The 72,089-nt window shown below is 38.1% G+C and overlaps 4 protein-coding genes across 6 annotated transcripts; 2 read left to right on the top strand and 2 right to left on the bottom strand.

Moving 5' to 3' along the window:
* Positions 1-24,031: 24,031 nt before the first annotated feature.
* LOC123958466 (proteasome subunit alpha type-4-like) lies at positions 24,032-27,305 on the bottom strand. The gene is made up of 9 exons (XM_046031792.1): positions 27,177-27,305; positions 26,736-26,761; positions 26,586-26,628; positions 25,886-26,048; positions 25,688-25,765; positions 25,463-25,551; positions 25,089-25,219; positions 24,608-24,731; positions 24,032-24,265 (listed from the first exon to the last, which is right to left on the bottom strand). The coding sequence occupies exons 2-9, from the start codon at positions 26,736-26,738 to the stop codon at positions 24,111-24,113; spliced, it is 786 nt and encodes a 261-aa protein (XP_045887748.1). The 5' UTR covers positions 26,739-26,761; positions 27,177-27,305; the 3' UTR covers positions 24,032-24,110.
* A 1,970-nt stretch (positions 27,306-29,275) lies between these two features.
* LOC123958464 (solute carrier family 25 member 44-like) lies at positions 29,276-33,976 on the top strand. The gene is made up of 4 exons (XM_046031787.1): positions 29,276-29,498; positions 30,961-31,629; positions 31,795-31,922; positions 32,041-33,976. The coding sequence occupies exons 2-4, from the start codon at positions 31,002-31,004 to the stop codon at positions 32,230-32,232; spliced, it is 948 nt and encodes a 315-aa protein (XP_045887743.1). The 5' UTR covers positions 29,276-29,498; positions 30,961-31,001; the 3' UTR covers positions 32,233-33,976.
* Positions 33,977-37,488: 3,512 nt separating this feature from the next.
* LOC123958699 (cellular retinoic acid-binding protein 1) lies at positions 37,489-45,155 on the top strand. Its single transcript, XM_046032246.1, has 4 exons — positions 37,489-37,623; positions 38,740-38,918; positions 39,510-39,623; positions 44,472-45,155. The coding sequence occupies exons 1-4, from the start codon at positions 37,554-37,556 to the stop codon at positions 44,520-44,522; spliced, it is 414 nt and encodes a 137-aa protein (XP_045888202.1). The 5' UTR covers positions 37,489-37,553; the 3' UTR covers positions 44,523-45,155.
* LOC123958698 (paired amphipathic helix protein Sin3a-like) lies at positions 44,960-68,530 on the bottom strand. Of its 3 annotated transcripts, XM_046032245.1 has the most exons (22): positions 68,331-68,529; positions 64,940-65,156; positions 64,286-64,462; positions 63,921-64,027; positions 63,491-63,830; positions 63,042-63,293; positions 62,731-62,883; positions 62,192-62,347; positions 61,665-61,751; positions 61,448-61,566; positions 60,810-61,035; positions 60,191-60,307; positions 59,282-59,520; positions 58,976-59,159; positions 58,148-58,730; positions 57,843-58,012; positions 57,503-57,676; positions 57,316-57,408; positions 52,588-52,682; positions 50,877-50,901; positions 50,632-50,681; positions 50,186-50,299 (listed from the first exon to the last, which is right to left on the bottom strand). In XM_046032245.1, the coding sequence occupies exons 2-21, from the start codon at positions 65,132-65,134 to the stop codon at positions 50,661-50,663; spliced, it is 3,513 nt and encodes a 1,170-aa protein (XP_045888201.1). In that variant the 5' UTR covers positions 65,135-65,156; positions 68,331-68,529; the 3' UTR covers positions 50,186-50,299; positions 50,632-50,660. The 3 variants fall into 3 exon arrangements, with proteins under 3 accessions (XP_045888199.1, XP_045888201.1, XP_045888200.1); XM_046032243.1 differs by lacking the exons at positions 50,632-50,681; positions 50,877-50,901 and adding an exon at positions 44,960-47,146 and having other exon boundaries at positions 50,092-50,299; positions 68,331-68,530; XM_046032244.1 differs by lacking the exons at positions 50,186-50,299; positions 50,632-50,681 and having other exon boundaries at positions 50,820-50,901.
* Positions 68,531-72,089: the final 3,559 nt, after the last annotated feature.

Below are 72,089 nucleotides of genomic sequence, written 5' to 3'. Positions count from 1 at the left end.
TAGAATTATACACAACTCTAAATGATTTTATCAGGCAACATCTCCTTTAACGTGAGAAATTATCAATAGATTTAAATTCAAAAATTAGGTTTGTATGACTGACATTTTGAAGGGAATCTGATGAGCCAGTGTGCTAGTATTTAAACTGTCTGCTCCTCATGGTTTTAGCAGAGTTGATTTAAGTATAATAATCTGTTCCATACCTTGAATTAAAGGTCAGGTTGATGGCGATGATGATTTTTTAATCATTGATAATTGGGTTGGATAATGATTATGTTTATCATTCAATGTTCATTGCTTCATGTGAGCTTATGTAAAAGCTTTAAGCACGTTTTACATATTTTTCATACATGATTTTTGTATATTGTTGTGTTTTATGTTCAAGTCTGTGTGTGTTATATGTTTCACAAGATACATTCCCTCTTAGGGACAGTAAAGCTGAAACTGAAAGGAAGGTACAGAGCTACGTTTTATAGAAATAAAACAGAATACAGTACGTATATAGAGATCTGCCATCAGTCAGCAGCTGTATTATACTAAAAGGTTAAGGAACAACATATATTACACTCTACTTGTCATTTTAGTAACACTCGCTGCCTATGAAATATTGACTGACTGAGTGTTTCATTTATTCAGCACATACAGTTCATACGCTATGCATGCATTATTTTAGAGGCCACCATCTCTTTTTTTCACCATCTTTATGCACCTCGTTCCTGGATTCAGAACTTTTTACATCAAATGTCATACACACACACACACACACACACACACACAAATCTACTAAAAGAAGACACAGTTATGCACATAAAAAACATAATCAAAATGTAGTTTGATGTCTTGCGTAATGCACAAGTGAAACACAGTTCATGACTTTAAATAGGAGTAGAATAATTTAATAACTACCTACATTTGCCATATTTTGATATATAGGCTTCTGATATCAGGAAATATTGGGCTACTATCGGGATAATGATCTTAACCATTTTGTCCAGCCCTATTTGCTACATGTCTGTCTTAATATATTGAGACTTTTCTTAACCTTTCATGAGGGAAAAACAAAAGCAGATTATTCCCATTGTTTGAAAACATGCTAAAAAAAATATATTATCCTCTCTTATGTCTGACACATTTAAAGTACAGTATCCAAACTTGAAAACTTGAAAATGTTATTTGATACCTTTTTTTTCATTTGATGTCCCATCTCTCTACTTCTTCTCACAACTCTTTAATGCAACTGTCTAAAAGTGCTGAAATTCCTTCAATATAATCAGCAGTTGAAGAACATGGACCACTGGCATACAAAGGGTCAGAAAGCAAAAATGAGTCACTAAACCTTTTATGCCCAAAGATGTCATCACCATCTTCACTGCCTAAGATAGCTGTGTGTAGATGTACTGCACTGACTATGTCTTATTTATACATCTCTTCGGTTGGATTTTAAAGGAATGTTTGACGTTGTTTTGGAGCTAAATTCAGAAGCCTCTTCTAAGTGTTGGCATTACATACTTGAGGGCTGAGACTTTCATAGTTAAAATTACCAAGAGATATTTTTTTCTTTTTTAGACTGAATGGAGTTCTTCAGGACCTTGGTGCCTTTTAGGACTTAAATTGTCGCTGCTTGTCATTAATTGAAGAAACGGGAGAATAGTCTTTTTTTATGGTCTTCTGCTTTTACACTACAACTAGTCCCACATGTGTCAAACATTGCTGTTGCCAGTTTGGAAATACCATACTGTAGATGCATAATTGTTAGGAGTAGGATTAAATGTCGTCAGTTCAGGGAGCTGTGATATCCTTAAAACTGAATGAGAAATATAGTTTTTGTAGGCTCTCTCTTTGTCTTTATGCCCCTTAATACAAAGAAATATTGCTTGTGACCACTTGTCACAGGTTGCATATGACATGATCTGAACCAAACAATTGTTTTCCTTCCTAAGATTGCTTGAATTTAACAACTGTAGAGGCTTGAAGAGGTGGAACTGTCAGGTATTTCAAAATAAAATAAAATAAAGCAAAAACCAAAGATAAGAGGAAAGTTTAAAAGATAAACATAATTTTGTGTAGTGTAATGTTGTTGTTTTCTTGTTTTCTTCCCTGGTAATTGGCTCATAACCCCTTAAATTTGTCTTGTGACCCAAACCCCAGGTTTACTTTTGACACATATAAATTCAACAAAATACTAACAAGTTATTATGACATTTAACTGATTTAACAGTTTCCCGAGTTTCTGAAGATATAAATATGGTAAACTAAATTTTGGGGGAAATATGTATAAAGTGATGCAGTATGGTAAAGTGATCCATTTGATGAAATATAAAAAAATCTTGGGTTTGAATATTTTACTTGAAGTAAAAATAATTTAGCTTATATCAGAAGCTTGACACATTAAACAGTTGGAATGAGATGTCTTTAACAACATTAAAGCTACTAAGAGGAAATAACAGAGGAAAAATAGATGTTAAGGAGTTTAAAAGATTCTGAACATGACCAAAAAAACAACATATTTCACTAAATTACCCTTCATTGTATCCACCAGATAATCCAAACAGCTCAGGAGCATTAAATCAGATTTTTCCCTCCTTCTTTCTACCCATAAACACCTGACAGAAACCGAGACCGTATAGCTCAGAGGCTCTGGATAAGCCTCATGTTTTATTTGCGAAAAGCGGCCCCATTGTCCCATAAGTCACCTCGCACAGCACTCTTCTGCTTCACGCCACACTGAGCCTGTCCTACTGCATTAGCATCACCCGCTGCTAAAGCACTTAGCTTGTGTTCTCCGTGTCCTCTGTGGTATAGCCAAACATCCATTTGGAGGTCCTAGGAAACTTTGAAGCTTTTTCACCCACACACTGAGCGAGGGAGGCGTGGGACACATTTGTGACGTTTCGTGAATACTTTGTCCAATAAATAACATCTTTGTGAATACATTAAAGCTAATCAAGGACATTCATGTAGACGTGCTTTTCAGCCCAAACAGCATGATGGGTATGAAATTGGATTTCTTCAACTTATGGATTTTATTCCAGTTTTAACCAATAATATCTGCAATACACTATTAGTGAGTGATAGCGCCAGTTATCCATTTGGTTGCCCCATTTTATCCGTTCCCATTTTTTCTAACACTTGTCAGACATTGTCACACCCTCTGTAAGAGCCAACAAGGACAGAAGGAGTCGGAGAAGCTTCCATGCCTGCTGGAAATCAATCAACCCTCATATACTGCACCGCTGACACATGCATCAAACGTACCTCTGTTTTTGGTGTGTTTTATTGATAGAAAGTATGTTTAACCCCTTAATGCCGATTGTCGCAAATTCGCATCACACCTTTTCCTTTCAGACTGCAGCTGAGATAACGTTTGTATTCCCCAAATGCCTGTTTGTGCATATTCAATACGTACCTTGGAACCTTTTGCAAGCACTGGTTTCTCGCTTATGCCTGTTGTCGCTAATTTGCATCATACCGACGTCATACCTGAAAATGTTCCATAGACAAATTAATAATTTCCACTTTATTTAACATCAACCTGAAAGCAAATGAAAACAGAAATTATTTTTAAATTTAAAAAATCTTTAAAAAATTAAGGTATCAAGGGGTTAAATGTGAAGCTGACATTTGTGAGTGAATTTAGAGTTTAGTGGAACTGCACGGTGGAGACAGTTGTTCCAACAGATGACATAAATTACAATTTAATGCTTCGCTTTCATTTCACAGCTGCACTCGAAAGCAGCTTCACAGCTGCCATTTTACATCAGCTCTGCGTTATAGATGAAATTATAAAGAGGGAATTTTCATAGGAGACATATTTTCAATAGATGATTGTTAACAAAATGGAGGAAGCAAAGAAGTTGTTTCATTAGCAGTTGAGTTATTACTTTACAATAACCGGAGAAATGTTGTCCTTTTTTAAGCGATTGTTTTGTCAAGTCATGTACATCACCACTAGCACAATGACCCATAACCACCAAACTTTTGTAGCTGGTCATCACCTACCTAAAATTTGGCATTTAAAGTAGCATTTTGGGCCACTGGTGGGCAGGAAAACTCCTAAACAACCACACGGACACAGTATCACTGTAAATTTTTTATGGCAATAATTACGCATCCAGATGACACATAGCAACATTAGCATTCATCTGGAGGCGTGTTTCTGGGCACGTGATGGGTCTAAGTCCATTATTCACTCTCCTTTTAGCTCGGTTTTGGTCTCCACCCACTCCTGAAGGGTATCTGGCCTCTTAGTTGCTGGCTATAGTTGCTATTTTTGTGGGTCATGTGCTTTGTCTGCAGTTTGATGCTAAGCAGGGAGGGTACTGTGGGTTTATCACAGCTTGTTTGCTGAAAAAGAGACTGAACCATATATGTCTGTCATAAAACCAAAACAGCAAACTTAAAGTGGCTAAAAGGGCATAGGTCCTAGAGCTGCAACTGTTACAAAAAGTTATCGGACTCGTTGTTGATGTAAACATTTTGATTAGTGCAGCTTTAAAGTAGATGTGATATTTAATTAGATGAATGATGCAATGATCACACTCTGTAGTGATGATTGCATTTTTGGTTACTGTTTTATTAATGGTATCAATGTCATGAGCTGTTGAGTTGGCTGGTCCTCAAACTTTCCAGGTTAAATCACCAGCAAAACCAGTTGTACTGAAAACTGTTAAAGACACAAGACTGTTCACAACTTCACAAGACTGGTCAGCCTTGAATTCCAAAAAACACTGCAAAAAAAGAATCACCAAAATCTGTTGTTCAATCAGCAATGGCAGGGTGAAAGTATAGGTTGAGCTTTAAAGCACTGGTTAAATAAATCAGGCTATTTCAGTCGTTTCACATTTGGATTGATTGTGTTGAGTGTTTTGCACATGACTCCAACACCCAAAGGTTTTGCAGTTCTGGTTGTCATCTTCTCCAAAGCCACAGCAGATGATGGGACACATTTATAACCAATGGCTACATAAAAAAATCCAGGAGAATCTTTTATTTACATGTTGAGTAAAATTGGGGTTATTGTTAAAAGAATAATTTGATGCTTGTCCATTTCCCTGCCTGGAGTTAAATTAGAAGAGCTCTATCATGTATGTGTGCTAAATATGAAGCAGGATCCAGCAGGTGATTAGCTTAGCTTAGCATAAAGACTGGAAACAGGGGGAGTTAGCATGGCTTGAATAATTGCTAATCATTTTGTCTATAAAATGTCTGAAAATGGTGATAAATGCTCGCTAAGTTATTTAATTTACTATCATAGAGGACAAAGAAATGCAGTCCTCACATTTGCCAGTGCATTTTTGGCCTTTTTGTTTAAAATTTTTATGTTATTTGAACTGACTTAAAAATTAATCGATTATTCAAATATTTGCAGATCAAGTTTTTTGTCGATCAACTAACTTAATAGATTAATTGAGTAACTGTTTTAACTAAACTCTTTAATAACCACTGCTTCCTTCCGTTTTGCTCACTGGTGCAGCTACAATCCACTACAGTAATGCAGGAATGTAAACAAACTTTTCATGAATACATCTATGAGTATTAATAGTTCTTCTTATTTTTAGTTTTAGATACCAAAGGAACCACAGTGATCTAATCCTTAATCAGCTGAACTGCACTAACCTCTGCACAGCAGCTGGAACAAACCATTTCCTTTCTCTATCATCTCCTGGTCCAGATGTACACCACTGACTATCTTTCATGCCTCACTCTGAGAAAAGACTGAGAAATAGTTCACAGCTTTACTGCAGAGGCCTATGGATGAAGTTTCTCAGTGACACTGATGTAAACCATCGGACGAAAGCAGGATGTGTTTGCACATCAGCATTAATCATTCGTAAAGAAAAAAAGGTCTCGGCTACATCAGAACTTCAAGGCTCAAAATATATTCTGTCTGTCATTCGCCTTTGTAACACTTGTCAAAGACATTAACCCCAGTTCATTGCCTCCACCACTCCTGGATCTCAGGACTGTTATGTTTTCTACAATGACAACAAAGTCAGTGCCAGCAGTGACTGTGTTTATTGTTTCATACAAAGCAGAAAACAAAACTATGAGCTAAAAAATGTTCCAAAAGATTTGCCAGATCGGGGGACTACTGTGAGATTGTGTGTTACATATTGTTTGCAGCTCGGATATAAAAACAAATCTTTTCCCCCCTGGCAGTCAGTCTGTCTTTCTCATACACATTTTTTTGGGGGATCTTGGAGAACCAACAGAAGGGAGATCTTGTTCGTGATTTTATAACTTGTTATAACAGACTGAAATCAAAGTATTTTCAATTACACTGAAACACTCCCCTCTAAGCATTTCCTGACTAGAGGAAATGCTGAAGAAACGATCCACTGGGGCCATTTAAATAGTAATTTTCTCATGATGTGAAACTAGCAGATAAAAAAACTCCACTGAGATTTTCCTCAACATGGGAAAAAAAAACATTCTTCCCTAAATTCCTAAAGCACAGAGTCATGTGAAATTAAAAGTTATTATTTAAAGACTTTAGTGGCTAAAAATGAAATGAACACAAGAAACCAGCTGCTTTTTACATATTTTAGAGGTGGTGCAGGATGAAATGCAAAGTAACTGTGAACTTGGTGAAAAATAAACACTTTAACAACATCCTCCCTCAGCAATAAGGTCTTCACTTCCTGTTTGTGTATGGAATATGTGACACTGAGGGTTATGCTATTGAAACCAAAGGGCAGCAGATTCCCAGCTAGCAGAGGCTGGTGGGATGTGAAAGTCTGCTGCCAGCTTCTCAAGGGGACATGAAATGGGTGGGAAAAGGCAGAAAGCAGAAAAAGAAGGACAACAAGATAATCATGCAAAAGAGAATGGTAAAGAGGATAATTAACCATGGGGGTGGAGGTCGCTCAAGCAACTTATGAGAGTCCCCATTTTGTTTATCTGGGGAACTCGCACTAAGATGCATGCACATGCGGGTGACCCATGCATCTCCCAGCCAGTGGTTTCACTTTTTCATTTTAATGTTCAACAGGTGACAGTAACATAAAAAAGAAGACATATAGTTAGTAAACATGGATGTAAACAATGCAGGTTTCAAACCTAAAAAAGTAGGCTTTACAAATTAGGAAAAAAATTATTCAAAGATACACACAATGAGTATAGATGACTTCTTGAAGTCCTGTTGTCACAGTGAGTTTCCAGGTGAGTTTTTGGTACCATCATGTGCCCAAATTAAAACTTGTGTTTACTGACTGACTGTATCTGGCAACCTGTGCTGTAGCTGTTGCACAGAAACACTGGACGATGGATGAACTCTTGCTTATCAAGATGTAGTTTCAGGACATAACCTCCCCTACAACCACAAACTGTCATTTTTACATTTTGGTTTTTAGAATGATTTAACAAGTGATATACAACATGTTGATTTACGTTCTTTAGAGATGTTTGTAGGTATAATTTTTAACTTTGAACAGTTAACATCCTGTTTCCTCTGCCTCCAGTCTTTATGCAAAGAAAGGCGAACAGTGTCCGGATTCCTGCTCCATGCAAACAAACAATAGATTGGTATTGATCTTCTCATCTGACTCTCGAAAATAAGACAAGCTTATTTTCCAAAATGTTTAAATGTTTAAAAACACTATAGATAGACTAAATAAACAAGAAAATACTCCACCGAGGCTGAGCATTCCTCTAAATGTGTTAAAAAAATAGCAACATTTTTGTTGTAATGTAATCCTATAAAATGTATTGGATCTACATGTATATCCTGATCTGCACCAAAACTAAACTAAAATGACTTGTGTCTTGGCCCATTTCTTAACTCTTATTGATATCTTAAGAAGTGTTTTTTTGATATTCTGCTTTATAACAAACTAACAAACAAATGGGACCAAAACCAAACCTCCTTGGAGGAGATAAGTTGATATGAAAAGTAGATGTCACTGCTGAGCCTGCAGACAGAGGAAAGACATGTTTAACTGAGCCACTTTGTTGCTTCCTCAATCCAAGATTCCTCATCTGTAAATAAAGTTGATGATGAAAGGAAAAGAATGTAAAGAGGAAAAACTGTCTGATTTCTCTTGCTTGACACTTCAATGTGAGTGCTCCATGTTATTGTGTTTGCATGTAGCTGTAATGTCTAAACCCAGTATGAGGACAGCGTGTTAGTAATCTGTAGATATTAAACCAACGCAGGGATTTCAAAAATAAGGCCTTTAGATAGCAATCAGAATCACTATTTGCTGTTAACGCCCTCCGCCTGCAGGCACTTTTTGTGACACGCAAACGGAGACCATCTTCTCCTGCAAATTTAAATGATACCCTTTTTGCTCATCTGTGAGACTCAGTCATGTCCTGTTTTTGGGCAGCGTCTCTGGAATGTAAACTACCCACCACCCACTCATAAACAGACAAGACTTAATAACAACTGTGCAATGGTGTGACGCCTAACAAAATACACAGAAAAGCTCAATTTTCATATGCCTAATAAAATTAACTGGATACATGATTTGGATTCAACTCAACAACAACAGTCATTATTGCTGCTGGATATTATATCTCATGTAGAATTTTTAAATGAACTGTGGTCACTTCCACTTATTAGATTAGCAGTGTGTATATTTGTGTTAGTTTTATCAACACAAACGTTACGTTTGAGGTCATCACTTTGAGGCAGATGTGTGTTTATTATGTTTACATGAAGATGATGTGTGTCATACTGCAGACTGAAGCCACTTGACTAAACTGCTTCATCTTTCTCAGCATACTTTTCCTTTCTGCTCTTCCTCATGTTTTTTGGACAAATCTATACGCCACCACATGTTTTGCATATTTCTTTAGACACCTCAAAGTGATTTAAACCAAACAAACAAACCTTAAAACACAAGTGAGTTTATTTCTGTGGACAGAAAGTCTCATGAAGAATGGAAGATCAAAAAAAGAATTGTGATGCAACCCCTAAATTCTGATTACAGATTGTTGCAAGAAAACGCAACAAGATCCAAGACCTACAATACCACTTTGCATCACAAATACATCATTCTTTTTGTCTTTTATAGAGATTTTATGGAGACTGCTTTCAGAGCACTTTGATTACAGCCCACCATGCTTCTGTCTACCGGTGTCGGCTGAGAGCTGCAGCATGCTATTTCTGTGGTGTGAGAGATGAGTGTAGATGTGGAGATGATATTAAAGTTTTAGCCCATCATTGTGAACCTGTGATGCTATGGTTTAAATCCACTAAAATTACGAGAAACATAAGAAATAGACCATGGCATGTTGCATGACATATCTGAGGAGAGAAATAAGTTATTGATGTAAAATAATCAACACCATATTTGAAAACAGAGAAAATCAAATGTACACGTTTCCCTTTGGTTTGTCAGTTTATTAAATATTAACCTGTTGCTCCATCTAACATTATTGCAGACTTAAAAACCTGCTCATATTGCCAAACCTCAGTCCACCACTTTGGTCCCAACTGAAATATCTCAACAACCATTAAATGGATTGCTATTACATTTTTTAAAAACGTTCATGATGCCCGCCCAGATGATGAATCCTACTGACTTTGGTGATCCAGATTAGGTTTGTATTTCAGAGTGACAGATTTCAACTTGACAACTATTGGATAATAGGTAAAAAAATTTAGTTTGTCCAATTCATTTGGTTATGACCAGATACCTACAAAGCTTATGACATTCAGCATCAGCTGTACTTTGTGTCTAGTGCTAATTAGGAAATATTAGTATGTTAACAAGATTAACACGTAAACACTACTACTAAACATCAGCACTAGCATAATCAATGTAAGCACGCTGACATTAACATTTAACTAAGTGTACAAAAATAAAATACATGAAGAGTACTGCAAAGTTATAATGCTAGTATAGTATAAACCCAAAGTATACAAAATATTTTTTCACTTTACATGATGGTAAAAGGAAAGTCATATATTTCATCCAACGCTTTGCACCAACATCACATCTTCTCTAACATGGCCTTTTTGCCCGTACTTGATTTTTTAGCTTTTTCTCTCTCTTACAAGTAACATTTACCGTGTCCTGCGGTGCAGTCTTCAGTGCAGTAAGACCTTTATAACTGTTGGTAGGTAAATCTCAGAGAGCATCAATCACTGGACTCCAATCCAAACACATGTTAAACACACATTGTTCCCTCTCCGCTCCACAGATCCGAGGCATGGCTCTCATCTAATAGACAATAACAAGGCAGTTAATAGCAGCAGGACTTCAGCTCAGTACCACTCAGAGACACTAAATCAATCTGTTCCAAATAAACATCAGGCTTTTACGCCACTTGCTCATCCTGAAACCTGAGTTTCCAGTGTGACATTTCTAATTTATTACACTCTAGTGAGAAACAGATGAAGACCTTTTCTACCTGGATATAATGCAGTTTAGTCAGTGTGCTTCCTCATATTTCTCTTGCTTATCATTTATCCTTTTGAAACATAAATATTCCTTCCTGTATTTAAGAGGAGCTATTTTAGATTGTTCTCTTTTTATATTCAAACATACTGATGTTTAATAAAACTCAGCAGGCAGGCCTGGTTCACACTGTATCAACATCATTTCTTCAGTATTTCTTTTTATATCAAACATACGATGTTTAATAAAACTCAGCAGGCAGGCCTGGTTCACACTGTATCAACCATTTCTTCTAAAAAATGATTTTACATATACTAACAATTTACAATAGGACATATGTTTTGAGAGAAATGTAATGCCATCTGAATTAGGTTTCTTATCAACAACTAATAACATTTTTGTGGCATATCTGCCACAAATAACAAAACATAATTCAGAACAAATCTGCATTATGTAAAATATTTCCTTTATTTTTCATAAAGGCAACATGATTAAATATTTTATGATTATGTTTAGACACTCACAACACTTGGTTAAGGTTATGAAAAGACTGTGGTTTGAATCTCAGAACATATCAGCTGACCACGATTAGGGTTAACCTAGGGTTTTTCCTCCTTTTAAAAAAAATCCCATACACACAAACGTTGTTTGAAAAAAATCTGTCCACATTAAACTGCAAAAACACAACTGAAGCAGTGTTAAGAGCATGACAAACCAACAGGCAGATATCCAGATAACAGATGACGAATATAGCCAAGACTTCCTCTTTCCAGCAAAAACAGTGATGTGACATGCTCTAGACTGAAAGCTGAAATTACATATTTAGAATAACTTTACTATCTGTAATGTTCCTATATTTAATTAGGACCACTGGCTCCATGATACTAATTAGCTTGTCATTTGCAAATCATTCCATCAAACAGGGTCCAATGCTGTGCAGCCAAGCCACAGCCATCCAGCCAACCCCAAATTAGCTTAGGTTACAGTTAGTTTGGCTTTGCAACGTTAGCTTGCTATCAATTTGTCTGCATTAGCAAGCAAGCTAATGCTAGCACACATTAGCCAGCTAAAACAACAATATCACAATATATTTCACATGCTTTGCAGTAATGTTAGCTTTGACTTTGGATTTTGTTTTGGACTATGTGTTATGGTGGGTGCTAGTCGTTTGACATTAGGGGGCTCCATTTCTAAGCTAATGTTAGCAAGTGTTGTATAGCTTACTGTTGGCGCTATAGGGGAGCAGAATAAGGCACTCGAGTCCTTTACATAGAAATCAGTCCACAGGCTGTTATAGGCAATCAAGAAAGTTGGGGATGGTCTCAGTTGTTAGGTTACATTTTAACGATACCTTTAATAAACATTTAACTGAAACCATAATCTTTCCATAGCCTCACCCAGTAATTTTTATTGCTTAAACTTAACCAGGTGCAGGATTCAGGATGTGGTCTGAGGTCAAAGCCTTGCAATTTAAATGCACACTATCCACTCCAAACTCTTCACAATGACTTGTATGCGGTACAAAAATATAGCACCTCCTGCACTCGAAAGTTCTAGGACAGGGGTTGGCAAATACGTCTGGCATCGGGCCAAGTTTTTTTCAAGTCAGTAGATGGCGGCCAGAAAATAGTAAAATCTAGATATTATAATATATCATTTAATGTGTGCCTGTTCAGCTCAGTCAGTAGTGCACAGGACTCCTGATGAGTGTTGTGTGTTCAATCCCCACTTGCTGCTAGTATTATTTTTCTCCCTTTTCAACAAATTGATATGAAGAGATTGTTTTACATGTTCACAATTAAGCTCGTGCAGGAGTGTGTTCCTCTCGGCGATTGATCCACATCAACCTATGGATGCTTATTTTCATTTCCCCAGTAAGTTCTCGTTTTTTCTCGCGTTTCTCATTCAGAGGAATCCGATCTCATGTTTTCTGAGGGTTTTTTCAGAGGTGTGTCAAGCAAGCCAGAGACTTTTGAATTTCCTTCAGAACTTTTCAAAGTAAAAGCTCTCAATTAAACAGGACATAAAGTACTGCTGCAAAGACAGTTCTCACGCTTTTATTTTGATGGCACAATCACTTAAGAGGAAGTGATCATGTCATGACTGAGATCGGTTTCAGCACCAGCCGCTATAATGTTTTTTGGTTTTTTTTTGCAGCTATCAAAGTTATCTGGCCATGAGCCGCCTATTGTCAACTACTGTTCGAGTTGGCTAGGTTCTAATGCAGTAAAGTAAAAAAAAATTGAAGATAAAAAAAAAAGGCAACTTTGAGATTTGTCTAAAAAGACAAAGTAATGTGACATATATTCATAAAATTAAACAGACAGCAAAAGCCAACTTGACAATCAAATCACACTTGTGTTTTAAACCTGTTACCTGCTGGATTACCTATAAGGCAAAGTGACAAGCTGCATTGGGGCCCGAGAACTTCCAAGGACCACAAGACAGACGTTCACTATGTGGCAATTAGTTTATGGTAATTTAATCAATGGAAAACTTCATTAATGCATGAACCAGGTAAGAACATTATAAACTGAAGCGATAAAGGCCTCAAGGCAACACATTATTATAATTTCAATCCCCCTGTCATGTCTAGGGACCCCGAGTTAACATCTAAGGAACGCTCCAGACAGACCAGTTAACTTATGATCAGGAACTCTATAATGTCTCCTTTGGCTCCAGAGGAGTTTTGCCAAGTCTGAGAAGATGAGCCTGATAGTGTCATAGTGATGGCATCAGGGTTGAATGAGTTGCATCATGGGAATTGTAGGAGCCAAAACCTTTTTTGTGCTTGACACATAGACACTAAGATAAGGATATGTCGGCTTCTGCAGCATCAATTTTTACTGTTCTTTTTAAAATCTGTCAAAAAGCTTTATGGAAGTGCAGTGCTTAATGACTGGAGTACCCTGTTAAGTCCTTTATTATTTTAGTATATTGTGCTCACACGGTGCAGAGAGTGAAAGAAACGAGGGGGGGAGGTTCAGCCCCAGTTATAAATCAAAAAGAGTGACATGAAACAAAACATCTAATGCCTTGAGTGTAGATAGTTTTATCGTCATACAGTATGTACAGTTGTTCATCACTAACTGTGAACTAACTGTATCTACTGTAAGAGAAGAAAATACTTCTTTTGTGAGAAAAATCTTATCTATTTTTAGTTTTTGGTTACTTCGTCAAAATTAAATAAACGTAAATTAAATAACATATTTTTAGGCAGATCTTCAATCTGTGAGGAACTTAAGGAGTTTATTCCAGAGAAAGTGGACACAGATTTACTAAACTATTTGATGTGTTTAAAAGATCAAATTGAGACATTTGGCAACAGTAGTAATATTTTGTTGTAGATGGTTAAAACTAATTTTAGTGATGCGTTGTGGTTGAACATTATATGAGTAATTGGCTCAATTTTTTGTTTATTTCTGCCTGAAAAACTGGAGACTATATCTAAACTATCCCTTTAACATGTTTGGACAATCAGGCAGATATGTCCCTCCTCTTGCATGTCAGAGTCTGCATATGCATAATATGAACACAAACACACATTTATTATTTCAGGAAACATCATCTCATTCAGTGTTTTTTTCACAGGTTAAGGCTGCCTCTTGTGAAAGTTGTACATTACATTTTTCATAATAACTGCTAACAATTCACACAACGAGGCTCCTGCTAAAGATCCTATTTTCTAAAGGTGGAATTTTCTTGGCAAATAGCTTTAAATTGTCACTCATTACATGTGTAACACACCAACAATTAACTAAAAATGAAAATTCAGGTTGCAATTTAAGGCTAGGAAGCATTCAGCAGAAGTAAGAGAGCAGAAGCAGTGAGCAGAAATAATTTCATCAAATATTAAACTTGGTTAGCAGTGCTGGATTCCAGTGGGATTTCCCTGCAGTCTGTCTGCATGAGGACAGCTGGAGGATCATGGGATATTTCATACAGGAAGTGGACCTTGGTGGTAGCCATTTTGAAAAACAATTAATAAATGGGTCAATATCACCTCAACAGTCCACCCGAGGTCATAAGTTGACTTCTGTCTCTGTTTTGAAACATTAAAAAAGGTCCATATCCTGTAATGACATGATTTCTCAAGCACTTACTATTAATCTAATACATCTAAATAATGACAGAGGACAGTCTTATTTTTGTTAACATGATAAGAGAAACATATTAATGCTTTATTGTCAGTGTAAATCTGCTAAATCATGTATGGATACATTCACTCTTACAAAGAATGAAGACATGAAATATGGCATTTCTCTTTGATCTGAAATGGTAATTATATAACATTTTTTAGTAAAATCAGTGATGTATTATTTTCTGCTTACTGGAATACTCTGGATTCCATGCAAAGAAATTGAAGCTGATTTACATGTTAGGAAAAAATATTAACAACGTATCAGGAAAAACTACACTCACACCAACTCTGCTTAAAATTAAGTAAATACCATTATTTATTTATTAAAAATAACTGTTTTCAATCATGTTATGTGATGTGAATAAAAGGTAAACCCAAATACTTCATTGCATTGCGCAGCTTTTGGTATGCTGCTTTCTTAGTAAAACTTGTTTGGTTCTGTATTTGTTCTTTGCGATGGAAGAGAGACACTTCAACTGAGTGGCTGCAGTTTTACTTTTTTGAAATATATTCTTGATGAGTTTCAAGAATGCCTAAAATATATGGATATGATGAAATTTTCAAGCATTTAAACAAAACCAGACTTGTTTCTTTGTTGTAGAGAACATCTTAAGAGAAGGTTATCTAAAGAGCCCATCTGAATCATTCTCAAAATCCACCTCACTCCCGAAAAGTGCGGCCTATTACAATCTATTAGTCATCCTCTGCACTCGTCGTGCTGCAAAGCAACTGCATAAATTTTATTTGGCAGAGTGCAGGATCTGTGCTGCAGGTGGACATTTTAGGGCCATGGTAGGTGCTGTGTTGAAAGGCGGGTGCAATAACGGGGGAACTGAAGGGGAGAGAATTTTATTTGGGGGGGGGGGGGGGGGGGGGGGGGGGGTAAAGTGAAGTGCATTACCCGCAGGCGACCAGTAGGTTGGCACTATCCCATCGCCCTCCATCGCCTCCACTCAGCTCCTCCATCTGAGGCGTACTTAGCACCATTCATAATGCATGGTCACCACCCCCCATGCACAGGCCTGTCATGGCTTGTTCCTTTCGACAACTCAGCCCAACTCTTTTTCCCCTAAGAGGATGCAAACGTTTGCATAATTTAGATACCGCCCGCTGTTTTCAAGGTTCATCTCTTATCAAAAATGTAACAGACTGAGTTTCTGGGGGAGTTTTGTCTAAAGGGGGCAGGGGAAGATTTTGAAGTTGAGACAATGGACGCAGGCGTGGGTCAAAACTTCTCCAACTTTTTCTGTAACATGGTGATGTCAGTATCATGTATAGCTAAGTACCCACATGTATGAGAAACAGGTTGAGGAACAGAGACATACTTCATATTTAAAATCCTGAAATGTTTGGATTAATTTAAGAAGACTAACAAGAGAATCTCATTTTAATTCAACCCAGCAATGACTAATCTATTATGTTTTCCCATTGGAAAATTGCTTTTTTGTTGATCTTCCCAGTTTCTACTATTGAAGTCAAACTTACAGTCATGTCATTACTTTGGCAGACTAAACATTGTCCCTAAGATGTATTTGCATGTCTAAATATGAAATTATGTGTCTGAGCACATGTGTATTGGGAGATCAAAGTATAACATATTTAATAAATCAGAGTATAGTTTCAATGGAGTTGATAAAAGGAAACAAAAGGCCCATTGAAGGTAACTCATACAGCCGGTGTGGCCAGCTGCAGTTGGGCAGGTCAAGGTGACTGAGGTCACAAGGCGATGAAAGATATTTAAGGGAGAGAGAACGAACACCTGCTGACAATTTCTGACTTCACTACTACTTTATGTTTCTACTTCACTGAATTCTTTTGATAACATTAGTAACTGTTTGTAAGATTCAGATTAATACAAAATATAAATCTAATAATGATGATGTATTGTTTATTAAACTACCCAGCAGTATATAAAGGACTTGAAATTAACTCCACCTTTACCAGCTGCAACATGAAAGTGATGTTCACATTAATGCATCAGTTATTAGAATCCGGTGATATAATATATGATAGTACCAATCAAAAGTGGTCCAAGGAAAGAAAAGCGGTGAAAAGCGGGCGGCCAAGGATCATTGATGCACGTGGGGAGCGAAGGCTGACCCATATGGTCTGATCCAACAGATCAGTTACTATAGGTCAAATTTCTGAAAAAGTCAATGCCAGTTCTGATGGAAAGCTTTCACAACACACAGTGCATTGCAGATTGTTGCATAAAGGGCTGCATAGCTGCAGACCTGTCAAGGTTCCCGTGCTGACCCCTGTCCACTGCTGAAAGCTGCCTGGTCTGATGAATCACATTTTCTTTTACATCAAGTGGATAGCCAGGTGTGTCACTTACCTGGGGAACACATGGCACCAGGATGCACTATGGGAAGAAGGCAATAGGCTAAGGCAGTGTGATGCTTTGGGCAACGTTCTACTGGGAAACCTTCGGTCCTGCCATTCGTGTGGATGTTACTTTGACACGAACCATCTGCCTAAGCATTGTTGCAGACTACCTTCAAAACAGTATTCCCTGATGGCAGTGGCTTCTTACAGTAGGATAATCTGCCCTGCCACAAAACAAAAATGGTTCAGGAATGGTTTGAGTAACACAACAATGAGTTCAAGGTGTTGACTTGGCCTCCATATCCCCCATAACTCAATCGAGGATCTGTTGGATGATCTGGCCAAACAAGTCTGATCCATGGATGCCCCACCTCGCAACTTGCAGGACTTGGGATCTACTGCTAACGTCTTGGTGCCAGCACACCTTCACAGGTCTAGTGGAGTCCATGCCTTGACGGGTCAGGGCTGTTTTAGTGGCAAAGGGGGGACCTACACAATATTAGGCAGATGGTCATAATGTTATGGCTGATCGATGTAAACGATTAAATGTATGTTAATATATTAAATCTTTTATGGAAAAAATATTTCTGTTGCATTAGGGACATTTATCATGTTTGTGTGTAAAGTGGTGATGTGGAAGAACATACAGTACAGGCACAGTTTTATATCATGCATGGCTTGTTTCTTGTAGACACAGCAAAGATTTAATGCTGAACAAGGTGCTGCTGTGGTGCTCTTAACTGACTTTATTCACTCTTAGCACACAAGCTCTGCCGTGGCTCTCGCTTAGCATGCTAAAGTCTGTATAGCACATGAACTACATTTGTTTCATGGTGAGTGCTTTTACGATAATCGAACCAATCATGGCAGCAGATTAAATGCCATTAAGTTGCATCTGAGCCAAACAGTAACAACCAGTCACAGTCGAGCGATGCATTGAGTATGTTTTCATGCACATTAATAATCTGGTTTTGAGTCTTATCCTGGTTAGGATCTACTGTTTACATGGAAAATTAGGTTTCTGATCAGGTGTACCTTTTTAAACTCGTTTTCTTCCTGTGCTGAATGATTTAGCTCAGCTGTTAAAGATGAGTCATCAGTTTGGTTTCTGGCTGTCTGGACACTGCCACATTTACCACACTGCTGAATTTGGCCTCTCTATCTAATCAGCAACGGGGAACAAGAGCAACACAACTATTTGGAGTCAGACCTTCACTTTAATTTCAGCGTGTAGAGTTATATGATTTTTCACCATATTGTGTTTTACTAACTACTGTGTTACCTGAAATACCAGTGCACCTGTGCACATAGCAGACAGTGATCAGATACATGTATATGGTTTCTCTGATTAATCTAAAATCAGGAGATTATTCAGGTTTCTGAAATTAGGATATTATGGTTATATTCACATATCACAACATGCTTAAAAACCGTAATCACAAGTGTGCACGTTAACAGACTAATTATGTTAATCTTTCTAAATCTGACCTGTGTTGTAGATATTGTGTATGGCACACAGATAAGGAAGCAAAAAATGTAAGCTAAATTCTGGTTTAAGTTTATGTACTACACAGTATGTGTTTTCGAAACCTCACAACAATTACACTCTGAATGTTTAAGAATTGTTTTCTGTAGGTGTAAATGGGGGGTAAAGTTTTGTTCCGTTTAGAAATGAGCGTGTCACAAAGTTTGACAGTGATTGACGTGGATGAAGAACCTGACTGTGAATTTTCCATGCCTGCTTATACTACTTGATCACCTTTCAAACACAAAAGACTTCATTTCCACAACCTTATTAGGTAAGCAGTGACAAGTGGCCATTGTTCCAAAGCAGAAACAGACCAGCACGTCTAGAAGAACATCTAAACTGTGATGAAAACAACAAGTTAAAATTATGAGAACAGCCCATCTAAACAGACTTTAGTTTCAAATAAATAACCACTGGCAATCATAACAAACTCCCTCTATGGTGTTTGTTTGAGACATATGACTTTTCAATGCAGTGGGCTGAAAACCTTGCATCACCAAAGCATCAATTTTATATTTTATTTATATGACCTTCATATTAGCTTGACCTTGTGTATTTATTTTGAGCTTTGTCCAGTTAGGTTAACAAGAGATTTTAGAAGAAAACTCTTTTAATTTAAAACAGGAAACTGACAAAGTTGGAGTTACAGTAAAAAAAATGTTTTGACAACAACCATTATTTTTTGTACTGTAATATTACATGCCAATATACTGTACTGGACCACAAGCCCTGCTGTTAAGTGCCAGCAGCAACAATGTCTTCATATACCTCTCCATAATAGGTCATATCAGCAGCACCGCTTCAAATTATTGTTTACTGCAACTCGGCTCCATTTATGGTGACCTGTCTTGGTCTGGTTGGTGAGCAGTGAGTCTGTAATCTCAAGGATTTTGCTGGCTGCTCACAAAATTACTGTCACGGATGAGAAGATTATTTAATTCCTGATTCCCAGTAAGGTCAGGATTTCACACACCAGTGAGTGGTTGTGGCTTTAAATAGGAAAAGTGGTACAGTCAGTAAGAACAGTAAAGTTGAATTAAGTCTCTCTCTATTCTGACTGCAGGTGTTGCTGTTCTGGATACCAAGGTCTCCTTCTCACTTCCAATTTTCTCTCTCTCAAGGATTGGGGGATTAACGTCCTTAACTACTCTCGGCACCATATGTGTAACTTTTAATATCATAAGTAATATCAACAATCCAGTATAACCACAGTACAGCAATGTTGATGCTGTACAGTTGATGGTTCAGAATACTGTGACTGTTATTGTCCTACTTCTGGGATGATAAAGATTGACATTATTTCTTATTGGCCAGTGAACTACTGACTTAGCACGTACATCTGGAACCACAAACCCACACACCTGATTCAGAGATGTTTATTCAGTTCAGTTGCTGAGGGAGTTTCTAAAATCAAGGCTAGGCTACTACACACCTGCTTCTACTTCAAGTTTGTTGCTTTTAATGAAGCTTTAAACTTTTACTAGTTGCTATTTCTATTGGATAGTGTCACATTTTTACTAGTGTTGCATTTACAGTAAAGACATTACATAGTGCACAGTGCTGGTACTTTACTTGAGTGTTTCCACACAGAAACTTTATTCTAGTGCTCCACTTTATTACATAATTTAATATTATTAAATATTGTATCTATTCTTTACTAAATGTATCTGAAGACTACATCTCCTTACAGATTAAGAGTTTAAATGCAAAATTTATAATAAAATAAAAGACACTGTTTATATGACTAATTTGCAATGGCAAAGAAATAAAAACAAATAAATCCATTTGGAGTTACACCCAGTAACAACACCATTCTGCAGCAATAATAACTTGTGCAGTGATAGAACCACGTATGATTCATATGATGAAAACGATATGCAGAAACACTGCCAGTGGACAGATATCGATGCAGAAATTGATGACTAAAAATAATAATATTTTTGGAGTAAATCTAATCAGTAGTCCCAAGATAAAATAGACATACAGCCCACAATAAGTATCACAATAAATGAACACATTAAGCGACAGTAATAGTTCACGTGGAAGGCCAAGGCCAGCTCCTGAACATTTACTGTCCAGAGCTCAACACACCGTAAAGCTCCTGCACTCTATACCATCTTGGACTTGCTGCCAGTGATATGTGGCTACAACTCTGAAGAGCAGGATTAAGATACTGGTGTTTTTCTCTGGGAACGAGGGAGAGATGGGAAGATGTAGGGACACTCCCCCTCGTTCCTGTCTGCTGCAGCCCCTTATACTCCCCCTTTTCTCTCTTTTTACTCTTCCTTCCTCCTTTATCTCCTCCTCCTCCTCCTCCATTGCTAGCAGGATAACATACAGCCTGCCTCTTGTTTGGATAAGTTAATGCTGAGATGTCAACCTCGATTCTGATGTATACCACCTGCCTTAGCCTCCGGCTGACCTCGTACTCCAGCTCCCACTGCAGAGACATTCCAGTGCTTTTCTGGGGCTGTGTTTACACTGCAACAGACTGCCCTGCTCTCCCTATCTGCTTCATCACAGCCGACGGTGGTGGGCCTATACGCCCAATACGCTTATGTTGCTCAGAATGAGCATGACAACAGAGGTGGTGAAAGCCTCAGAGACTCTAAAGAAGAAGTATTATTGTGTAGGTTTTGGACATGGAAATTAAATTCTCAAACTATTATAATTCTGCCAGATTTAAAGAAACTGGAAAGGGATATCTATGTTTCAGGCTCAGCCTCAGGAGGGGAGGCTCGCGAATGGCTCCAGTTATTCAGATGCCAAGATCCTCCCACTCAGCAGCACTGTGAGGGCTCATGTGAACACCATGACCTCACTGTGTCTGCCCTTTAAATGAATTAGCGCTGTTGATTTATAAGTTTAAGTCCATGTAAGATCCTAAACGAAAGATTGACGTCAAATGAAAATAAGTTTTTTACTTCAGCAGGCTGGCCAAGTCTTTATCTTGGATGTTATGGAACAGTCTTTAATGGGGCAACGTCACTTGCAGAGTCTGCTTATCGAAACTTGGCTAGGAAAAGTGTTATTTGTAATTTTTATTTTTAGTTAGTTTATTTAAAGACAGACATGTTATTCTGCTACCAGCAGCAGAAACATACCCGATCGCTACTGAGAACATGCAATAGCAAACCCTACTGGCACAGTTCCATAGCACTTCTAGTTGAATTGACAATTGTTTTGTCCACCATTCTGTTATATTTGTGACCAAGCAAAAAATTACATATTTTAATCCACTCTCCAAATGCTCTTGTTGGAGCATTGTCTGTAGATGTGTTTTTCATTTTAGCTGTTTTGTGATTGTTAATTTGTTTTTGATTTAGTTTTCCTGCGGTCAGTTTACTGCTAACCAAGCTAGCTGTTATGTTATCTGTCTGAGGCTAATGTGTCTAATTGAACATTCAAAGTAGCTAGCTGGTTACTGTTGTGCTAACTTCTTTAATTTTGTGGACTGTGTGTATACGTTTACCGTATTAATTACTTGTCTTGTACTTCCTATTTGATCTTTGCTGGTAATACTTTGAGGGACAATGTAACAGGCATAAAAATGAAGTACAGAATGTGAAAAAGTTGTGTTCAGGAAAGTGTGCTTTCATGAAGGTTGGAAGCCACCATTGAGGACACCGAGGTCATGTCCACAGCATTGCTTCCTGGAATGTGTGGGCTTTAACAAACTAAGGAGGAGTTCTACAATTACTCACAAATTACACATGATGGGTTTTCAAATTGATTCGTGTATTTGTTAGACTCAACATGTTGAGTGCTAAAAATTTCCCCCCAAAAAAGGGATTTACTATTACTCCACCAGAATAATTTATTGCTTTCCTGGTGATGTGGATAAGGCTTTGAAAGATCATTGCGTAGAGGGAAAAAAAGACAATATAACTGAACAAAACAGATAAAATAAAAATCAGACTTGAATGTAAAATTTTTCCCTATATATTGCAATCTAAAGTCACAGTGGGTGTTTTAAACTGTAACAGAATAAGTTTTTTTGGTTTTATTATTTGACCAAATACAAGAAATTTGTTCTGGTGGGTTCTGACGTTTTTATATAGAGTGTATGGTTTTAACACAAGCGACACTGAACTTAAAACAACACAAAATTATAATGGCGTGGAGATATCTGCAAAAGCACAGAATGAAAAGAAGCTAGGCACAATATTTTTATGTGCTTAACCTTATAGTGGCCGTGTCATTACAGAATGCGTGCGACAGCATTAACAGCTGGTTTCAGTTCAGTCTTGACCACCTACATAGTGTGTAACTATGTTGAGTGCCCATTACTGATCGCACACCAATAAAACAGACACTCACATTCGCCACCTGCTCTCTGACTGAACAAAACTCACCAAATTAAATTGAAATCACTCACTCCAACACTGCTGGCTTGAATAGGCAAAATCTTAACCCCATGACATAATAACCACCTCATCACTTAGGTGATCTATGTACAGCTACTGTATGTAATTAAAAAAAGACGTTAACGTTAGGTCTGCATGTCAGTGAGTCAGTGTTGACCAGCAGTAGTGTTCAGCATCTTTTGTTCACTGATCGGATCCAATGCAACTACAGGTCATAAACCAAAATACAGTTTCTATTTTTTTTTTATAATTCATGGTGCTGGCTGTGCACTATTTGCAGATAAAATACCTTAATTATGGGTCAATGCAGTTATTATACAAGAATTCTTAAAAGCACTACTTTTCTATCACACAAGGATATCAACCTCAATAAATTTCATCAGTAAACACTATTGCCATCAAGTGGTAAGTATAACAAATAACACTTAAAAGGGACTTCACACAGATACTGTAGAAGACTGAAGGTTGTGACTCTAACTGAGCCTGTCAACACAAGATGCTGTTTATTAACAGCCAGACTCTGGTTTCATCTGGTCACACTACATAAAGGTATATCACACATAGTAAATAATTGCTCTTTTCCTTTCTGGGAAAGTCTTTATATAGTGATTTACACCAAGATTAACTGTATAACCTGCTGTAGCCCAATTACAATTTTTTCCATTTTGTAAAATTTTCAGCTGTGAAACAACTCCCGCCTTGCTGAATCCAGACATAAAACCATAATAAATCTGCAAACCTGTGGCTAAGTTCAAGTAATTACCTGTCTACGTAGAAATATTTCTGTTCTTGTTCAGCTTGTGACATTTTGAAGGTGAAGTTTCACCATGTCATTTATAATAAAAGTAATTCTTTGAACTTGATTTGATGTAATAATTGCTGTTTAATTACTGTGTAAAACGTACATTTGTAGTACTGTTAATTTTAACTTTTCAATTTGAGCCTTTAATTGTTTTATAAATGTGTGTGTGTAAAATAACCTAATTAGAAAAAAGAAATAGGCTCAATCATGTGGCGACAAAAAAATCCCCTTAACTTAAAGTACATGTACTATAAACAAGAAAAAAAAATATTTGTTTGTTCAATTGCATGTTTTAACAACAACTGAGGCAAACACATCCGTGCCTGCTTTTAGGTAACATAAAAAATGTAGGATCAGTAAAGAAAACTTCACTTTGGCGGCTTATTGTGCTGTTAAATTGTCTGAAATATATTTTGTCCACTCCGTTTCTATCAATGAAAACAGGTCTTTTTACATTACTGTTAAGAAATCCCTAAAATGTGTTTTGGAGAGGTGTAAACTAATTGACAACAATGTCCATCAATTTCCAAATTTTAATGTAAAAGACAAAAAACAATACAGGATTTGGTGACATGAAGGGGAAAAATGATTATTCTGCTCATTTGTCTTTCTCCTTCTGCTCCTTGTCCTTTTTGTCCTTTTCAGCCTTGGCCTCCTCAGCCTCGTGCCTCTTGATGAGTACGTCTACTTCTTTCTGTTTCAGCACCTTAATTTTTGTTTTCCCGTCTTCCCGTGTAAGGGTGGCAATTTCCACTGAAACAGTCAATGTGATACAGCATTGTGTTATTGTGTATATCAAGCTGTTCCACCTGCAATATCTTTAGCAACCCGGCAAACTAACTAACTAAAACCGGTAAACTAATTCTGGCCGTTAATTACAGAGTAACTGATAATACTTCCATCTAGACGTACTATAAGAGCCCTTACTAACTTGTCTAGTTAATAAATCTTTTATCAGAATTTGGTGCTTGATTGGCATTGGTCACACAATGCGTGTATTTCCATTTCAACAGAGATAGTAAAAGGTCATTAATTTCACATTAAACAAATAAGAATATTCAAGCAAAATAACAAGAAAGTATTTTTGAACCTCACCTTTCTCTGCTGAGAGCTTACTAACATCCATTGTTTTGTTGAGGACTTTGACAGCCAAAGCCAGAGCAGAGGACAGAGTCATCTCTCCCTCTTTGTAGTCCTGCTTCAACATGGACACTGCAGCCTGAGGCAGAGAAGTCAACACATTGAACCTTGTTATATGGATCCATTTATTGCTTCGACATCTAAATTATTGCTGGAAATTGCACTGGAATCAGAGACTATTAAATATTCCTACTGACATTTAGAAAACACGTTATCAGACTATCTGTGCTGGCTACAGTTTTGCACCATCTACAGAGAAATTTTGTTAGGCTCTCTGCTACCAGATCAAAAACATTCAAGCCACAAGAACATCAGACAAACCAAAGCAAAAGAAAATTTTATATATGTGATTCATACTCATATAATCACTTCTATATGACACTGCCTGTTGAGATAACCTCAATAATGTTCATTATATTTGTCATTTCAGACTTACAGCACTGTTGTTGCCAATACAGGTTGCCTTCCAGCCTCCATAGTTGCCACTGGGGTCACTCTGGTACAATTGGAAGCCATAGTGTTTGTCCCAGCCCATGTACAGCAGGGAAACACCAAACGGCCTCTTGCCTGCCAAGAAAAGAATCCACACAGCTGGTACTGAAATCCATCAGTTTTTTTTACACAAATACTCTTGTCAATATTATTCTAGCTTGTTTACCAATATGACATTTGATTAAGTCTTATACAAGTGCTTTGGGCAGACGTATAAATGCACATTGTAAATGTAAAGACCGGCAATATGTTGATCCCAAAAGATCAACCGCTGGATACAAGCAATAAACTAGACAAGGAGACTACTGTGGATCTTACCTCCGAACTGTGTGTACGCCTGCTTGATGTCACACAGGGCTGTCACCAACTGCTCGCAGGGTATTGGCTCCTGGTACTGCAATAAATACCTGAAGAGAAATTAAACTGGTCAGTGGTAGGTGGTGAATGTAATAAACACAAACATTTAGGGAGGTTATCAAATATTTGCAAATCAGATTAGATCAAAGTTGGACATAATTTCATTACTGAGACACTAAAACTCACCTCTGTGCAATCAGCCGCAGCTCATTCGTCAGGACATTGGCATCTGATGTGATCCCAGCAACACTGCAGGCCAAGTCTCTGGAAGAGATGATCACACACACAACCTCAGTACAATGGCAGCCTGAAAAAATTATGTCTAAGGAGTTTATGGTAAGAATGGCCCAAGTGTAGGGTGCTTCTGTAGTTCAGTTCACTCACTCATTGAGCTTGTAGATCTTCTCAGAGAAGAAAACCTCATCAAGCAGTTTGTGGATGTTGCGTCTCTCTGCTGCTAACAGCACTCCATCGTTTGCTAGAATCCCCAGACATGTTCCAGCATGGCCGATCGCTTCCATTGCATACTCCACCTGATACAGGCGTCCTGTAAAATACAGTCGCAAAGGTGGAATTGATCTCATAAGTTGGCTAGAAACAACTAAAACCTTAAAGGTGTGTGTATATAAATCATAGTAAATCAAGTTTTTTTCCAGAGCTTTAATCTGCATGTCATGGATTTTATCTGTGAACTGATTTTTCGCAGTTGTCATTCACTGATAAGGGCCGTGAGATGCAACTTAAAACTTGTAAGGGGACCTTGAGTTAAGATTATTTTGTCAAACTACAGTTACGGAGGTCAAGAAAGGAACTTTTCAAGAGAACTTAATCTCTTTTAACGTCTGGTGGGTCCATCATTACAAACCCACAAAATCTTGGAAAAACACTGTTCAACACACTTTACATTTATGTCAACAGCTTGGTATCTTTGACAATAAAGTTGGCAAATAGCAAAATATATATCAACAAGACAATATATGGGTTACATCATATGGTGTGTAGCCATAATAACTGGCATCTTGGGTTTGATTATTTCACTCAATATGACTTTGATAATCAAATGGTTAAAAACAATTAGACTTGCCCTCAGGAGAAAATATGGTTGTTCGGGAATCATATCTGCGAGACTAAACAACAAGAAAAACAGGTACAATTATTAAGGTAAGCTGACAAAAACAGGCAGAAGTATATTTTGAACATACATGTGAGATTTATGTGACGAGCAGTTACCTACCATGTTTTAACGTCGCTGAAACTGTCCTGTAAAAAACGACAGCAGTTATAAGATGATGGGGCAACCAGCAAAAACCAAAGTGGGAAGAACATTTCAGCCTGTTTGTATTAATACATATGTTTTAATTTGCAACAGTTACATAAATATCTCCTTCCCTACAACTTGACAAATAAACTGTTAAGCACGCCTCTGATAAACTTATAAAGAACAGTATGCGTCGTTTACAATCCACTTTTATCGATAGCTAGCGAGCTGCCTGCCTTAGCTAGCTGCTGCTGAACAGAATGAATCTGCAATATCTGAGCATGCTACATCGTTAGCATGCTAGCTAACTAGTACATAATAAAGAAAGTAATATGACCGGACACAGTCAAACTGTACTTTAACGTTGTGGTGGAATAAAACTACACTGTAGGAAATATTAAAACATAAAAATATTACCTTAGTTGAAAGGGTCTAAGTTTGCGTAGTTTCCCACAGGCTGAGAGGTTCACTACTTTCAGTTTGATGTTTCCTCCTCTCTCACACCGGGATCCTGTGGCTGTGAAGTAGCCGCTCGGCAGCGCCACCTGCCGGCGGGAGGACCGATCAATTCTCACGTCCACTTCCATGGAACTGGAAGAAATTGGCTTTAGACTCTTTTACAAATACACTTTAATAGAAAAGATGGAGTAAAAGTAAATAAGGAGTAAAATATACTTACGAAAAGAACTATGCTACCTCAGAGTATTCAATTATTAAAATAAGATAAGCCAACGGCGTAAGTGGTAACGATGGGCCCCAAGTGCGGGCTGTTATGGTGGGCTCTTGGGCTCCACAGCTAATAGAAATAGAAGACAAGAAACATAAACTACACAAGAGCAATTAAACTAAAAATGTTACTGTCTCCTGTGGTATGATTGGTATAGTACATGTAAGCGTAATATGATACCATCAGTGTACACCAGAATATATACAGTATAATAATGTATGTAATGATAGATGATACTTAGTGTCTGTATTAATATAGAAATATAATGTATAATACATAATGTAACAAAATATTATAACATATTAACATAATATAGTACAATACAGTACATTATAATATAATATGTAATATAAAGTGAAATGTAGTAACACACTATATATTTAGTTTTACTTACTACTTTACTTAGTCATTACTATCTTCTTATCATTTGTATTACTATCCAATTTTTCAGAATTAATCTCTGTGGTGTCAGAATACCTCATATTGTTAGCTATAAGGTATAATTACTGTATAATATAGATATTTTTATAACTGATGTTACATGGATTTGTTGTATAATTGTTCTCAACGCTCTTCTGTGCAGTTCCAACAAAGTACCTTGACATACCAATACAAAATATCAGTGTACAATGTACAACATTTAAGTTTAACTCACTTTCTAGTTAAATATTTTAGTTAATTAATAACAAAATAAGGAAAAACGTAAATAATTTTGGTATTGTTATTAATTTTCTAGCTACTGCTTCATTTTGTTTGTTTAGTGATTGATGTGTGTACTCTTTTTTTAAATTAAACTGGCACACTATGTTGGCCGTTAGTCATCATTTTTAGACCAAAACATGAATGAAGATACACAAAATCAGTCGCAGACATTCAGCTCTAAAAATTACAAGAACATACTGAAATTGCACTTGAGCATGTATTCACTTATTTTCCGTCTCTAAAAGGGAGTGAATCTAGAATTTGATAAACGTTATATATGCCGTGGTGGAATGTAACTACGTGCATTTACTCAAGTAGCGTACAAATTGGAGGTACTTGTTCTTTACCTGAGTATTTCCATTTTATGCAGCTTTACTTCTACTTCACTTCATCTGAGAGGCAAATATTGTACTTTTTACTCTACTAAATTTTGTACTGACAGCTTTAGTTACTAGTTACTTTTCATTTTATATCATTTTAATTTCATCTCTATATTTGATGATTTTGAATTAAACATTGTTTTAAGGATTAAGTTTTCTTTTATGGGTTGAGAAAAGTATCCTACTTCTTAAGCTAAATAAACAATTTAAACCTCCCCTAGCTGGATTTGTCACAAAGCTGAAAACAGGGGTATTTTTCTGAGCTCATAAAAAGTTGACTTTTTAGAGATACAGAAAGCTGGATACGTATTAATCAAACTTTGCCATGGGGTTTCAGGTCCAAACTAAATTCTTGTAAAAAAAAAAAAAAAGAAAAAAAGAATTGTCACATACATCCTCCTAGTTACGTAAAGAAAATGTTGAAAAAATCTAATTTACAGATGTGTACAAGTGCAGCTAAAAAAAAATGTAATGATTTCTTTCTAATTTTTAAATGCACCTGTAAAGGATCTGAATACTTTCCCACCACTCGTTTAAATGGTGTGTTTAGTACATAGCTTGTATATAAAAAGGTTTAGTCCTAGTCCAGTCGGACGTGTTTTCCTCCAGCCCTGGTGGTCGGCAGCGTTGGTTGAGACAACTGAATGCTCACCAGGTGTAAAACAAAAGAAGAAGAAGCTCTGCTGCGTGCTATTGGTTGTTTCAGCAGCGTGACGTCGAGTGGTTTGAATGGGAACGGGAAGTCATCGCACAGTTAGCTAGTTGAGTAGCCAGGAAGAAACTTACCCACGTCGTTATAAAACATTTAGGCAGCTGAGTGACGATACTCCGAATTGCATTTTATTTATTTATTTACCGGCTGATGACATGATGTTTTAAATCTGACCGACATTACGGCCATGGCGTTGTAATAAGCATCTGTCCGAAGAGGTAAGTTCTTGCTAAGTACACCAATGCTAGCGCTAACTCAGGGCTAGCTCAGTGTTAGCTAGCACAAGCCACAACAACATCCCGCAGATGACGACAGACCCATTTTATTAAACCCCTGGTGTTTGGCTTACTTTGTTGTGTTTCTTAAGTATTATTAGCTAACACACGACAGCTCCCGTAGCTTTCAGGTGGCTTCACTCCGGCTCCAGAACAAGCTGTCCTCTGACCGGTGTTGCCAGTGTTGTGAAGAACAATAACCTGGTGTAAGTTAGCTAATGGCGGTTAGCTAACGTTACTGTGCGACCAGGAAATCGATTTTATAAGTACACGGTCATAACACCGACATTATTCGCTGCTTTTTTGTCTGTGCCGAAGCTGCTTCTGGATCTTTAGATCAACGTAGTTAGGGTTAGCTTGCTAAGTTGTCTTGCATGACCTTCGACCTTCTCACTCAGAGATAACTGGAGATAAATGTTACTGATGATTGATGAGAAGTGATAGCTTAGCTTGGTTTAACGTTACAGTTTCGCCACATAATCCGATTAGTCATGGAAGGATTCATATAATTTCGGAGGTAATAATAGAAGAACAACTTAGTTGAGTTGTTCTATTTTGCAGCAGGCCCAGAGCAGAGGGGTTGATTGGTACACAATAGGGTCGAGTGATGTAAAGAGTGAGACTATATATATTTGTCATCTGTCTGAGACTTTTTTTATGTTTTGATACTGTTGAAAATATCATTTTAATATCTATTTGTTAGACCATTGTGTGTAATGTTGCAAATGACTATTGGATTTGTTATAGTATCTTTACATTGATATAGTGAAGCCATGAGCCAACATGTAAAGTATCCAGTATGCTGGATCAGCCAAAAATCTGTGAGAGATGATTTTATCCATATTGCCCACTCCTAGTAGGGCATTTAGAAGTTATACTTTAATGGTTACAAGCACCAATAGTATTTAGGTTCTTCCAGTAGTATTTAGGTCAATTTAACAAGACTCAACAAGGATACTCGGGCTCTTTCTGCGTCTGATGTCGATTACCAAAAATAAATACATCTTCACTCAAGGTCCAAGTCTAGTTTCAGGTTTAACTGAGATGTCAAACTACTATTTGTATGTACACTGGACAAACTATAAACACAACACTTTTGTTTTTGCCCCCGTTCATCATGAGCTGAACTCAAAGATCTAAGACTAAGACACCCGTGAGGTGGATGGATTATCTCGGCAAAGGAGAAGTGCTCACTTACACAGATTTTGACAGATTTGTGAACAGTATATGAGAGAAACAGGCCTTTTTGTGTACACAGAGAAAGTCTGAGATCTATGAGTTCAGCACATGATGAATGAGGGCAAAAACAAAAGTGTTGTGTTTATAATTTTGTTCAGTGTAGTATGTATGTTAAACTACAATTTCCAAGGTCAACGATGAACCGTTCTGTTGTTTATGCTGTCAGGCAGGAATCAGTCTGATGAGGGGGCACCTACAGCTGGCAGGATGCAGCAGAAAAGGAACATCCAGATCATCGAGTGGGAGGACCTCGACAAAAGGAAGTTCTACTCTTTTGGGGTGTTCATGACGATGACCATCCGGGCCACCGTCTACCCGGCCACACTCATCCGCACTCTGCTGCAGGTGCAGAGGGGCAAATCACTCTACAGCGGCACCTTTGATGCCTTCTTCAAGATTCTGCGGGCGGAGGGCATTCAAGGCCTGTATCGTGGCTTTATGGTCAACACCTTCACGCTCATCTCAGGCCAGGCTTACATAACCACCTACGAGCTGGTGAGGAAGTACGTCTCCCAGTATTCTGATGACAATACAGTCAAGTCACTGGTGGCGGGCGGATCAGCCTCCCTGGTTGCTCAGAGCATCACTGTTCCTATAGATGTTGTTTCTCAGCAGCTGATGATGCAGGGCCAAGGGGGGCACCTCACCCGCTTTCGGCTCAATTTCAACACAGAGACTGAAAAGTCCAAAAAAGTGTTCGGCCAAACCAGGAACATTATGGCTCAGATTTTTGCTGCTGATGGTTTCCGGGGCTTCTACAGGGGATACGTGGCTTCTTTACTCACTTATATCCCGAACAGTGCTGTCTGGTGGCCTTTCTATCATTTTTATGCAGGTAAGTGGCTGGAACTTTCTTGTATCGTGCACTGTACTTAAGACTTTGTGTTTTGACTGATCTGTGTCTATGTTCCCAGTGCATTTGTACATCTGTAGTGAGACTGAATTCCACCAGTCCTTGCCGTGTGGTTAATACGGTATCTGTATGTGTAATGTTTTACAGAGCAACTCTCTAAAATGGCTCCCAGTGACTGCCCTCACCTGATTCTACAAGCCATGGCTGGACCTCTAGCTGCTGCTACTGCCTCAACTGTCACCAACCCAATGGATGTTGTCAGAGCCAGAGTACAGGTAACCACCATTTACTGTGCATCTAACAAAATATACAGCAGAGCCCAGGGCTAAACTGTGGTACTGGTTTTTGGTTTGAAATAATAACACAACATGTACTGTATGTGTGTTTTTTAAGGTTGAAGGGAGGACTTCAGTCATTGAGACGTTCAGGCAGCTGATCAAAGAGGAGGGATTTTGGGGATTGACCAAAGGACTGTCGGCACGCATCATTTCATCCGCACCCACTGCCATCGTCATGGTGGTCGGCTATGAGACGCTAAAAAAACTGAGTTTGCGACCAGAGCTGGTGGACTCCAGACACTGGTAGAAGATAATTGGACAGATGAAGTATGGACCATGTACCATTTTAACCCTCAGATTAGACTTTCTGTGAAGGCACTGGATGAAAGCAAGGTTTGTTTTAAACAACAACCTGGGGAATATAATGGAATGAGGCCAATTTAAATACACAACAGCTGTGTATCAGACATTGAACTTATGTGTTCATACCAACATATTTCTTGCAGATTAAGTATCTGGCCATTAACATTCACACTAGAGCCAGGTTCACAGTCTGTTTGCTGCTTAACAGGGTTTTGTTTTTAGTGCAATTGAATGTGGTGGTGTTTTAATATTGGAAGATGCAGACACATTGATGCAACCTTATAGGATTATTTTTTTATTATTTGGTCAACAAAGGAAATGTTAATGTATCAACACAGCTGTACAATCATGTTCAGGCATCCTTTCAGTGGAGAAAGGGGAATTGATTGTTGACACATAAAAACCTGGTTTTCATTTATAACTCATAGTGATACATTCACAGCAGCAGTAAACAATTCTTTCCCAAGTGTTCTTTTCTTTGCGCTCACCAAACTGGCTTCTATGTCAGTTTCTGCAGTTCCTTTACGCCTTTTTAAGTTGCTGCCGTCATAGTGTGACAGTCTGCTTTCTGTTTTTAATTGCTTAATGTGCGTGAGAAGCCTCTGTGTTGTAGGTGCATTTCATGTAGTCCGCTGCACAAACATGGTCAAAACACAAATTCCATGCAAAACGGAATACATAGAGTACAATATATTTGTCAACATTTTTGTAACATGCTAGTATGTCCGGCATCATAGAAAATATTGCCGTGATCAAGCTGGTTAATAACTGGCTTTGTGTACTGGTGGTAACTACTAGAAGGCATTTTCTATAGATTTCCATTGTGCTGAGCTGCCAGTTGAAACCTGTGAAGCAAGAAGCAGAAATAATGCTGTTTCCCTATTGTGACAGTAAATGTGCAATAATGTAAATGTTTTATCATTTTTAGCACAAGATGTGATTGTTTATTACTTATACGTTGTGTGAAAAACATGTCTTTAAAGGAATTATACCTAATTTATTTTCTTGAATGATTTGTGATTATGACCACAAAAGTGTCCAAAGTTGTTTTTTCTGTTTAAGATGAAGATTGTGGCTCATTCAGTTTGTTGCTTTTGTAACTTTTTTCCCCACATGGCTTTTTAGTAAAGATGATTCATGACAAAAGTATAAGATCAGATGTGGTCAGTTTGTTGAACTGATCATATAGTTTTTTTAAATTATACACGTGTGACATTAGATGTTGCCACTGTGGGTATTTTCATCATAGAGAATGGTAATTGGCTGTTTTAGTTTGACCGAAGGCATATTCCTAAATCTGAGAATTTATTAAAATGAAGCCATATGGTCCCACAGTGCCAAGTTGTAAACATATAATGGATACCTAATGAACTCTGGTATACCTTGTAGATGTTCATGCGGTGACACGCTTCTTCTTTTCAAAGCATGTTTTACTGAATTCCGCTCACCTTGTGGGAGAGAAGGGAAACGATGCAGGCTTCTGTAATAAGATTGACTACAGTCTGGAATTTAATCATACATTTTTAATTTCTTTGCACAACTTTCAGTAACTCTAAAAGTATGATTATGTTGTCGGTGAAAATCAGAACTCAACTGTCATGTACAGAATACACTTCACATCTCGTGTTGTCTCAGTGTGTCTTGTTTCATCTGTTTGGTCAATAAAACTTCACAGCTGCTTAACATCAGTTTGTGTTTTACTGTGTTACAAGCGGAATAAAACCTATGCTGCTTTCTTCAATTTCATATTTTTTTTTATAGTTTGTTTTTAAACTTTAAATAATTGTGTGATTAGCAGTTGTCCTGTCAAGTCTTAGTATCTGTAGTCATTTCAGAATTTTAAATCACTTCAACCTGGAGTTTGAAATGAGAATTTTGCAGAAAATGTTAACAAGTGTTTATTAAAGGATCCTGACTAATACATTTTTGAAACCAATAATAATATCAATATTTCAGTATTACTTTTTTTTTTTTTTTTTATTGTATTTGTTTTTTAACATGAACAGGAATAATTGTTCATTAACAGCCAATTTCCATTATATGTTGATATTTATATGTCTGTGATAAGCTAGTATCTCTGATTTATTGTAAATCAAGTGTGCTGTGAACACCTGACTGGAAGGTGTTGAATGTCTTTTTGTCTGTTTTTAATCTCAAACCGCCCAAACACTGACATGAATAAAATTAAGGTCAGGCTTTAGCAGAGTCCTTAATAAAACAGAACTGCATGGAATCACTGCACACATGGTCACATTCGACTATGTGACTCAGGGTAAATCCTTGGTTAGACAATAAATGAATAAATGTTAGACCAAATTAAAAAGCTATCAGCGGGATAATGTGTCTTTCAGGTATCTGCAGTGTTCAGCAGCATGTATGTAGGAAAAGGTTTTGTGTGAACTCATTAACGAACACATTAACAAAAAACTACATGCCAATGTTCCTGATGTCCTCAGGGAGTTCATTGTGCAGTTAAAAAGGTCTGTGAGGAGAAAATGTGTCAATGCATCTTATTGAAGGTGACACTCTGACACCAAAGGTCATATCTCATTATGTTAGTTAGATAATGAGATAAAAGAAAAATCAACTTGGTTTAAATCCAGTGTTTTTCCTGATGCCTGATTTGACCATAAGGAAAAAAACAGCATGATTCTTGAAATAAAAATTCAACTTGCATTGCAATATTGAGGATACTGGTGCTTTTCGTGATATTAGAAAAGTATTTTCTCACCAGTGTTTGTCATAAAAATGACTCAAATCTAACAAAATAGATACTTTTGTGGTATTTATTTAATTGTGATGTACTTCTGTAGTGACTAAAACTTGAAAAACATTATATTTAACGTTCAAGATTTACCTTACTGGAGAAATATATGCATAATACTGAAAAATGCTTACTTAGTACTTTAAAGTAAAAAAAAAACATTTAAAGTCAGATTAAACCTTTCAATCCTATAAAAGCAGCAGAAGTAACTGACATAAATGTTAAAAGCCCCATTTTTCATAAACAGGGCAATAGATGGCAGTAGATAATCTTCTCACATACCATTTTTTCCTCTCCATTCTCACAAATTCTCAAACCTTGCCTCTGTGCTACACTCAAATGTTCACTTTCCCTCTTGGAAATAAAACCACCCAGAGACCAACACATAGATCTATTGATGAATGAAACAAACAAGGAGGCCTGGTGAAGACGATGGAGGGCTGACACTTCATGGTGGGATGATGGAGAGCTCCCTGTTCTGCTCTATACATTAATTATCAAGCTGTGTCGGGAAGGCACTTTGTCAAAAAGATAGATGAGGGGCTGCCAGAGAGGGAACAAATCTGACTTGGCCGGGGTTAGAGGAAGGGCCTCTCATTCTCATGGGATGGTGGTAGTTGTGTGTGTGTGTGTAGGATAAAAGGTTCAAAGCACTGAGAGGACTGATTGTGTAATCTTCTTTGCAGCTTTAGCCAAAAATATATTTAAAAAGCAATGAAGGACAAGAAGTATCAGCAAGCAGGTTTTTATTTACTATATGCTGATGTCTTATCTTCAGTCTTGGTGAAAAGATGAGACTGAGGTTTCAATAATTGAGTTACAACAAACCATTGTCTTTGAATAATTTATTAATAAAAGAAAATGACAGAGAAGTACTACATGCGTAAATCAGCTGGACCAGAGGTTCCTAGGACAGTAACTAACGTCCGGCCCAGAGCAAAGGGATGCATAATCTTTTAGACAGTCAAGTTGCTATGTTCAGGGAACAAGAGATCCTCTCCCTGCCTTGATTGTTCAGCCAAGGCAGGGAGAGGAACAGAGAGAAAGCTAAACAATAAAACAATGTGTCAGCTTTGACCTACACCCTACACATGTGGACTAATATAATGAGTAAAATAAGAGAACACGTTAAGGATAAAACCGTGGATATATTTAAGAGATAACAATAATAGTTATACCATTAATTCATCTTTGAAGGATAGCATCACATTTTTTCAAGTCTGTCTTTTTAAACCAATACTCAAATGTCCATATATACATTGAAACAGTTTTTGGTTGCTGTAATTGTCCCTCTTCTTCCTGCTGGCCATGAAATTATCCTGTCCCAACGCGAATCCAATGTACGCCTCATTTTAACTTCAGCTGAACTTTGGAAGTCCTTTTCACACAGTAGGCCTACAAGGATTGTCTTATTTTGAAATTGCTTCAGGAACAGATCTCTTCAAGGCCAGCATGGAGAGCAGGAACCAAAAGCTGTTTCAGTGTAAATAATGAGATGTGGGTAGTGTATAAAGTTACACTTAAAGAAATTTGAACCTGTCCTTTAATTATCAGTCTTGATAAAAACTACCAGTGGGGACCACAGCGGAGTAGACAACTGCACTTACTTATTTAATGCATTAGCATTAGCCATGCAAATAATTAAGGTTGTATTTGCCCCAAACCTGCGCAAATATCTGCCATTTGTCATTTCTTCTTCTCCCTCCCACAAAGGAGGTGAATGGAATTGTTTATTGTGCTCAAACCAAATTTACCAAAATTTAGCAGCTACTTTCTACCTAAGAAATAATCTCTATGAAAATAAGGTCTGTGGATTTTCTCAGATGCTGTTTCTGCTTGCTGCTGAATTTTTTATTGAGCACCACAGGCAAAATTACATTCACCCCCATTATATTGGGGTGGAGGCAGAAATCTCAAGAGAGAGATATCTCAAATCCTGGGGAATTAAACCAAAACTGTCTGCATGATTAGATACAGGACATACTGGAGGTATGTGAGAAAATATGTGTTTTTTAGAATTTGAATGTATTGACCCTTTTAAACGAGGTCCCAAACCCTCAACACATCTGACAAAGTAGATCCTCTATTCAGCTTTAGGTGCCAAAATAAATCCATGAAAAAACAGACTGATACTTCCTTAAAACAAAATATTTGTATAAATGCACCATTAAGTTCCATTAAACCTCAGTCAGATCAGATGGCTAATAATGCAGATGAGATGAGACATCAAACCCTTCCAACAGAACCACGGCCATTATAATAAATCTCTAATGAGAACAAACCATTAAGACTGTGTATGTGTGTGTGTGTGTGTGTGATTAATGTGTGGGAGAGGAGGTAGAGGGGGTTTGGTCTGCTATGTGGGATCATAGCACACAGGGAGGAGAGGAGGAGGGAGCACAGGGACGGCTGGAGGGAGAGAAAGAGCCTGAAGAAAGGGAGCGGAGAAGACAGACGACAGGAGGCGAAGGCTGACACACAATCAAAACCCCACAAGAAAAATGCCCAATTTTGAAGGCACCTGGAAAATGAAAAGCAGCGAGAATTTCGAAGAGTTGCTCAAAGCTCTTGGTGAGGACAATTTACTCTTTTTTTCTATGAAGGTGTGAATGTGTTTTAGTGAGAGAGGTATTATAAATGAAAATCCATTGACTGAAATGAATAGAGGTCTATTATCTGCGCTGTAGACAATTGTATCTGGAATACAGACTGCAATCAAGGTTTATTTTGAAATGCATGCAGCGTGGACTGGTGAATAGTGTTTTTGATTTTCAAATGTAAAAAACTGCATAAAATGCATCCAAATTGGAGACTATACATAGATTGTAGACAACAGACAACATTTTCTTTTCCACCACATTTCCACCAATCCAATACCCTCAAATGCATTAGCGCCATAATATCACAGGTTTTTGCTACAATTTTAATTGTATTTCATATGGACATATAGTTCCAGGAGACACATTTAAATCAGAAGCTGCTTGATCCAAAGTGGAGTACAACTGGTTTTAATTACATACTCATGCATTGTTGCTGTGTTTGAGTGATGGACTACAAGGAGGATGGATGGGAAACAGACTGTAGCAATCTCTCATCTAATTGTTTTCACTGTAACTGCCCGACAGAGAGGGTTAATAGCTTTTTCCACTCATTTGGAGGACAGACTGATCTACAAGAGAGCTAAACAAAGCAAACGGCACCAGCATTCCTCCCTCTCATCACCTTGTCACTGCACCCTCCATATTTGCAACATCTGCTGATAACAATCTCAGTTACAACTGCTGGAGGATAATTTTTTAATGAAAACCATCTGCTTTATGCTGTAACATCTCCTCCTGACAACTAAAAAGTGATTTATTTTCACTGCGGCATGACTGTGTGAGATAGATACTTATACATTTATGCATTCTTAGGATAAATAAATTTCACTTCTGAAACGGGTTTTTGTTTCAAACCACCACTCTTTGGTGTCAGAGGCAGACAGAAAAAATGTAAGGTGACGCAACTCACCGTCAGATAATAAGATATGAAGAAAGTAAGTATTATACTTCATGGCAATAGGTTGGAACAAAGTGGTTTTGTACATCAGATTATTGTGAATTTTATCCATTTACTATTTTACAGACTCATCAGCCCGACTTAATATTCATACCGTGGGCTCACAGGCAGCTTTGTATGTGTTTTCAGGTGTGAATGCCATGCTGAGGAAGGTAGCAGTGGCGGCTGCGTCCAAGCCCCACGTGGAGATAAAGCAAAATGGCGAGCAGTTCTACATCAAGACTTCTACCACTGTCCGCACCACGGAGATCAACTTCCTCATTGGAGAGGAGTTTAATGAAGAGACAGTGGATGGGAGAAAGTGTAAGGTAATTTATTTAAACACCACATGATGTGCACAAGAAAAAACAGATTTTTTTCTTTTAATCAATTCATAAACTGCCCATTCATCAAAATTTAACAATGAATAGTCAAAATTCAAACCCCAATCCTACATTTCCCATAATGCAACTCAATAGTGTCTTTCCTAGTGTCTCTGTAAATGAACGTGAGGGTCTCTGGTGACATCATCTGGGTTATTTTCCAGACTGGAAAGTTCCTCCAGGGCACAGATGACACTATATAACACAGCCAATGTAGTACCTCTTGTGAAGAGTAAACTTCATGTGTAAAATTACTGAAGTGGCCCTTTAAGTCTTATATTTTACTTAAATTAAGGGAAACCAGTTGCAATGAAGTAGGTAAAAATGCACTCAAAAATCTAGAAATTGTAGTTTTTCAATACTATTCAGGCTAAAATATGTAAAAAAAAAAAACTCCTATGCAGAGGGACGGGACAAAGAGATAACCACACCATCCCAACTGATCTATCACTTAGCTTTAGTGCTGACATCCTGTTAGGCAGGTGAAACTGAAGGGATAAATATAGGAAACCTCATTAAAGTGCTGCTTTTCTACAGAGTTTGGCCACTTGGGAGGCAGAAAACAAGATTTACTGCAAACAGACTCTACTGAGTGGGAACGGCCCGAAGACCTTCTGGAGCCGGGAACTCAAAGGGGATGAACTCATACTGGTGAGTTGTTTTTGAAGTTTAATGTAACTAGAAATATGGTGACGGATCAGAAAGACTGCAGCTGTAGTCTTAAATGACTGAAGATCAGATTGTACCCAGAGATAATCTCAAGTCTGTCACCTCCGGACCTGCATGTGTCTCTTCAGGCTCTTCCCATTTGTTTCTCTTTTATAAAATTGTGGTTCCCAAATGTTCTCATCCCATCACCCTGAAGAAGGATATCTACACAGTGATTCCCCTTTTCATCTAAAATCACTCAGCAGATGAACAGATGTTTTGCAAAGTGGGATGAGGTGTCAAATTTGGAGGTCACTGCCTTTAACCTCATGGGTCCATTTTCTTCATTAATTTTTTTCTACTTCTTTTTCTGCGAATAAGAAAATAAAGGATTGGCTAAAGGCACATTCCTCGATTTGTGTCAAAAGCAAAAGTGTGGTGTAGCCTGCCGTTAATGCCACTCTCATATCTCTAGCCTACCGTAAATATGAAACTACAGCCAGCAGCCAGTTAGCTTAGCATAAAGACTAGAAACAGGGAAACAGCCAGCCTGGCTCTGTGCAAAGGTAACAAAATCAACCTACCTGCACCTCCAAGTCATTCTTTTCAAGCAAATGTAGCTACAATTCTTGAATATTTTGGGTTGTTGATCAACTAAAGAAGACATTAGCTTGGACTTTGGGGACCTGTAATGTGCAGACCCACCCCATTTGCAGTCACAATATAAACCAAAAGATAAACTGATAAATCCATAGTTAGTTGCAGCCCTAGGTTTTACACTTATGTTACATTTATGTATGTGTTACACAGCAAAATATATAGTTTCATATTAACCGTACAGACTCTAAACCGTACAGAAATTAGCAGAATTATGCCAGAGGCAGAAACCAAAACTAGACAGATGGTCAAGAGAGGCCAAAACTGGGTGGTGACACCAAATGCGAAAATGTTAAGATGATCTGATCAAGATTTCTCCAAATAATACGTAGTTCCTATGAAATGTTCTGAACTCACATGACCATTTGGGGATACCATCCATTTTCCATGTTTCCTTCTTTTGCCAAATGAGGGTGTGGATTCCTGTAAGAGTAAGACAGCAAATTATCATGATTCATTGTTTTTGATTTATTATTTTTTCACATGGAGGGGGGGGTGAAATATATCCATAGAAAATCATATTAAAATATAAGTTTTTCCATAAAGGTTTTTCTTGGTCATTTGATTTCATTATTGGGTGCATGATCTACATTAATATAAAAATGACACAAAAGCCTGAAAGCAAGTGACCCTGTACACAAGATAAGCGGTTGACGATGAGAGTGAGTGAGTGAGTGAGTTATTTGTTACAGTTTGTAGCAGCACCTATTCAGGGAAACTTAATCTAGAAGTCAAAGGACTGAATTAACATTTCACTCCCATACGTTTGTTGTTAGACAGCACTTCATGATCTTGCATCCATCAGAAACACTTCTGCCTCCAGTTCCTGGCAGTTCCAACATCACTAAATCAAAGCATTTTTCTTGTAAACATCTGCTCAGATTTATTGGCCAGATGTACAACAAAGCTGTGTCCAGTTTGGCTGTGATGGAGATCTCCTCTTTACTGACTGTGACTCACCTCTTCAGAGAGGCAATCAAGAATACATTTGATAGGGGCTGTAATTTGGACTGAAAGCAGGTTTCGAACTGGGAACAAAGCTTTGAACAGCACCAAATCTGTTTTTATTCAAGTTAAGGGTGTGTGCGTCTGTCCATGTTGGAGTGACAAGCTGTAACCTGATAGGCATGTGGGGTTGAATCATTGGAAAATATAACGTGACTTTTCAAGTTTTAATGGGATACCAGAGGAAGATGTCAGATACATTCCAGGCTGTTCTGTAATTTAAAAATAACTCCCTCGTATTACACCTCATTTAATGTATTGTTTAGATTTCAGATTTGATGCAGAGATATTTGGCCCTGTGAAGCAGACTGTGACATATTTTACCAAAATCCTGGAGCCTGAGCTGTACACATCACCTTTAAAAACATTATGTCAAAGAGAAATTTACATAATGAACAAAGGCATCTAGTTATATATATATTATGGCCCAGAAAAACAAAGTTCTTGATGACAGTGTGAACATACACAAATTTGTAAAGTTACAGTACTGTGAAATCTTCAGAAAAAGATTCACTGTAACGGCCCATACTATGGTCTGTATATCAATGTAGTTACTTAAAAAATATAGACTTTTCAATAACATTTAAGTAGTGTCTTCACACAGACTTCATGTACTGCTGAAAGGTGGTGATGATAGACTGCTTACTTTGTAGAAAAATACAGCACAAATGGCACCAAAGTCAAGGTAATCACCACAAAAACAGCTTTTTAAAAAGCCTTTAAAGTTAAAAAAAGGGAACCTCTGGTATATAACAATACTATGAAGAATATTCTAAATACTAATAACAATGTAACATACCATTTTGGAAGTCTCAAAACACACAAAGCGTGAATAAAGTGAATAAAACATTTTCCCCCCAGTTAGAAGTAGTGTATTGATGTATGTGCTGCAGTGTGGGACAATAGTATCTTTCATAGAAGAAGAGTTAAGGATGATTGTTGTTTGCCAATTGATTCATATTCACTTGTCATTTTTTCAGTGTGAGCACACAACATAGAATTATGAAATAGTACGTAACTGTGACATAGCTCAGGTCGGATATTGCATTGAATATGCGTAAACTCGTCTAACTGGAATGAGTTTAGTCAGGGAGAAATTTATGAAGAATATAGCAGCCAATAGCTTTGTCAACCTGGGACAAGGTGTAAATCCTCCTGGTAGCACCAGTTTCGTATTGTGCTGCTATTAAACACTGCTCGTTTATCTACACATATTTCACTAACCTGAGTTCATTCTCCTCTCTGCTCACAGAGGAATGTGAAAAAATGCACATTAACTTGAATAAAAGCATTGGTCAGCAGATGAGGAAATTAGGCTCTCAGGAAGAGATGGATGGACGTAGAGCTTAATGAAGACAACATGCGGTGGACAATGACGACCATTTGGAGAGTCTACAGTGAAAAGGAGAAGATGATAAATGCTTTAGAATACACTCAAGGGACCTCATATACTTCCTTCACATATCAAGCCAATAAATATTGATTTTTAGAGATTAATGCAGTTGTGCCTCGGCTACTTTATAATGGAACTGGAGCCAGATGAAATTTTGTGGATGTGATGGCGCTGGGGGTCCAAATCTGTGCATCCTCCTGTGGGTTTTAATTGGTCTCATTGATCATGCTGTTGAAAAATGCCAATGGACCCGGGTGTTGCCTCCAGTTAATGTCTCCCTCGGCATCGGCCCATGTGCCAGATGGAGTCGTCTCAGCTCCATTTTTCACAGCACAGGTCTGTTCCTCCGTCCCGCTACACTGCATGGCCTGAGATAATGATAATGTGTGGTGCTGCAGTTGGCCACAATGCTATGCCCCTGGGACTCCCATAAATCTTTGGACACGGACACACCCACCCCTCACCCCGGGCATCCAATGCTTCTTTTCCATTTTCATATCAGATTTTGTCACATCAGTATCTTTAGCAGGCAGCTGTGTCAAATTAAGATGATATTGATATAAGCAAGCATTAATGGTGGAAGTGCAACAGAGCAGCAGAAAATATGAGGACTAGTATTATTATTAGAAGAAATGTAGGAATACAATACATGGGGCTGACAGAAAAATCTAAAAAGTTAATACTTCAGAATAAGCTGTATTGGCCAAGTATGTGTACAAAGAAATTTGACTCCAGTTTTAAGTTGTTCTCAGTGTACTTACACACAGATAAATTTACAGTAAGATATCATTGTAGTGTATTATTCCAGCCCTATCGTAGCTGTAGAACATGTATAGTGTTACGACCCCCTGTTGGTCTAGGGGAGTGGGGGCCATAAACATATAGGCAAAACTGATATAGATCTTAAAAAGGTAACTTGTATTGGTAACCCGGAGATGCAGACAGGTAACAATAAACAAAAGGAGGGTGGATGAGGGTGCTGCGAAAATAACAAACCAAGTTAAAATAAGGAGGCCTGTACCTATCTATTTAAACAGGGTTAATTCTTGCTACAAAAAGAACACAAAGAGCACAGCACCCACTCCACCTGATGAAAACTAACTCAATATTAAACAAAAATACTAAGTGAATTTCTCCACTACACACAATGTAGAGCTAACAAACAAGGTATGCGAATTGTTCCACTAAACACAATGTACAGCTAACAAGCAATGTACACAGTCAATACCAGTGGCACACAAGTCAATAGGCGGTGACAAGCTGCCTCAAGCAACAGGTGGACTCTCCTTATGAGCAGGAGGTAATCAATGTGGTGAGCAGCCATTGGTTGAGCGGGAACAGAGGGAACCAATGGGTGGGACTGAAGTCAGCACCCCAGAAACCAGGAAGTAGGCGGATCTTCATTCCACAGGGACACAGCCTACTTGGTAGAGGTGAGACAGAAAAAGGGGAAACACAAAGATGACAGCGACAGCCGTGACAATAGGCAGAATTACTTCAACTGCAGTTTGTACATACGTTATGGGAACACACAGGGTTTTCCTCCAGTTTTGATGGTGACGTTGTTTTATATGCTTAGTATCTAACCTGAGTCATACGACTGATTTGACTAAAATTTGGATACGTCAGACACCCCGCAGGTGAAGGCAAGATAAAATAGTTAAGTACTAGAGAAGAGTTGTAAGACATGGACTTGCAGCAAATGTCAGATCAGTCTGAACCTTGCTGTGTGTGTCCAACAAGATAATGATGAAGTGATAATAATATTTTCTTTCTCCTTCTCAATCTCATTTCAGATCTTTGGAGCTGATGATGTGGTGTGCACACGGATCTACCTACGAGCATAGCTGAAATCATTCCACCAACAAATAATCTTTCACTGTTTGAAGTGTCAGTGTCCGAAACTTTACAGAAAAATCAACTAATCACATAATCTGTTTTGACATTAAGTGTTTTGCATCTTCATGAAAATCAGTTACAGCTGAATCCGTTTCGTCCACCTTTTTGTATAGAATTGTTCAAGCATTGGCAAATAAAAGATGCAATTATAATTTAATGTGCTTTAGATTTCGGAAAGGTATAAAAGACAAAGGTGGTGACTAAAGCAGCAGTAGTTGTCTGCATGCTAAGTATTGCAGATATTTCCTGATTAAGAACTTGCTGGTTAAAACATCCAGTCAATAAAAGCTTTCAGTGTGCAAACTGCAGACCTTTAAAAATAATAAAAATTGCCCATATCATACAAACACGATGGCAGAAATGAAGAAATAAGTGGTCAACTGAGTTTCTATTTAAAGGATAGTTTAATGCCAAACACCATACTAACACTCATGTACAACATCATATAAGTCAAGAGAAGAGACACATTAAATGAGGTACAAACAATGTCTTTATGTACAATCAGCTCCGTGGGACCTCCTGTGGTATTTCATATTAAAACACAGTAAATATAAAAATAAAAACCCAAGTTATAAACTGTTCCAAGATTGTCTGTAGCTGGTTATGTTACTGACCATTCAATGGAGTTCACGAAAATGGCAGGCAGTTTCTTTTTATTTTATTTTCCCTCTTTTTCTTCTGCAAGAGTGTTGCCAATCTGCGCTTTCATACTGAATATTTAGTGTGTTTGCATCCATCCTTCTCATGTTATGATCCATATGTAAAAAATTACAAGGATCTGACTGTTAATGTTGCTTACATATTGATTCCCACTGTGAAACACACTTTACAGCATTTAGGGAGATGGGTATCTTCCCATGCAGCCTTACCTACATTATCTACAGTGCCAAATCCAGTTTTATTAAACAAACTACAGAGGGGAAAAGGAAATAAAAATCCTAAGTTTACTTTCGTCTTTTAAGGAAATACAACATTCACATTTGTATTTCAGCAAGAAATACAAACTGCTAGCTATGATAGACTGTGACTGAAGGAATTATTGCTTGCTTGTTTTGTTAATCGTTAAAAACTGTACACAAGTCACATAGCTGACATTCACGTATAGACCTATCATACGTCAGTCAGTGTTCGTCGTCAACACTGGGCATAAAAAACAAAACTCCTACACTTTTTTTATAGGTGATACATTGTGAGACCACTGAACCACTCATACAGATTCTGACGATTTGGTAAAGTCTAAATAGAAGAAAAGGGTGATAGCACTGTTAGACTTCAGTACTTTGAAAAACAGACATATACTTCTGTAAAAAGGAGAAATTGCTGCTCAGTTACATTCAATCATCTTAAAACCACAAGTGACACCGATGCCAAAGATGCACAGAAAGGGGTTGAACGCATATAAAATGGGTAGTTTTTCTACTAAACAAAGACTTTAGGGACAACACATTTAACAGACCACATAGGAAAAAAGGTCTCTAATTAACATCCTTTGGTAAAAAACAGTTATAAGTTTTCATTTTCTTAATAAACTTCTCTGCAACCTCTAGCTAAAGATACTATGTGTTAATGTATGCTACACATCAATGACATCTGATTAAAAAAAAAAAAAAATCTAGATAGATATAAACAACATATTTACACAAAGTGTATGGGCGGTCATAAATTATTGTACTTGATTCACACTGCTGGCATTGTATTGATACCAAGCATCTACCCAGCAGTAGCCAGAGATGTTGAATATATATATATATAGTGCCTTTTTGCACCTTTACTACCAAAAAGGAAAACATTCACAGGCTATACAAAGTTTACAGCTGGAAGTCTGACAACTCACATTTTAACAGAAGTAACAGGTAGCTGTTCTCACTAAAGAGAAAGCTGAGGTTATTTGTTTGTATTTCCTGTAAAACCATGAAGTGGTTATCAAACACTTTTCATTGTTGAGTTGCTGAGTTTTTTGTTTAAACTGTGAATTGCTCTAAAGAGAAGATGCAGTGGAGTGTATATTAATCTTGTGTAAAAATCTGCATTTATATTCAGATGGGATTACTGAGATGACCGGGTTTTTCCCCCCAACATAGTGACAAAACAACTGTTTCACATATGTTGCAGAATTTGCAGTAAAAGCTTGTAAGTTAGGACAAAGTTCAGCTTTTTGCAAAAAGTGGAAAATTTACATCCCATTTGAATTGTGGACTAATAACTCCTTAAACTTTTGGCAACTGGATCCAGTAACAGCAGGATGGGAAAATCTACATGAAGCCACTTATATATGAAGTCATCACTGGGTGTTTGTTGTGTGACAACCGTCACTGCCACAGTTTATCTTTCGATACGAGAGTACACTACAGTACTACAGTGTTCTGTACTTCACCCGGTACTTGTTAATATTGAGATAATGGAGGACTTCAGGGCTGCAGGTTGTGGTGCAGGACAACAGGCCTTCATGTTCATCTCCCATCAGCCACTTGCGGCTCTCAGCAGCCATGTCGCTGGTCACGTGCTCTTTGGCCCAGGTGTCCAGCCAGGCCTGAAAGCGTCTGTGCAGGCGTGTGTTGACCCTCTGTTGGGACTGAAGGAGACATTAACCAGAACAACACAGATCAGCTACTGAGACACCAGTTCAAAGTGCAAAAAGAAAGAGTCATCTCGTTGATTCAGGTAGGATAACATCAAGACAAAATGTATCCACCCACTGCAATGTAGAAAGTCCATCCACTATAATGTGTATTTGGTTAATGATGGAAAAAATCTTCAGCACTTCTCCTCATTAGCTGTGTTTCCATCACCGTGTTTTTATGTGCATTTTGAAGTATCGCTTTAGAAAAGGTTGATAGAAACAGCAAAAGTGAGTATGTTAATGTTAAGTTAGGTGATGTAGCAAGAGAAGAATCAGCTGTTTCCACTGTCCATGTCTTCCTCAAATAGGTCCCACTGTAGCCCCCCTCATGCTTCACTCATTAATATATCGTAACACATGCACAATCAGTGATCAGCTACAGCATAACTAAATGACCACGGACATGCTAATTTGTTTAAACGCTTGATATAGATGGCTAATGTGCAACACAGGCTCCATCTAGTAAAATGCAAGATAATGTTAGCTAACATTTACACTTCATTTATTCATTTAGCTGACGCTTTTATCCAAAGCGACTTACAATTGCTATACATGTCAGAGGTCGCACGCCTCTGGAGCAACTAGGGGTTAAGTGTCTTGCTCAGGGACTCGCTAACCTTTATGGGAATTTCTCAACGGGCAGTGCATTAGTGGCCCTTGCCTACGAAAGTCAGAACAAACTTTTAAATTAGCAACTGGGTTGCTAATTTCTTGCCTCCGGCCCCATCCACGCTACTGCGTTTTCGTATTAAAACAGAGACCTTTTGCTACGTTTGCACCTCCGGTTCAGACAAACAGCGAAAACGAAGACCTAAAACGGAGAAGTTTGGAAACCCTGCAGACCCCGTTTTGCGTTTTGAAACTCCGGAGGGCGTTTTAGTGAAGACGGGCAAAAATGGAGAACTTTAGAAACGATGACGCAGATGCTCATGTTTGGCTCTCTGATTTGGTATCATAAGTCTTGCAAAGCAGAAACACAATGCTACTGACAGAGTTTGATTTGTTTTTTTTAAATATTCTGTACCGTGCAAATAAAACTTAGGCCTGTCTGCCTACACTTCTACTGTGCATGTTGCCGTTTACTTTGCGTCGACTCCCAGTCTGTTTTCCGCCGCCACAGCTGCTTTTAACTCCCGTGTTACATTCAGTAACAGTCCCCGCTCGTTATTGGTCCATGAAAAAAAATTAAATAAAAAAGATAATCTGGTCTGATTCTTGGTCTGCATTACTTTATTCTTTCGCCAGATCATCTCTAACTACGGAATAGACCATCTGCTTCATGTTTACACGGCGCATGCCCATTGTACGCGAACGGCCAATAGATGTGCGTTTTCGCTCGTTTTAATGTAGACGGAGATCTGCAGTTAAAACGCAGCTAAAACATGGGTATGGACAGAGATCGTTTTCGTTTTAATTCTCTCGTTTGTAAACTAAAACGGAGTAGTGTGGACGGAGCCTCAAAGTTGTTCAGAAACTGATTTTGGTGGACTGCTAAGGTGAAATAAGTGAAAGTTTACGTAGCCTACTTCATACAATGGAACCCACTACTTGTGCTCAACCCCCATTGGCTCACAGAACAGGGGCCTCAGGAGGGAGGTCATGCTGAATCCTCATTGGCTTACAAACACTAGGAGCCTCAGGAGGGAGGACTGCAGTTGGACCCTTCTCGTCTTCCTGGATATTTCCATAAGGCGTGAAAACATGGCTGGTTCTTCTTCTCCTTGCGACTGGTGGTTCTTGTTCTCGTTCTCCTCTTTTGAGTTTATTGGTGGTTAGAAAACAACTGGTTTCCAGTTTGCGACCTCTACTTATTCTACTGTTTATTATAGCCATGTGTACCGTAGCCTTGTTTATTCGCTCATTCCCAGTTGATGGAATCGCACCTAATTCACATTATTGTATGAGACGTTTCAAAGGTTTGCTTGACAATTAGATGGAAACACAGCTACTGACTTGAGGCCATCACTCCCCTAGTCACTGAGTACGATGTTTCTGAAAGCACCAAAAGTGATGTGTTTCAGATCACCCACAATCACTACAGTGCATTGTATCACCACAGGATAAATGCTGAAGGCTTCTTACTTTTAACTTTTTAGTTTGAGTTAATTACATATGAGTTGGAATATTAGCCTCAAGAATACAACCCACTAACCAATAGTATCAAGTATGAACTGTGACAAAGTTTATGTTGACACTATCTGTAAAACGTTCAAAACTGTATAATAAATATATTTTGAGAATGATAAAATATTGAAAAAACAAACACAAACACTACCACCACCACCCTAGTTACACACTATAGTATTAGTATAATCATTTCTAAAGAAGAGTTAGTATCGGAACAACCAGACATGATGGAAAATCTTCCAACTTTATATTTAAATCCGCTGAACAATGTCTTTGGATGTTTTGACATTATAGTTAATTACTTCTATGAGCATTACCGGGAATTTTGGAATCACTTTACTGATTATGGCAAAAAATAAAAAAACAATAATTTTAAATCCTCAAACAAAACCTAATATCTAATAAAATACAATTTAATTGCTGGAGATAAGAACGTTAATTATTCTGGACTGTGCATTTAACAACTACCTGTTCCAGCCTTTTAACCCACTATACCTGAAATTCTTCAAATTACTTACAAATGTGTTCTTACACTGCAAGGCAAAACCACATTATATATTTCTTGTCCTTACACATCATCCTTACACTACATAATGTTTCTAAATGGTATATGCAATGCTGTGTTTGTTGCAACTGATTCTCTGTCGTAATGAAAACTACAGCATGTTGAAATAGACATTTTTGAAAATTTTTGATTTTTCTGAAATGACTTGCAATCCAGTCCAAGTATTGAACCTATAAAACTATTTAAAATGAACTGGGGTGCTTACCTGATGAGCCCGTGTGAGTGCTGTGTGCCTGTACATATAGTCTTCTGACTTGCAGACATAGACCATCTTGTAGGAGTTGAGCTTGAACATGCACTCCATCTTTAGCTCACTGTTGCCTTCTTGCGACTTGTCCGAGGGAACCTTGCTCATTCGCTCCTGTTGCAGTTGCTCCCATCCTCTCTGGCACTTCCTTATCCATCTCAAATTCCTGAAAGCCAAGACAGATTGAAATCAACCATCAATAATACTGGCTGATCCCAGAGAAATTCTTCTGATTACTCAACACATCAAAAGAGTGCACCACGTTTACAGGGAAAGTTCGCACAAATTTCTAAAAATGTATTAACTCTTATTTTCACTTAGGCATGGTATATATGGCACAATTGTGTGTTTGACAGTATACATTGTGTGATTTTAAAGCCTAGGGGATATGGTCAGGCACGATACACATGACATTAAGCAATTTGAGAGCTGTATAGCCAAATTTGAGAGGACTGTCCCTTTAAACAATTATTTTTAAACCCATGCATTGCAACTCACCGAGTAATAGAATTAGATAGGGAGTCAAATCATTCACGGGAAATGTGGATCTATAAGAGCAGCAGAGGCAGCAGTCGGAACATTTCTGTACAGTGCACTTCCGTTGCACAGCCACATAATTCAAATCTAAATATGCTTGGCAAACAAATATTTATCTATATTGGAAATTGATTCTGATTTTTGTGCAGGTAATAAAAATGCAATTATTCACCCCACCTGAATGAAAGTTTTAAATGTGTACTTACCACTGAGGGTACAGGTGAGCGGGGACTGAAACCATGAAGCATATTTTTGCATTCAGGGCTCCACTTAAAAGACATGACAGTGAGGCCAATTTCAGGTACTGTTAGAAACAAACACTAGAAAATTGCTGCCTGATCGGATACCAATCAAAAATATGAGCTGAGAATATTTTGATGTGCACAAACTTTCACCAACAATGTACAGAGTGTTATGATCATGAGATGAAGACCCAACACAACTGGAAAAGAAACTGCTGGATTTTTTTTTCTTTTTTTTTTTTTACTGCCATTGAAGATACTTGTGAAGAAGAGCTTTTTACCTCTTGTGCTGCTGATCTCTCATAGATTTGATGCAACAACAACAAAAAAAAGGAGAAGATGTGGGTGAGCCCACTGATAAATCGTAGTCAGGTACCAGATTTATGCAATGGGTTAAATAAGGGAAAACTAGGAGCAAGATTTTTTGTGTGTGTTTTAAAAATCCATTTGAAATGTTTATGGTAATGGACAGCCATCTCAAAGAAACAACAAAAAACTCAAAGAGCACCAATGACAGACAGCCTTTATGAGCAACACTCAACTGGAGCTTTAAGACAGAGTGGACACAACCACGCCTCCATGCACAGCTCTGATGTGTCAGGAAAGAAATACACCAAAATGAACATACAATTTAGACAATCATTTTATTTACAAACCCTACTCCTCTGTACAAGTTTTGCAGATAATGTGCTTGACCAGAGTTTTTTAAAAACCTATGAGCACTAATTTCTGTCAAATCAGTGGAAAAACCTCACCCACAACAAAAAGTTGCAACGGGAGTGCACTGTTTCCACTGAAAATTATTACAAACAGAACATTGAATATAACAGACTTAAACAAATGGACATTTTAACATTTACATTTGCAAACAGTGATTAAGTCACATACAGGACCTTTGATCTAAATACAATCACAAACAAAGGGCATGATAATGTAGGAAAAGGAAAACTTCACTGTCCTCTTAAAGTCTCTCAGATCCAACACAAGAGCTTCAGTCTCTCAAACTCAGGTCAAAGACATTGTAGAAAAATGAAATTAAAATGAAAAGGTGGAACCCATTTGTTTTGCTTTTAGTTTGTGCATTCACTGACTTCTGTTATGTTATACAATGAAAATCATCATTTAAATTCAATACAATGTGAATAATCAAACCAAACGACTCCTTATAGCTGTCTGCTAAAGTGGGAATTCAAAACCCATGATCAAGCCAAAATCATTTTAAAAAACCTTACTATTAATAAATAAAATTCCCATTAAAAAGGAACTGAATCAATGAATAAATAATTTTTTTTTTTTTTAAAAGATGGCCATGTAAAAAGTGCAATCTTCCACGTGAGGCAGAGGTCAGAAACTGAAAGAGTCATGTTCATGGCCAGTGAGATTCTTAACAGACAGGGCTTTCGGGCACAGCAAGCACTTCACTGTAACTGTGGAGTTTCTCTCTTTAACTACCTTCTTAAACCCTTGTTGTTTGTCCGTTAACACCCCACTTTCTGATGATTAGAGAGCATCCAAAGTCAAGATTGTGCAGAAGTGCCAGTGTTGCTATCTCTGAAAAATGAGTTGTATTTGGCAGCTGGTTTGTCAACAGTGGAGTGGCTGCTCGGCTGACTAGAGCCTCATGACAGAAGCTTATAAGTGTGCAGACAAGAGGGAGACATGGCTGGGGCCTCACCTGGGGAGGAACACCGGCTTCTGGGCAAGATGCTCACGCAGCTCTGGGGATGCAGAATCTGAGTTCAGGTATCTGCCCACGTAGTCTGACCACCTCTGTGGAGAACAGAGCAGAAAGAAACATGTAATGCATATACTATAGCATACACACATACCTTTAGACCCTCTACTAAACCAGACCAGTAGTTATGACCTTTCAAATTTGGAATATTTGACCTTTAATTCCAGTGTCCCCATCAAGGTTGGCCCATTATACAGTCCCCTCCAAAAGTATTGGAACGGTAAGGTTTGTTGTTCAATGAAGACATTTGGGTTTAAGATCAAAAGATGAGTCTGAGACACGAGTTTGGAATTTCAGCTCTCATTTCCTGGCATTTACATCTAGATGTGTTAAACAACTTAGGACATATCACCGTTTGTATTAGACCACAGCATTCTTAGGTGAGCAAAAGTAATGGAACAAATAATCTAAAATTAAATAACATTTAATTTTGGTGGCATAACCCTTGCTTGCAATAACTGCCTCAAGCCTGCGACCCATCCACATCACCAAACTGTTGCCTTCTTCATTTGTGATGCTATTCCAGGCTTTTACCGCAGCTTCTTTCAGTTTGTTTCGGGGTGTTTCTCCCTTCAGTCTCCTCTGAAGGAGGTGAAATGCACGCTCTATTGGGTTAAGGTCAGGTGATTGACTTGGCCAGTCTAAAACCTTCCACTTTTTCCCCCTGATGAAGTCCTCTGTTTTGTTGGCAGTGTGCTTTGGGTCATTGTCCTGCTGCATGATAAACTTCCTCCCGATTAGTTTCAATGCATTTCTCCATAAATTGGCAGACAAAATGTTTCTGTACACTTCTGAATTCATTCTGCTGCTACCATCATCAGTTACATCATCAGTAAATATTAATGAGCCTGTTCCAGAAGCAGCCATGCAGGTCCAAGCCATGACATTACCTCCACCATGCTTCATAGATGAGCTTGTGTGCTTCGGATCATAAGCAGTTCCTTTCTTTCTCCATACATTGGCCTTTCCATCACTTTGGTAGAGATTAATCTTGGTCTCATCAGTCCATAAGATTGTGCTCCAGAACTTTTGCGGCTCATCTCTGTACTTCTTTGCAAATTTCAATCTGGCCTTCCGATTCTTACTGCTGATGAGTGGTTTGCATCTTGTGGTGTGGCCTCTATATTTCTGCTGTCTGAGTCTTCTTTCAACAGCGGATAGTGATAACTTCACCCCTGCACTGTGGAGGTCGTTGGTGATGTCACTTAATGATGTTTCGGGGGTTTTCTTCACAGCTCTCGCGATATTTCTGTCATCAACTACTGTTGTTTTCCTTGGCCGACCTGTTGGACATCTGTTGCTCAGTACACTAGTAGTTTCTTTCTTTTCCAGGACATTTCAAATTGTTGTGCTTGCTATGCCCAATGTCTGTCCAACGGCTCTGGTCGATTTTCCTTCTTTTCTCAGCTTGACAATGGCTTGCTTTTCTCCCATAGACAGCTCTCTGGTCTTAATGTTGGTTTATCCTCTTTAACAGGAAATGCAGTCTTTATAGGTTTAAACCAAGGATGAAAACTCAGACTAGTCATGCAGAGCTATTTAATGTTTGGACAGTCAACCTAACAGGCAACACCTGGGCAACAAGAAACATCTGTCAGTTCCAATAGTTTAACTCACTTGAAAAATGGGTGGGTTCAAACAAAGGGTGGTATGTCCTGAGTTGTTTAACACATCTAGATGTGAATACCAGGAAATGAGAGCTGATATTCTGAACTCTTGTCTCATACTTATCTTAAACCCAAATGTCTTCAGTGAACAACAAAAACAAAGGAATTTGCCTTACTGTTCTAATACTTTTAGAGGGGACTGTATAACAAAAAAAGATGCGTCGTCGGCAGCCGTAGCGGTACAACAGAAGACAACAGAGATAACATAGGCTGGGTTTGGCTAGCAGGCCATTTAGCTATATTGGGTGCCTTTTCTTAAAACAACTTTTCATAAAGCTAGTGTGCTCATCAATGTCACTTTTCATGAACAAACCAAATCCAACAGAATGGATGGGGCGGGACATTAAAAAAAGTTGCAACAACAAACGTTTGAAATGTTGAACTCATGAATAGATGGTTATGATTAATTGATGAGTTAGTAATTAGGATGAACACAAATTAGAGACTAACCATCAATGTAGACGATTTTCTTGTACAAAGACTTAACGAATGAAACGTTTTGTCCAAATGGATTCAGTTTTATACTAGTCGCAAGCCATTTAGTGTGTTATAAGAAATTTTAATGAAAATAGTAAAATTACCAAATTAATTTGAATATTATTCTAAAAAAGGTACACTATAATACTGACATTCTACTTTTTATTTAATGTTATGATACTAATGCACAAATTTATACTACGTCCTTATGCAGGTTGTGGAAAGTGCGTCTGCAGTGAACAGATGTCGGTTTAGCCTGGGCCAGGAGGCCAACCAATAACTGGCATAACATTATAGTACAGGAACTTCAAATATATAATATAAAAACAGTGAAGAAATAAAAAGAGCACTTACATTCATTATTATAAATGCTTATGTTATATATCCTTGTAAAAAATATATATAAATAAATCAGCCAAAATATAGTTATTGGGCTTTTTAACTCCCAACTATCGATATCAGCCTTAACAATCCTGCATCGTTTATCCTCTAACACCATTTCAATGTTGTTCTGAAAACACAAGTATTATATCCACAGGTTTCCCCCCCTTATATTTTACCTTCACCCAGTAAGTTTGCAGTTCACCATTCTTTATATTGTAAACTTCTCTGTTGATGTTTTTTTAAGTACAGCCAAAAATGTTATCACGAAAAAAACAACAAAAAAAAACAAACCTATAACTTGATATCAAAAATGATCAGAATAAAAGTCAAATCATTATTTCTTTCATATTTATGTGATATTTGCTCCTGAGTGAAAATTGAACAAACCAGATGGTTAATTGTGGTTTTAAACTTTTCTTTATGATCAGAACAAACACTTAATGCCAAACAGTGGATCACTTAACAAATCTGATGCAGAACATTCAAAACTATTATGATAAAATTGTGTTTTTTCAACAGGTTTGCATGAGTAAAATTAAGTAAAATTTTTTTCCCCCCCAGTCCCTTTTACGGATTAAAATAAATATCTTAATAGATAGAACAGAAATTAAGTGCCAATTCGTTTGTGATTCAAAAGAATTAAATCAAACATTTGTTATATTTTTTAGAGGAAAATTATATTGTGATAATTATCATTTTTGTTTTATTGCCCAGCCCTATTTTTAAGATAAAACAATTCGTCATTTGATCTATAAAATTTCAGAATATATATTTAAAAAAAAAAAGAAAAAGAAAAAAAAAAGCCCATCACTATCTAAATGATCGAACCCCTGTCGACCAATAATCGGTCTGGTCGATTATCAGCGTCGATATTCAGCAGTTTTCCAATAATCTGCATCGATCATTTTAAAAACAGATGGCGATATAATTATTTAATAATAATAAAAAAAATGCTCTCCTTTGCCTCTGATGCAGCCGCCTCTCTGTCTGCTGGAGCCCAGAGTGGTGAGTACAATGTCCCGCCCACAGTACTACCTGATTGGTTACAAGTCACGAGTAATAGCCTATCAACACTAACTATTGTGCGGAAGTAGCCAATAGAATGAGCGAGCCACCTGGCCGCAGCCCCTCCCCTCCTCGCTCAGCAGATCTCTGCATTCACCCGCGGAGGTAGTTAGCGGGGATCAGTGTTGATTACACAATTTCACCATAACTACGCCTGTTACTGTAAGTGCAGCAAAACCAGCAGTACTAGTAAGAGGATGATACTGCATCAGTACAACAAGCAGGAACATGCACCAAACAATATTTTCATCTGCTCTGTCTCATCCACCGCAGCTATGTTTTGATTTTACACAAGCACATGTGCTAGCTCGGCTAATAGCTAGTTATAAACAAGCTAAATCTCTTTGTAGACTGTTTAGCTGAGATGTAACGTAGCTTAAAATTTAGCAAATCCTTGCAAACTTAGCTTGTTGAGACAAACCAGCTCTTCTCTACCAGCAGCAGCAGAGGGAGGAGGAGGAACGACTGACTGAATGATGTCTTCTTTCTAAACTTCACCAGGAATGTAGTTTATTTAACATGTTCCATGTGTTTCCAGTGAGATATTGACTTCACATGGTTAGTTTGCTGCTGTAAACTTTACTTTTGTTGCTGCTCTGAAAACAGTTATAATAAAATATTACATTTGATTACTGTTCTACATTTATTCTTTTTTTAAATAACATTTTTTAAAGGCAATTATTTAGTAATGAAAAACCAATAAGAGTATAGATAAAGAACAGAACCAATAAATAGTATCAATATTATTAATATAAAATAAATACAATATAAATGGCAGCCGGTAAATGGTGATAATTTATCACTCAGTTAACTATCTCTGGAATGGATCTCTAATTCATTTAATTTACTATTTATAAAGATGAAACATGACAACTAAACTTTAATCTTGTTATTTTCAACAAAGTTTTGTGTTGTTTGTTACAACAAAATACAAAACCACCATTAACTCTATTAACTTCTTAACAGTCATATCTATTGTGAGGCTTTGTACTGGATGATACAGGATGTAACTACGTAGGTGTAGCTGCTGACAACTTAGTGTGTGAACTGTAGGTGATCACAGAATGAGTCTTACCTCTGCCTCCGCTGGCTCATCAGAGTTTTCCTCTTCCGTGTCCAGCAGTTCTATGGCCAGACTGACAGATCCCCGGCTCTTTACAAACATCAACTACAAAGTAATGAGAGGAAACTGCCTGTAAGCAAAGCGTTCAAAGTAGTTTAGACTGATAAAATATTAGCATTGCTTTAAGGGCCTGTCATACCTTGAAGCAATTCTCATCGGACATAAGTTGCTCTGCTTTGCGCTGGTAGGCCCCCTCTGCTGTGGCTCTGGATGTCTGCGTGGACAGTGTGCCCCCAGTGGCTTTATTGGCACTTTCACTCAGGTACATGTCCGTCACACGCGCACATACATCATCAGTGACAAGGTGCTGGAGCTGTGAAAGCAACAGGTTTAGTAATCCACAGTTTCCACACTATTAAAAAAATATATATATTACATAATAAACTCCATCAGACGGTATAACTCATAGCAGCAGACTAAATAACTGAAGGGTTACACATTCGTTTCACATCAAATGATATAATTGTGATTGTGCTGACCTGCCGGACAATGCTCTGGATGAGTTTGTCCATGGTGAAGGCAATGTAGGCATGGATAGTAAACATTTCCCTCAGGGAGTCCTCATACTGAGCTGGCTCCATGTTTCCATCCAAAAGATTACGCACCATTTCCAGAAACACTGAGTAATAGTCCTCTACATCAACATCCACTGCAGGTAGAAAATAGTTAGAGTTAAGTTGTGTGGTGCTAAATTACAAAATATTTATATACAAATTTTAGTGCAATAATTGAACAAATTAAAGATTAACTAAATTTAAACTGCCGGTCTTATTTTCTCACTTACTCGGCTCCTTCATCTTCAGTTGGATCGCTGGATTTTCATTTTTGTCCCTCTTGAGCCCCAACACTTCTCTTTCCTGCTCTCGCTCACGGGCATCCTCTTCAATCTGCTTCTCAGCTTGCCCGTAGATTCGCAGCAAACGGGAACACAAGATGTAGTGAAGACGAAGGAAGATATACCAGTTGTTGTTGACGAAGAACAGATTATAGGCATCATCTGTGCCTCGCAGCTTCTGAGCTGCTGTGTTGCTGAAGAGGAGTTTAGACTTTGGTGGGCTGCTGCCTGGCAAGCCATTGTGCTTCTTGGGGCCGTCTTGATCCATCTCCAAGTCTTCCTCCTCCTCTTCTTCCTCTTCCTCCACATCAGAGAGCTCACCTCGCCGTGCAAACAGCAGGTCAGGGATGAAGTGGTGGATGATCTGTTTAATCTTGTACTTGTCTTCTTTCTGGATTCCCACTTGTCTTTTGACGTGGTGGATGATAAGTGCAGCAGCATCCTCCAGGATTTGGCTATCTTCATAAGTCAGGGTCATATGTGGGCCACTTGGTGCTGGTACGACAGTTTCCTCTGATGCTCGTTCTTGGCGCTACAGAAAACAGACAAGAGTAGATGGGAGCTTAATTTTGAGGTAGTTCTGTTATTAGACAGTAGCATTCAGTAGAACAAATCTGGTTACATGAGCTGGTGATTAAAGTCTCATTTACAGCTTCAAAAAATAAATTCATCTGTGTTGTGGAAAGCAATTATTGTATCAAACCATCAATCACAATGAGACAATCTGTTTTATTTCTTTTGAATTAATCAAAATATTGTTAGAAAATGTTTCCTTACATCATCATACAGCATCTCAATTTCATTCAGTAAGGTTTTTGAGCGCAACACTTTAGTGTCATTCTGCTTGAAGTTGATGCCTTGATGGTCAAGAGACTTCAGGTAATACTTTTCATTCTGCTCCCGCCAGATTTTGTTGAAGCCTCTCTGGGCTTCTCTCCACTCCTCCTCCTTCATTTTTAATCTGAAAAAGTGACAAATAAAAAGTGATGCACAACTTTACCTGCGGTTCTAGATCCAATGTTTTAAATTATGAACAACTGTTAATCTCTGCCCGGAGGTAGACACTGAAATCAGACAATTAACCTTTTCAGCACTATGGGGACAGACACAGCTGGGTTCCTCCTGAGCCCGTCGATGATATCGTTGGCCTTGTCTCCATATATCCTCTGGATAGCTTTGCGGTGAATGACCTCCGAGGAGCCGCCAATTGTGTTGTCCAACTTGAAGCGCAGCTGCTCCTCAGCTGACATGCGAGAAAGCCTCCGCTGCACTGTCTCCAGGGCTCGTATCGTGGCAAGATTGGCTTCCAACACAACATCCAGCTAGGGGATTAAATCAGAGAAATTATTGACAAATTAGTTTAACTATGTTTGATTACAACAAGCTTGAATATCTAAATCTAAGGCTTTTCTATGGTATTTTGCCTCCTAAGCAAAGTGCATCATTATAAACCTACAAAGAACAGTTTTTAATTTGGAGTGTGAGTGGAATAAGTATAACCAGACGTGCCAGATGGTTTGTTACTACTTCTCAGATGGTTCTGTGTATTTGGGAAATGTTTGGAAAAGGGCTGGCACTAACTATTCGGCAGGCGACTGGATGAACCATCTATCACAAGCTAACTTCAACCAATCAGATCAATGAACTATATGACGTAGCCAAAGCCAGTCGAGAGAAGAGCGTCAGCATCTTTTCCATCGAGAAAAGAAAAGTGCCGTTCTTTGCTCTCCTTCTTTCAATGAAGAAATATTCTACAGTTCTGATATAATTGATGCTATAGCAGAATCTAGCCTAACCTCTTTAGGTTTTCGAATGAACAGTCTTTCACTGTTGCCACAACTAAATCACGCCAGTAGTATGGTAACAGGACATAGATTGGAACGAACAACTGTGGTTCGGCCACAAGCGCAATGATTTAAGCCAAGCAAGATGGATTTGTGTGTGATCTTGCAAATCCAGCTGCCTGGCAAGGAAAGACTGAGTATTCCTCACCTCAAAACGCTCATCCTCACATCTGTAAATGTGCTCCTCATACTGAGTCTTCTTGGAGCTCACAAATGTAGAATCCTCAGACCACGATGGAAACGACACCCATGTGTCATTCAGAACCTGCAATATGATATTCAGGTCAATTCAAATTTCTGTTTAAGCAAAACATTATTTTGAAAGCTTTCAACTGCAAAGCTTTTGAACTTAACACAATCATCACAAAAAGCAGCAAAATACGTAATTAAATCAAAGTGGGTAAAAAAGTTTGATACTAAAGCCCTATTGATTGCAATCAACCAACCTTGAAAATGTTTTATAGTTCATTCTGAATATGAGGTTCACACCTATGTAATGAACACACCATTACATAATCAAGTTTGAATTACTTTTTCTTTATTTTACAATTAATCAGATAAAATAAAGAAATAATTTATGCTCGATTAAGTTGTAACAGACATAAGACAGTGTTTTTTGACTACATACAGAACCAACTCCTCCTGCTGATGCAGTTGTCCAAGCCAAACGCATTGATACCATTGTACCTGGTAGCCTTGTGGGAGAGAATATATAGGGTATCATGACAGAAATACTTTTAATAAGAAGACTTCCTTCAGTGACTCACCTCTCTGCATAGCGGCGTCCTTCCTGTGCACTTGGGCTGCTGGTAACTCTTCGGCAGTGCTCTATAGCTGGACCCCAGCCTCTTGCAAGAAGCATAGTCAATCTCCATGGCAATTCCCTCTGTTGCACGCTCCTTGGGTAAACTCTCTGTATGGCTCGACTCCCCGTGACTGGACTCTCGGTAGCCCAAGAAGTTTTTAAACCATGTAAAAAGCTCTGGGAATTTTCTGTCAATCATACCACATTGCATGTGAAATAAATAATTAACAGTGAGACTACTGCCCCGTGGATGACAGATATTGTGAATCAATGACAATGGTGTAAGAAATTTCTCAGTGTTTTAAGTATTAAATGTGATGGTTGCATGGATGCTGAAACAGATTTGAAATCTGACAAATGCATCAAGGACATGATGGGATATCAGAAAAAAACATCACAATATATTTGCCATTAAATACTGACACTAACTCATATTGACAAGAAACAAAATTACAGGCATACTTGCACTTCATATCTCCATAGGACTGAATAGCTGTACAATGTTTCAGTATTATTTAGTGAGAACTGACAGAGGCAATTAAGCATTGGTGACTGCAGAAAACTGCAGCACTGACAGACTGTGTGTATGTTTGAACTTACCCAAGAAAAGGGATGACTAACTGCACCAGCTCAGCCCGTGAGATAACTTCCTGGTTGAAAATGTGAAGACACCGCAGGAAGTTGTCATATGCCTCAGAGCTCTGAAGAGCCTTCTTCACCTGTTAAGTGTTCAGTAAAGACAAAAAAAATAATTCCTTGAGACCACTTCATCATATCATTAATATTTTGGCCTGCTACTGAATTTAACAATACTGACCTTCTCAAAGAACATATTTTCAGTGCTGGTGCTGTGTTTGCTGACTTCAGTCATACCATGGTCCTTCCCCATTATTTTGGGTTTCTTCTGTGAGGGTATAAATAAATTACAAAACTATGATTATCACAGGCTCTTAAACAATTTGAAAATGGTAACCGTTCTAATAAAAGACAATATTCTCATTCTGAGATTTGGGTAAATTTAAATACACCCTGTTGCCAATTTATCTGGTAATCCTACCTAAAACTAATGCTGTCTAATACATTATTCCTGCAATACATTCTACCTTTATGTAGGTTCTAAAGTTCAGTATTTGTTTAAACTGTTTGAGAGGTGTTGATTCAACTTTGAGGTTGTTTTGAAGGCTATAGTTTGTTGTGTAGATAATGCTGAACTATATTTGTGAGGAGGGTTCTAATATTATGTCTACCATGATTCATATAAATTGGGAGACAAAATGCCTTTGAAGCATACTAACAAACAGCTGAATTTATGCAGACTTATGATTTATGTAGAGTGGTTTGTACCTTGACAGGCGGTGCAGCTCCCACTCCAGCTGGTCTCCTGATTGGCAGGCCGTTCTGACTCAGCCTCTGTTTGTTGTTCATTAAGGGTCTCTTTACTGTGCCGCCATGATCATTACGCACCGACTCTGCCCTGTCTGGTGTAGTTTTGCCTAGCAGCTGAAAAGAACATTACACATCATAATCGCACCAAAGAGGTCACAAAAATGAACAGGAAGCATCAAAGAAAATGTGTGCAAATACGGTCAACTTTTGTATAAGCTTTTTACCCGAAAGACAGCTTGTACTGGCAGAATAAGAGGCCACTTAATAATTACAGGGAAGAAGTGACTCAGGTAATTTTTTAAAAATGTGTTATTTACTTTATTCACCAAACATTGAAAAAATTGCTTACATTTTGCTTACCATCTCTACCAAAAACAGCAAAACCACTGACTTTAGAGACCACATCCACAATAATGTCAAATATTGAGGAATGTTTGAATTTTTCAGTAAGGCAGTAAATGCATTGGTTCTCACAGTGTGTGTTTACAGAGACTCACCAGCGAGCTGTTTGCATCAGGTAGGAACTGTCCAAACTCTGAGAGAAGGTCCTCCTGGTTCTTGAAGAGTCTTGCCACCTGAGTGTAGACCTCCTGCTCAGTCAGTGCTGGGATGTAGTTGCCTCCTGCCTCTTTAGCATTTCGTTGTTCCTTCTGGAAAATGCATCATTAAAAAAAAAATAATAATAAGAGGTGGTGAGATGACCACCGCGTATCTCATTTTGTTTTTCCTTTTCTTTAGCAGGCACACACTTATACTGGGTACCAACAGCCCCTTTATATTGCTATACTGCCTGAATATTTATTCTTACCTGGTATGTGTGAAGGATTTCCAGGAAGGCTTTGTAGATGTCTGGCTGACCCTGGAAGCGGTTCTTGATCTTGTTGACATAATTTATAGCGTGGTTGAATTCCACAGGCTGGTTGTTCTGGAGAGGTGGCCCACCAGACGGTGTGCTGCTCACAGGAGTGTGGGACTGAACTGAAGGTGAGCGCGGTGAGGCGTAAGATGGGATGGATGGGTTGGGCTGGCTGGTGGGTGTATGGGCTGGAGACTGAATTGGCTTATGGGATTGACAGAAGAGCACAAGCATGTAATTACACTCATCAAGTGAAGGGTTAAAAATGACCAAAGAGATGACCAATAGAGACAATAGAGAAAAATGTAGCAGATTTCATTATAGGAAAAGGATAAGAAGTCCATAATATGTTCAAGTCTATGCTACACAATTCAGTGGAGGAATACAGGAATAAATTCTACCTTGCTGGTTTTATTTGGAGCTGGCTGGGTAGGGGTGGGTATGGTAGTTGTAGTGGTGGTGGCAGTGGTAGTGGTAGTTTGCGGGCCAGCCTGTGGCAGACTCTGGTGCTGGTGGTGGCTTGCAGGTTGGCTCGATGCTCCACTAACAGGGATGTTCTGAACAGAAATACCTTGAGGAGTGATGTAGTGAATCTGACCTGGCGTGGTCACATTGACTAGATCATTGGTTTGAACCTCAATCTTATATCCAGGTGGCAAGAAAGTGTTAAAGCCCATAATGAGGTCTGGATGGCCCTTGAAGAGCTGGGACACGCGGTTGATGACTCCAGGAGTGTCTATGCTGTAGTAAGAGAATGAATGATAGTAGTTTAGCATTTACATTTATGTATTGAAACACAGAAATACTGTTTATGGGTTTTCTCCAGCTCACCTCTGTGACTTGAACTCTTTCATAATATCCAGAAAATCATTGTAAACTTGAGGCTGATTCCCAAACTGCAGCTTCACTTGATCCAGATAGGACAAGGCATCTTCTACCTATAAAGTAAAGAAGGAAAAATTATTGGTAGATTTCCCTCCAAAAAGTCAGACCTTCTCTAACCACTGAATGCAGAATTAAAATTTACTTTGAATCAGAAATCAGTTTAATGTTCAACATTTTGCTTTGTACCATGTGAAATTTTTTACATTTCATTAGTGATTTTATTATCACATGTCAACACACTTGACCCAGATGGCTGTTTGTTTAGATTCCGTCTGTAGATATATTTTTAAGTTCTTTCCATCCAGGATTACCTTCAGTCGCTGAAACTGCTGTCCTTGGGTTGAAGTCATGGGCGTAGGTGGATGAACATGACCATGGACCACTGCAGGGCCCTGGGACTGAACTGCTAGGCTGTGTGCGTGGGGACCCACATGAGGTGCAGAATTGTTATGTCCGTGTCCACTTGTGCTCTGGGGCATTGTAGGCACCTTTTTTAGGGAAAACAATTACTAGAATTTAGGATCCATAAACCTTAAGATAACTATGTCCTCAGTGGGATAACAAAAAAGTCTTGTCCATATCATTATAATTACATCGAATGTATGACTCTTTAAAATTGATTCTTGCACTGTGGATCATTCACACTGCAAGATTCACCTGCTTTTAAATAAGTTCAGATACTGCTTCTTTGAAGGGCAGCCAATATACATCACTATTGTTTTTCTTTTATTCAATCATTTCACAGCGAGAGCAAGTTTAAAATGGTCCTTAAAGACAAAGTTCGACAGGCTTCAAAAGGCTAACCTCTTGCCCATTATCCTTTAAAGGCTTTGAGTCAATGTGGCTTCTGATTAATATTAACAAAAGGCAAAATTTACAGGAATTCAGTGTTTGGTAAGAGTTAATCTAGCAACTCCTATGGCTGGAGGCTGTTGTCCAAGCTGAATGCACTGATACCATCATACCTGGTAGCCCTGGGGGAGAGAATACTGGATGCCGGTGGATGGCTGCATTTTGTCTGGAGCTGCCTCTATCACAGTAGGGGCCGGGGCGAGGGCCCGGTGCTGGAAGCTGTCGGCAATACTTTGCACTGTGGGGCGACGTGATTGCTGTTGCTGGGGCGCAAATATTGGTTCCTGGTCCTCCACACGCTTCTTCATTGTATATGCATACTCAAAGGGGCTAAAGTGGACAAAGATAGATGGACAGTAAACACACTGTTGGGTTTAAATCAGTGTGTGAACTTTAACACATCATTTCAAGCATTCTTCAAGGGTGTGCCATCTACTCGTATTTATTTTCCAGTAAGAGGGGGATAGGAAGATAGTAATACTATTACAAATCAAAATGATTTTTTTTTAAAAACCCATGATTTTAGGATAACTAAGATCTGAATGTAAATCACAGCTCCTCTGTCTCCTTTTTCCTCAATGTAGCCCAAGGGAAATAACTTAAAGCCTGAAAACACTGGTGTTTCACTGTATTCTGAGAGAACTATTACCGGTATGAAAATGTTCCCATGGTGCAGCCACCACAGTGACATTTTCAATCCATGCAATTATTTTAAAACCCAGCTTTATTTATTCTACATTTACACTTGGTAAGCATATTGATGAATGAGAACTATTTTTTAAAATTGTATTTGAAGTGTATCAAGGTTACAATTTTAACACACCAATAAAAAAATATTTAATAAAGAAGGGAGAAACAGACAGAAACTTCATTTAGTGCATCAAAGCAAAAAACTGAGTAAATTACAAGACAAAATGCTTGTCATAACTGTCCCTAAATAGCCCAGCTATCATTGTTCAACAGAATGGTTGTTACAGCAGCTTAGGGACCATCTTCCAAGTAACAGTCAAAAGGTGCAAAGGACTCTCAGTCCTGTAATTAAGATGCAAGGATGTTACCAGTGATATTTAAGTTAATTTATTTAATTATTTAATTCAGTAATATACATTTATATTAACATAATGTTCAATGGATATATCATATTACAGATGACCACAATTAATTTAGTTCTTCAGTGCTCTAATGTACTTAATGATCTCTGTCTAACGCACGCGTGTTTCTCATTTGGCATATGTTTCCTGCACATGGTCACATTAACTGTGTATTCATTTCATTACAACTGTACACCAATCTACCTCAGTATTATATTACATTTTATATCACGTACATTCTATTTTATTCCTATATTTTAACTGCTGCACTATTTAGTCTTTACATTACATTTATTCATTTAGCTGACACTTTTATCCAAAGCGACTTACATTTGCTATATATATCAGAGGTCGCACGCCTCTGGGGTTAAGTGTCTTGCTCAGGGACACAATGGTGGATGGGTCACAGCGGGGTAGTGAACCTGGGTGTCTAACGCCAAAGGCATGTGTCTTATCCATTGCGCCACCTCTTAGTCTCTTTCTGATTTTACCTGTGTGATTTTCTTTTGTACATTTTGAATGAGCATTGTTGGAGGGAACTTCATTGCCAACAAGTGCTTTACAATTTCTTTCCTCCTGAACTTCCTTTTTTTTTGATGATTACATAACAAAAATTTGTTCAGCCCCTCAGCGCACTCCATATGTGTTTATGTATGTTAATGTACCAGATTTAGCCATACAGGCATACATAATTCTCATCTGCAGTCCTTGGCAGGTTGATGGCATAACAGAGGCACATTAGTGCAAACAGAGAACACAAGAGCATGGATAAAATACAAACAACATAAACACAGAGCGCAGACTAGACAGGCAAATGAGATGACACATAAAAGACATCAGTAAGCACAAACAATTTGTACAACAGTGACAGAAGCATTACTGCAAATTATGACAGCATATCTGATTATCCAGTAACCAGTGCTTTATAGCTTTGTAAAAGGAGGTGAGAGATGTTTCTTAGTTCTGTAGGTGTAGTGTTTCAGGTATGTGTTGCCCAAAGGAACTCCCCCCCCCCCCCAGATAAGATTTTGTTTAATTAATTAATTGAGTGGATGGGGAGCCAAAACATGGAGCAGTTTGTATACACACAATATTTGCACATCTGATCATATTTTCCCCAATTAAAAAAATACATGTACATACAGAAAAGTAATTTATTGATGTTCCCTAAGCAAACGCCATTGCAGTTGGTCAGTCGAGAGCAGCAGACATAGTGCCTCACTGCCCTGCACCACCAGTTTCGGAAAACACGGTGCGTGAGCGAACGGTCTTAAATCGCCGAGATCGTGTCTGTCGCATACCCGGCTTCGAAGTACTCTTTACCGAAACGCGAAGCAAAGACGGCAGACAGTAAAAGAAGGCGAAATTGTTGACTAGAGCTAACATTTAGCCGCCAGTAGACACTTTACAGGCACGTAGGCGCTCTCTCTCGCTCTCTCTCTCTCTCTCTATAGCCCTGCCTCATCCCCTCCCCCTCTCTGCCAAACAGCGAGCTTAACGCCATCCGTTCTCCGTGAGCTGACCCCGCTTTCGCTTGTCTGATGGCTGACGTTGGCTTTCGTCCTAGCTCGGAGTTATGTGGCAAGCAAGCTAACCTTTATTATCTGCAGACTAGTTAGTGTAAGATGTCTGTCACTCGCGGGTCGTCGCTCAGTAAACGGCAGTCCGGTTAATAAAAAAAAAAAAAATCCCGATGAGCTGAATGTGTTGGGCTAAACTGACTTTACCAAATGCTGTTAGGTAGAAGAAAAGAAAACAGCCATGCTTCATCGCAGCTGACAACGCGACAACACAGTCGACTGCTTAGTTTATAACATATGAGCTACCGTTACACCAGGGTAGTTAAATAAAGTAACACGGTTAGTATTAAATTCTGCATAAGCTAGCTGGTTAGGGTCAGGAAGAACGCTAGCTAGCAAGCGAGCTAACACTAGCTTCTAACTACATGACGTTAACGTCGCATTACAGTCAACTTGTGCGAGAAGTTCGACCGAAAAATATTTAGTTGTCACAAAAACTGCTTATGTGTCAGTAACGTGTGTCTCATTAAAAACCCAGACCCAGGCAGTAAACGTGATACTGCAAGAACAAACTAACAACAAAAATGCATGTTGTCAAGTCAGTCTGCTTAGCGTTAGCATCTCGGCTAATTCATGGTCGCCGTTTGCTAGCCCTACTAGCTTGACTAACATATCGGCGCTGCAAGCAAATGTAGTCGTTACTGGAACCCAATGTTATATTGTCGGAAGACAAAAATAGACCAGCATGTTAAGCCACAGAAAAGCAACATGTGTTAGATCGGTATCTTGCCTGTTCGGCAAGGTTATATTGCGGCTAAAGTTAGCCAAATGCTACGTAGCACAACAACCAACCCCCATCAGTACAAGGTATCCGGCTAACTGCTTCAACTTACCTCGCAGGACTGCCACCAGCAACAATTGGACAAACCAGATGTAACGGGGATCAACCAGTACACCGCTACTCGTGCAGTCACCTGTCCGTGATAAAAAGTGAAGTTGTGAGAAGTGGTCGCAAATGAAAATGTCAATAAATGAAATTGGCCGAAGTGGCTACGTCGCTAACAACAGTGTATGTATGAAGCGGTGTTCCTTGAACATAGAGGCGTGTCTAACATGAAGGCGGGCTAGTCTCCTCCCAGTCTAAAGTGCGATTGGTCAGCTCTCCAGAAGGAAAACAAATACAGTAAGGGCAGAGAGCCAGTATCTTTGGTTAAAGGCGTCTGGTTAGTTAATGGTCATGCCAAGTGTACATTATACCTCATCCCTCCTTACAGTACATACTATAAACGTCTTTCCACATGTAACTATTTTGCACACCACCGCACAAACTGGCATATTGCACATATTCGTTACTCTTCCTCTATATTTTGTCAATATATATAAATACAAATCCTGTCCCTTTTAATATTTTTGCACAAAACAAACCTGGAGTAATGCACATGTAGCCTAAATATCTGCCACATTGTTCTATCTATACACATAGTTCTATTATTCTTTTATAACTTGCATCTGTTCATTTCATAATTTATGTCAACTGTATGTTTGACTATGTGTAGCACTTTATCACCAGAGCAAATTCCTCATACATGTAAAATGCTACTTGGCAATAAAGCTCTTTATGATTCTGATATTTATACTAATTCGGCCAGAAATGGATTAACCATCTCACATGCAACTTGAAGATATCTTTACAAAATGTATGCATTACAAATGAAAGAACATGGCTGGTCTCAAAACCTGTGACATTTGAGTTTTTACCAAGGGCGTCACTTTGTGCTGAAAAGTGGTGGGGACATTGTAGGGCTCAGATCAGGGATGCAGTGATACACTTAGCTCACGAGAAGTGACGATGCACAGTATCGGGGTCACAAGAACAAAACAAGAAGATTTGAGGGGTCTGGAGTCCTCCCCCTGAAGATTTAACACTTAATTTCCTGCATTCTGGAGACATTTTCCCCACTAACTTATGGTTGAATGGTTTATTTATATAAAAGGAAATTTTTGGACAATGTACATTTGTTTCTTAGATATTTACATTGCATTGCATGTTTTCTTATTGTGCAAATAAACGTGCCATTTGTAATGACAATAATTACATTGACAATTATTATTGATTGTATAGTGTAAATAGTGTGTTAATACTTATACAAAACTGCATCTGTTCTTTTATATTCTTTTGTGCTTCTATGTTGACCTAAGCTTCCCCTACAGGGGATTAATAAAGTTATATCTTATCTTGTTTTTTTAACATTTCTTGTTGCAAGCTACCCAGTGTAAATGACACCTGTGCTTTTTACACAGACACTGATCTACAGAACTGTCTGTAACTACTATATTTACATAGTCACAGCAGTAAATAGTGACAAAAATTCACAGCTCTGAAAAAGCACACATATTGTGTGCTTTGTCTATCATCTCTGTCCAGTAATGTGTTGGATTAGGAGAGGTCAGTGATGTGTTTCCTACATGGGCAAATACATACAAACAGGTAATCTAATTAAGTTTTTGTTGTTTTACAGCTCATTCGGGCTCATATATCACAATTCCATGATTTTAATTTTCAAAACGTGACTTTTATTTTTAATTTTACAGTTGTATTTTCCAGGTTACGTTGCCAACATAGAATATAGATTTTAAAATGTGAGTGAAATTAAGTAGTGCATGCAACAACCTTTAAGATGGTAAAATCATGTTTTAATTTAATAAAATACTGGTCTCAAAACTTCATGTAAACATTCAGTTAAAAAGTTAAATAGTTAAAAAACATTAGCCTATAGCTAAACATTTTGTGTGACCATAAATTAGCCCTTTTTTTTGCATATGTAGAGCAGTCCTGAGTACTGTGAGTATTGATGACCAATGCCAAGCCTCACTTTGCATTTATACATGCAACCTGTCTCTCAATTAAAGCACATCCTACTGTTGTTGTGCATTTCATACAGCTATTTACATTGTATACTGTACATGAAGTTCTGGGAATGCAGTTTACGAACTTAAACAACGTATGCTCTAAATAACCATTGGCTTTGTGTGTAACAAAATAATATATGCTTAAATATCCACTTACATTTTTTCTGAGTTTTCAACCGCATCTTATGGTCTTTTTCTTTTTTCTTCAGTGAATAAACAACCCATTTCCAAAACACTGAGATTTGGTTGAAATCTACAAAAAGCAAGAGAGTAGACCTTTGACCTTAGATTATTTCATTGCACATGCTGTTCTCAAAGGTCAAAAATTAATGTAGATGCTCAAATTAGCATTTTATTTTACCTGTATATCCTCCCTATTTATCTTTATATATCCCATTTTGATGTGCTTTGTCCTCTGCCTCAGAAACATATCAGCTGAGTGAAATGCTCAATGGGAACGAACACATCCGAGTGTGCCTGAGAGCGCCCTACTGCCTGACCCAAACCTTTCCAAAGCCACACCTGTCAGATCAAACTCAGGTGAAGTTTACTTTACCTGCGTGGGTTGATGGTCTAGCTTATTAATAGTAGCCTTATTAAGAAACATTAGATCAAGAGTTAGATGGGTCTTTCCTGATGCTGCTGCTGTAGAAACTGTCCTCACTGTGGCTCACTGCACAAAGCGCATCTGCATATGAAAAGCCACTGGAAGCCACACTACTATCTGCATCTCTGTTCCTCTTCAACAATAGAATAAGTTTACAGAAATTGCTGGAAAAGATTCAGGCACTAATTACCAACAGATCCATTTTTTGCTATTGATTTTTTTGGCAGTGAAGGGCAACATATCTTTGGGGAAAAAGACATTAGAAGTCAAATAGCCACACCTATGTTATTATAATTTTGTGTTTTTAACATCATCATAAACTAATAGTCCTAGAAAACACTATTTTCCAAATAAACCACTGTAAACCAGTAAGAATTTCAAAACTTACTACAGGATTAGTGATATTACACATAAATAATACAGTTGATCACAGAGTGTCAGCACAATACCTCAATCAGTGTTTCCCACTGACATAATGTACAGCCCCCTTACAGCCTTTCAAATATCTGGATCTCCCAGAACACAAAAAACTTGTTCAGGTTGGAATTCCTCCTGTAGTAGCCTGACTGAATTTTATCTGGTTAATTTTATTGTCTTCAAGTTGTTAAATGATCTTTAATATAGTTATCTTATGTGAAGCACTTTGTAACTTTGTTTCAGTATTAATATTATTCTATCTAAACTTTAATTGGCGGACAGATCGCCTTACATTCTCCTACAAAATTTCTTGATAAACTCTGGAATTTCTTTGTCAATGACAGCAACCCTTCCAGGCCCAAAAAAACCCAGAAAACATACCAACAAGCGCCCAAGCCAGAGAGAAGGAACAGAAACACCTGAAGGGGGCACTTACAGCCTGTGGATACCCTAAATGGACCTTTGTGAAAACAGCCACAAGATCCAAGAAGAACAAAACTACAGGGGACGAGGAAAAGAAGGTCAAACGCAACAACATCGTGATTCCATACGTGTCTGGAGTATCAGAGAAACTCAGGAGGATTTTCAACAAACACAACATCCCTGTGTTTTTTAAACCCAAGAACACACTAAGACAGATGCTGGTACACCCCAAAGACCGCACACCCAAACACAAGAAAAGCAATCTAGTGTGTGCGGTCCAATGCAGTGAGGAATG

The sequence above is a fragment of the Micropterus dolomieu genome, linkage group LG20 (assembly GCF_021292245.1).
Source record: "Micropterus dolomieu isolate WLL.071019.BEF.003 ecotype Adirondacks linkage group LG20, ASM2129224v1, whole genome shotgun sequence".
In the NCBI taxonomy this organism is placed as follows: Eukaryota; Metazoa; Chordata; class Actinopteri; order Centrarchiformes; family Centrarchidae; genus Micropterus; species Micropterus dolomieu.
This window is presented reverse-complemented; position numbering and strand designations above follow the sequence as displayed.

Coding starts and splice junctions, on each gene's coding strand:
- LOC123958466 (XM_046031792.1), bottom strand. Junction 25,552..25,687: donor CTGCGGCTGATTGCACAGAG/GTGAGTTTTAGT, acceptor ATTTCTCTTCAG/GTATTTATTGCAGTACCAGG. Junction 25,220..25,462: donor GGCGTACACACAGTTCGGAG/GTAAGATCCACA, acceptor TTTTCTTGGCAG/GCAAGAGGCCGTTTGGTGTT.
- LOC123958464 (XM_046031787.1), top strand. CDS start 31,002: ATGCAGCAGAAAAGGAACATCCAGATCATCGAGTGGGAGGACCTCGAC. Junction 31,630..31,794: donor TTTCTATCATTTTTATGCAG/GTAAGTGGCTGG, acceptor AATGTTTTACAG/AGCAACTCTCTAAAATGGCT. Junction 31,923..32,040: donor TTGTCAGAGCCAGAGTACAG/GTAACCACCATT, acceptor GTGTTTTTTAAG/GTTGAAGGGAGGACTTCAGT.
- LOC123958699 (XM_046032246.1), top strand. CDS start 37,554: ATGCCCAATTTTGAAGGCACCTGGAAAATGAAAAGCAGCGAGAATTTC. Junction 37,624..38,739: donor AGAGTTGCTCAAAGCTCTTG/GTGAGGACAATT, acceptor ATGTGTTTTCAG/GTGTGAATGCCATGCTGAGG. Junction 39,624..44,471: donor AAGGGGATGAACTCATACTG/GTGAGTTGTTTT, acceptor ATCTCATTTCAG/ATCTTTGGAGCTGATGATGT.
- LOC123958698 (XM_046032243.1), bottom strand. CDS start 65,134: ATGAAGAAGCGTGTGGAGGACCAGGAACCAATATTTGCGCCCCAGCAA. Junction 60,308..60,809: donor GGACGCCGCTATGCAGAGAG/GTGAGTCACTGA, acceptor ATCATATTGCAG/GTTCTGAATGACACATGGGT. Junction 47,147..50,091: donor CACTCACACGGGCTCATCAG/GTAAGCACCCCA, acceptor TGTCTCCTTCAG/TCCCAACAGAGGGTCAACAC.